At 41.0% G+C, this 72,089-nt stretch overlaps 1 protein-coding gene across 1 annotated transcript; it reads left to right on the top strand.

Annotated features, from left to right (window-relative positions):
• Positions 1–19,820: 19,820 nt before the first annotated feature.
• Positions 19,821–70,104, top strand: MUC6 (mucin 6, oligomeric mucus/gel-forming). Its single transcript, XM_043548499.1, has 31 exons — positions 19,821–19,836; positions 22,349–22,402; positions 24,961–25,195; positions 27,346–27,472; positions 29,546–29,633; positions 31,333–31,442; positions 33,861–34,068; positions 40,681–40,803; positions 41,604–41,724; positions 43,363–43,501; positions 45,438–45,542; positions 46,381–46,453; positions 47,445–47,582; positions 48,621–48,782; positions 49,214–49,308; positions 49,823–49,955; positions 50,700–50,949; positions 51,550–51,602; positions 51,708–51,817; positions 52,863–53,014; positions 53,961–54,102; positions 54,829–54,939; positions 56,599–56,784; positions 57,366–57,605; positions 58,252–58,408; positions 59,272–59,418; positions 60,719–60,781; positions 61,734–61,781; positions 62,783–63,030; positions 66,837–67,018; positions 70,005–70,104. Exons 1-31 carry the CDS (start codon positions 19,821–19,823, stop codon positions 70,102–70,104), a joined length of 4,116 nt encoding a protein of 1,371 aa, XP_043404434.1.
• The last annotated feature ends 1,985 nt before the right edge of the window (positions 70,105–72,089 follow it).

Genomic DNA, 72,089 nt, shown 5'->3' with positions numbered 1-72,089 from the left:
AGTAGAACAGTGTTATTTAGTTATTAACCAATCAGGATGTTTTACTATGTTATTAACTAATTATATTATCAACTTGCACTAAGTTATTAATTTATTTGCTGCGAGAATCAGATAGATAGATAGATAGATAGATAGATAGATAGATAGATAGATTGAAAATGAAACAATGAATTCACACTATTGTGGCTCTTTTGGATAATGTTGATCTCTAATTTGGCTCCTGAACCACTGCAGTCTGAGTATCACTGGCCTGGAGGGTCTTCAAAACTAGAATTAGTCCAAAGCTATAAAATGTGGATCTTAATGTGAATTTTTCCAAAGATCAAGGAGCGGAAGGAATGAACAAATGCTGGGTTTTGGTTTGGCCCACTATGGAGGCAGGCCCTCAGCCACAAAATTTGTATCCATATCCAAACTTCCCCAGGCCCACTAGCCAGAACATGATAGGAGAAATACATGTAACACTGGAAGTGGAACAGCTTCTTAGAGAATGCTTAGAAAGCAAGTGTTCCCTAAAACTAGACATACCTTAATGAAAATCCTACTTAAAACATACTGTGCAATAATAGACTGTCACTAAATTAAACTGTTTTAACTGTCTCCATATAGACAGCTTCAGAGGTTTCCCTACGTTTCTCTGTCATTGCAAAACACTCAAGCAATGTGTTTTCTGGAAACTGTTTTCTGGAAACCAAAATACAACTAAATATTGAGAGCTTTTGACTGGAAAATGTATTAGCATTGAATTATCTTGGCTCATATGACCCGTTCTGATTCCTAAAAGCTATGGTGACAGCCAAAAAATCATAATGATGCCATGAAAAAACAGAATAATACCAAATATTAATCAATGGAATAACAGATTCGGACAAAAGCTGGACAGATTATTACAGTGACAATGGCAATTTCCACATATACAACCAGATATGTTAACTTTTCACAGAGCTCTGTAACCAAAACCAGCTATTCATTCAGTGAAGCCCTGTGAATTTCCTCTGACTTCCAATAAATGTTTCATTGTTGATGCTCAATCTTGATCTGTCCCCATAAATAAAATATGCTCCTGGGTACTCCTTTTAGTTAATTTTATCTAGAGCATTGTGATATTTGGATGTCTTTATATTTTATGAAGCAGATTTTTGAGTCATAAGTTCTAAACTGATTTAATGGCAATCTTTTCTTAGCTAGCTGAACTTACTGCATTTTCTCTAATAGAATGAATGGCAGCTAAGAACATTGCAATAAATCTGAGAAGCTGAAAATAGCAATCCTTTGTTGGAAATATTTTAATTAGCATTTACCAGCATATGTACTTTAAAATCATTTTCTTACAGTGCGTGTATGAATGCAATATTAAAAAATTGTAAAAACTTAACAACAAAGGAAGGCTGCAGGTTCAAGGGAATGGTAATGGGATATGAAACTTTTTACCTCTAGATCACTGGTTTGAATCCAGCCAGGTCCACAGAGACAGAGCTGTTAATGTCTGATGGCTATTTTGTGCCCTGTATGAAATGAAATAGTAATCTTATTCCAGTTTCAAGTGAACGGGTTTGATGCCTTCACTTACATCTTCAGGGTCTGAAATAATCTTGCTTAAGGTGGCGCTGGCAAGTCAGAGTTAAGACACATTGGTTGACCATTATATGGCCAGTAACAACGTAGATCACCATGTTATTATACCTTTCCTGTGGATAAATGAAGGACTTCATTTCCTAAAGTTGTCAGTCTGATACTTCTACATCAGCACTACATTTACTGTTGAATGTCCGGTCCTGCAAATGCTCCACTTGTGGAGCTCTCATTGAAATCAACCCGGCTTCATCATCCTTTCTTGATAAAGAAGGTTTTATGATAAACGGTAAGAAGAAACGGTTACTAACCTGTTCCTTAACTGTTGTTCTGAGATGTGTTGCAAATGTTTATTCCACTTCAGGTGTGTGCACCCCAGTGTGCAACTGTCAAAGATTTTTCCTTCAGCGGTACCTGTCAGGGTGGCTCATGCACCCTCTGCTGCTTTGAGCTACTGCAGATGGTGTAAAGGGCGGAGCCACCCAGACCTCTCTCCCTCAGTTCCTTCTTACCAGATAGACTCCAACAGACAGGGGGAAAGAGGGTGGGTTGTGGAATGGACACGTGTAACACATCTTGAAGAGCAACAGTTACTGAACAGGTTAATAACCATTCTTCTTCTTTGAGTGATTGCACATGTCCATTCCACTAACGGTGACTCACATGCAGTTCAGTCTGGAGGTGGGATCGCAGTCTACCTAAATAGATGCTGAAGGACCACATGTCCAAACCTGGCACCATGTCTAGACTGTTGAGAAATGGCACAATGCGAGGCAAAATTATGTACTGATGACCAACTTGCCACTTTGCAAATGTCCAGAATGTGCAATTGGGCCCAAGAGGCTGCCAATGCTGCATATGATCTAGTTGAATGCACCAACACTTTTCTTGGGGTTGTCACATTAGCCGGCTTGTAACACAAATGAATATGAGAGGAGATCTAAAAGGAAATCCTTTGAGAGGAGACTGGAAGGCCCTTCAGTCTGTTTGCAATTGCCACAAATAGCTGTGACAATGCCTAAACCACTTAGTGTGGTCCAGGTAAAATGCTAAAGCTCTTCTAATGTCCAAGGTGTGACCTTTTTCTTCATCTTTATGATTATGAAGCTTCGGGTAGAAAATTGGTAAACAAATTGCCCAATTAAAGTGGAAGTTGGACAACACTTTAGTGAGGAACTTTGGATGAGGGCAGAGGTAAATCTTGGTATTATAAAAGATAACATAAGGAGTTTCTGAAATCAGAGCTCATAACTCACCCACTCTCCTGGATGAGGTGATTGCAGTCGAAAAGGCTACCTTCTTGGAAAGATGAAGGAAGGAACAGGTAGCTATTGGTTCAAAGGTGGAACCTATTAACTTTGCTAACACTAGGATTAAGTCCCAAGGGGGAATAGGATCTCTACTTGGGGAAATAACCTCTCCAAACTCTTTTGAAATCTGATTGCCATAGGCTTGGAAAAAAGGGAGCAGTTATCAATTGGTGGGTGGAAAGCCGAGATAGCTGCCAGATGGATTTTGATGGAACTAATAGCAAGACCTGTTGTTTCAGGTATACGAGCTAGTCCAGTACCTGATGGATGGAAGCTGGGAGTGGGGAAACACCTTTCTGCTGGGACCAGATGGAGAATTTCTTCCATTTTGCCAGGTAAGTATACCTAATAGAAGGCTTTCTACCATTTAAAAGCACATCTTGAACCTCCTTTGAGCAAATTTCCTCCAGATGAGCCAGCCACGGAGCATCCAGGGTGTCATGTGTAGGGTCTGTATGGTGGGGTGAAGGAGAGACCCATTGTCCAGAGAGATCAGGTCTGAATCCGGTGGAAGTATCAGAGGATCTTTGTCCAAAAGGATCAGCAAAGTCAAAAACTAATGTTGTCGAGGTCACACTGTGGAGCTACAAGTATAATTTGAGCCTGGTGCTGTTTGATTTTGAACAACATTCGGGTAGAAGTGGAACTGGAGGAAACGTGTAAAGGAGTTTGTCTGTCCAGGGCAATAGGAAATTGTCCATGAAAAACCTTGAGCTGTGACCTGCTCAAGAACAAAACCAATGACATTTCCTGTTTACTTTTGTTGCAAACATATCTATGTGGGGCTGCCATGGCAGTGGTGATGGTCTTCATGAGAAAGATAGGAGTTCATATAAAGAAAAGGAGTACTTGAGGCACCTTAGAGACTAACACAAGTTTTGTTTTGTTTTTTGCGAATACAGACTAACACGGCTGCTACTCTCAAAGGAGTTCATATGTTTCCTTACCTGATGACTGGTTGATAAAGTGCCAGTTCAAGGCTCAGGTACTGTCCAGTGTGATGGTCATCCAATCCACCTTAGATGCACTAGGGTTGCTCATCAATGGAGAGAACTCAATCCTGTCACCTGTACAAAGGATAAAGTTTAGGTGGTCTTGGACTCTGTGGACGCTATGTCTCTGCTTCTACAGCTAAGATTCCAGACAATGCTAACACTGCTTTGGACCTGAAGGCCCATCCTACCATGACAGTTCAAAATTGACACTGCTTCTTGGACATATAGCCTCATGCACGTACCTAGTTCAGCATGCCAGGCTCCATCTCAGGAAACTACAATGGTGGTTAGCATTGGGGTACTCACTGATCCATAATCCCCTAAACATGTTAGTTTGGATGTACCCACAAGTCTTGACCTCTCTAGACTGGTAGAAAGACTCTTCAAATGTTTGTGTGGGAGTTCCATTTACTCCTCCTCAACCAGCTTTCCCCTTAGTTACAGATGTGTCTACCCTCATTGTGGGGCTTACCTTGGGTCCCTGCAGACTCAATTTTTGTGGTCTGCCCATGATTTGAATGCCAGAAAAGTGAGGGACATCCTTCTAGCTTGTCTGGCCTTCCTTCCCCTTATCAAGGGGTAAGATCTGCTAGTACTAACAGACAATACAACAGCCATGTCCTATGTGAACAGGCAAGGAGGGGCCTGGTTGAGTCTGCTATGCCAGGAGGTGATGTGGATGTGGGATTTCTGCATCACTATTTCTATCCACCTCAAAGCCTCTCATCTTTCCGGAGTTCGAAGTACTTTGGCAGACTGGTGAGGCAGGTCATTCATGAGATGCTATGAGTGCTCTCTTTGCCCAGACATAGCCAGATCTGTAATATACAAGGGGCTGCAGACAGTCCAAATGGTAATAATATAAACAGTAGTGGGATTTGTCAACCACAAACCTGAAGAATTTCCTGTGGGTCTGATGTATTGCCACATGGAAATGCACATCTTCTAAGTTGAGGGGAGCATACCAATCCCCAAGGTCCGTGGAGGGGATAATAGAAGCCAGAGTGACCATCTGGAAGTTTATTTCCTTCAGGAATTTGTTGACCTTTCTTAGGTCTCAAATAGGCCTGAGACCCCCTGTTGCTTTCAAGAGCAGGAAGTAGTGAGAGTAAAATCCCTTTCCTCTGAGAAACAGGAACTTCCTCTATGGCTCCCGCTTGGAGGACAGATTTACCTTCTCCAGGAGAACGTTCCTGGGTAGTGATGTACAACCAAGCACTCGCATAAAGAGACAGTCAGTTGGTAACAAGAGGGTAGGAGTGGCTGCTACTATGGAAACTGGATAAACTGGTAACTGCAGCAGAAGGAAGGAAGGGGTGGTCTTCTCCTATAACTTCTGCCTTTTTTCTGTTTAGATTCTGGATGCAAAGCATGAAAGTAGGATACTGGTGAGGCTGCTGAGGATAAAACAGCTTCCTCTTCAGAAAAAGATGCCCCAAATTTGAGCATCACCCTAAAGTGCTTAAGATTATGCTATTTCTCATCGGTGTGCACAGAAAAAAGGGATGGACCCTCAAAGTGCAGGTCCTGTATGGTCTGTTGGACTTCTTGAGGGAGACCGGATGACTGAAGCCAGGAACATCTACATATCATAATGACCAATGCCTTGGCCCAAGCTGCCGAGCCTGCAGTGTCCAAACTGGCCACACGGCTGGATCGATAGGTGCTGAGCGAGGGATATTGCTGTATGTGATGTGGCCATGAGATGTAAGAGCAAATCTCTGAGTCCAACAAGGAATCCACTTCATCTCACTGGGGTGGGAGGTGGGGGACTATTCCCATCATTGCTGGGGATAGATGCTGGTGCCTGGAGAGGGTGGTACCAGCGAGATCACGGCCTACTTTCCTCTAGATGGCACCACTTGGAGAGATACTTGAGAGGCTGGAGGTGCCCCAAGAACCAGTTGATGGGTTGGCACAAGCAAAATAGGTGCTGGTACAGAGTGTGAAGACTCCTGGACCACCAAGGAAACTGGCACCAAGAGATTTAGCAGTTTCCATGCCACTGTGTAAGGCTTTGTAGACAGTACCAGAAAAATCCTTGCTGTTGAGACATCAAGGGCTGTACTGTTGAAGTAGATGCCACTTCAGGGGCCAGTCTCAATTGGACCGTGGCTAGTGCTGGAGTCAATGGACCCCCTTGAACCGATGACTGTCTCAAAGAGGTCGTCTGCTTCAAGTGCACTCCACTGCCCTTGTCCTTACTGGGCTTCAGTGCTGAGGATCTGAATCTCTCGGATGCTGAGCCCTTAGATACTTTCTGGTGCCTCTTCCTCAGTACCAGCAAGGTTGATTGGCCTGAAGGCTCACTCAAAGCAGGAGGAGCACTTGTAATGGACACAGATTCACTCAGTGCCCACTCCAAGCAGAAAGGCTCCAAAGTTGGGTGCAGTGCTGCCACCATCTGCAGAAACTTAAGCCTCACTCATAGTGACTCATGAATGATCTGCTTCACCAGTCTGCCAGAGTAAATTCCAGGAAGGTGAGAGACTTGGAGGTGGATAGAAATAACAATGCAGAAATTCCACAGCCTTATCACCTCCTAGCATAGCAGAGTCAACCAGACCCCTCCTTGCCTGTCTTTCTTGGTTCTAGACTTAAAGTTTCTGCAAATTTGACACTGATCCCTGACATGAGTCTCCCCAAGACACTTCAGACAGTGTGGGTCACTCACTGGCATTGGCTTCTTGCACGAGTGGTACGGTTTAAACTCTGGTGTCTGAGGCATTCCCCAACACCACTGTCAGTACCCAGGAATGGGTACTAAAATGTCTGAAAACTTTTAAAAACAAAATGTATAACTAACCAACACTAAAAACTACTAAAATGGGTGCAAACTATATACAAATAGAAGGCAAATCTTGCACTAGCAAGAACACATGCTCCAACAACAGTCATGGGTGGTAAGAAGGAACTTACCATCTTGGGCGACTCCATCCTTCATACCATGGTGCAGCAGCATGAGGCGACAGAGGGCACGTGCACCGTCCCAATAAGTAACACTGAGGGAAAAGTCTCTGACAATTATGCACTGGGTGCAAACACACCTGAAGTGGAATGGACATGTACAATCACTCAAAGAAGAAATACCTACTTGACAACAATGATGCTAGGTTGTTGTCATTAACTCAGTCAAGGAGAAGAAAGACTCATATTTGGAAAATATCAATGATTCAGTAGATAAGTTAATAGAGAATGCTATAATTCCTGATTACGATTGAGTGATTAAATTCTAAAAGAAGAGAAAATGAAGTTTGTTGATTTTGTTGCATTAATAAGAACTTAGGAGCTAATTCTTTATAAAATTTAGTGTATTATATGCTAGCATGAAGCATTGTGATAGATATGATAATTGATTTAATGTAGCATTGGCCTAATTAACCTTTTTTTTTTTTGTGGTTCAAGTTGTTCTGATGACTTAATATTTTACCATTATGGTCAATATTTTCAAGAGTGACTTGTGATTCTGGGTGTTCAACTTGACACCCCTTAAAAAGACCCAACTTTTTCAGAAAGTACTGAGCACTCGCTTTTTGAAATCAGGTCCCTTTAATGTATCTCAAGTCTAGGACCCAAAAATAGAAACACTCAACATTATGAATCACTTTTTGAAAATCATGGCCTAAATTTATATTCTCTCACTTCTATCTTCAAAAAAAGAGCGGGGGGGGGGGGGGCGCTAATTAAATTACAAGCTTTTAGGACTACAGGAAGGATTAAAAGATAAACATATTCGGATAAAAGTTCAAAAAAATCTGGAATATTTAAAGGAAGATTTATGAAACAGCTAAATAGCTCAGAAAAGAGAGCTCTTATGTGCAGTTTAATATTTATTATGTTGGCATACAATGTCTAACATTAAGAACAGTCAATGGTAACCAGAATTTAAAGACACATACAAAGGAAAAACATCATTCAAAACGTGTCACTAAAGAATCATGGGTCAGATTTTTAAATGTGCTGAGTACTCACAACTCTAACTGAAGCCATGTGAGTTGCTAGTCATCAGTATTAGCGGCTGATCAACAATTTTCTATCAAAACATTTTTCTATGGAAAATTAGATTTTTGACTTAAAGAAAATTTCTGCAGAAAGTTTTTGATTTTTTTTTTGTTGGAAACCCACCCCCAAAAATTTTCAGCTGAAGATTTTAGATTTTTGGCCAGAAATGTTTTGGTTTTCAGTCGCTGAAAAAACAAGTCAGTTTTTCAATGAAAGGGTAAAATGTTTTGCTAAAACAATTTCCAACCAGTTCTAGTCAGTATCTCTGAAAGATCAAGCTTCAGGACTTTCACTTCCTCACTTAAATATTTATTTTCTTACTGAGGTATTTTTAAATTTGTCTTCCTATTGACTTTTATTTTAGTTTATATCTTTCTTATTTATGAAAAAATAAACATAAAAAAACAAATCACCAGAAAACACTTGGTTTTGCATCCATACTATAAATATGCTCAGATTTGCTTGGGCATACACTGAAAATGAGTAACCATAGGTACCTGCTAGTGAAGCCTAGGGAACAGTGTCTCCAACGTTTAGGAATTCACGACTTTGTCACAGAGTTTAAGGCCAGAAGGTCCTATCAGATCAGCTAGTCTGACCTCCTATATATCCAGCCACCTCAACACCAAGCCCAAGAACCAGAATTAGATCAAGGTATTATGACCCTCAGGAGACTAAACTATTGTATGCCACAGGCAGAGAACAGGAGGGACTGTGGTGCACCAATGCCCAAGGACTCTGTAATGGCAGATCCTTAATTTAGAGAGATATACCCTGATTATCCTGGCACCTATGTCCCATGCTTCAGAGGAAAGCAAAAGAGAACTTCTGAAATTATCCTTAAAGCACAAAATGCAGGTTATCTGTGCTTCTAAACTACCCATAGTAAGCATGTGAGTGTGGATGCACCTCAAGTGGACCTACACATACCCCACACTTTATCAGGGAGTCTAATCCTGTGCTCAGCCAAAAGACAAGAGCCTTCATTGAAGATCCCAACAGGTGTGTGCATTTGTGAATGAACGGCAACATGAAAGACAGCTTAAACAGATTTCAAGGCCAGGGTACCTACTCTCTCTTTTTTAAATGTTGACAAAATATCACTGAACGTGAGTGGTGCACAAATGTAAGGAATGGAGGGGAGATGTGGAGACAATTTGAGCAACAATAGTCCACTAAAAATAACGCCTGCCCTGCTTGTGCCCACCAGTCGGCTTGGCAACAGAGATGGGGTTAGGAACAATATGAGGAGCCACTGAAGGTGAACTCATTTAGCTAGGAGGAAAAACTAGGAAGGGCAGAGTGACAGAAACCCAGGCATGTGATGGGCTGTACAAAGATGCAAAGAGGGTGGTCCATATGTAAAAAATAGAAGCCAAGGAGAATGTACATGGAGAAGTAACCCATAAACATGGTATTTTCACAGGGAAAGGCATCTTTTTTATATATCACATTGTTATAATAATGGAAGAACATCTGTAGCTTAATTCCACTCCTTTTTGTCTCAGATAAAGATGCCACATCAATCACCATGAATAATGACGTCCTCTCTGCACAGAATTCGTACAAAGGTAGCAGCAATGCTACAAGCTACCACCTTGACCCACTTAACATGCCTCGACTCTGGCTGAAGGGCTCTCTTCTAGAGGGGTACTAAACAATGTTATAATGGGATAGCCCAGTATGGAAACTAACATGTCAGCGCAAATGAAAGTAGGATATCCGGAGCTGAGATGAAATTTCCCCCATCCCTCAACAAGAGGAAACAAATACTATCACTTCTGTGGAAGAAAGGTTTCTCGCCACTTTGCTTGAAAAGTCAATCAAGGAAAGGATGAATAAGACAGTTATGAGAGAAAAAGAAGAGTTAATCAGAAGGTTTGAGATCTGTAATGTTCACTCATACTTAAGCATCTCTCTCCCTACTCCCCCCTCCCCATTCCAGTTCACCCCACCTCTTCTTATTCCCACTTGGGGTACTGGTCCCAAAGTTACTCTTCTCCTTATCAGATCCTATCACAATTTACGCATTACCGATCTGCATTTCTTTTGGACATGGTACCAAATTTGTACAGTCAATAGAGTTAAATGTGTTTGAACTGTTGCAACGCATCCATTAAACTGCCCTTGGAAAAATGATAATGAACTGGAGGAGTTTTGTGTTTTCCTTTTTTTTTTTTTCTCCTTCTTTTATAAGTGGCATTTAGGTGTGTTGAGCCTGATAAGGTGGAAGATCCTGTTTGGCGGTTACTCCACTTTGCCAGCTGTTGCAATTTCTGAAGTCCAGGGGAATGAGGGAGGGCTTTGCCATTCTATATATAAAGCATCCAAGCTTGAAAAGGCAAGCTTTGAAGGTGGCAGCAGCAGCACTGCCCCTTTTGAGCGGGTAGGGGCGGAGAGCCCTGAAAAAAGAAACTTCACTCAAGGCTAACACCATGCTTTTGGCACTACTACTACTAATTTCCTGCAGTTTTCTACACTGCACAGGTAAGTCTAAGATCTCTAGCTAGAAATGAGATGTCTTTTGTTGGATGTTTGTGTTATTCAAAGGGAAATAGGTAGATAGTGAAACGAGGAGAGATTGCAGAGTGTGATGTTAGAAGATTCCATTATTATACCAACAGTACATGTGATGCAGACCTTTTCCCCCATCGTCAGTGGAATTACAATAATTTCCATTGATATTTTTTCCCCATCCGAAGTTTAAAATATGCAACTACATATTTCACAAACACATGACTGAAAATACAACCCAGTAGAACAATTTTAAATTATTTTCCCTCCCCTCCTCCACTCTCTCTATTTGGAATTTCTGGTTACTGAAACTCCTGGTGGATCACTGACTGCATGGTACATAGTAAGTGAATTATGTCACATCCCTCAAAAACATTTACCGGCCAATGGTAAATTGTATATTGTGTTTGCAAACACAAAGGGTCTCCACCCTGCAGTAGCTCCACATGCAGCGCTCACATTGACGCTAGTGGGAGACCTGCATATGTACCCTCTGTAGAATAGTGCCTGTTAAGATCAGTGCACAAGGTCTTAAATATGTGTCAGAGAAAGGGCATAATTTTTCTTTATTAAACCCATTCTTTAAAAAAGGACTTCCATGCTTGAAATGTGGGAAATTGTTCAAATCTATAAAATGTTCAAATGAAATCTCTACTGTGTTTTTCTAGCGCTTTATACAAAATGAATCGATTTATGTTTCATTAAGGGATCTGCCCTCCCACCTCTCTCTGGCCCAACGTTTTTGGATGTCATAGATTATTTATTTATTTATTTATTTATTTTTAGGCTTGAAAAGCAAACATGTTGAATCTGTAACGTGCCTCTTTTTCCCGCAAGTGCTTGCGCTGGATTATTTGAGGGCCTTCTTTACTTTGAGATTAATCTGTGTGTTGTTTTAGACTGTGGTTTCCTTTTCTTCTATTTGTTCTATGTCTGCTCCGCAATTATCAGCTATTACAATTGCTCTGAAGGCTGCCAAAAATGCTTCAAGCACATAGTCTAAGCTGTTAAAACACATAATTTATTTAGCTTAGTTTGAACAAAGCTAAATTTATTTCTTCTGTATTGTGTTTACCATACTTAATGGCCCATATAATACTAATCCAGTAACAGTACATATTATTCTTGAATCAGAGATTTGTACTGTAACTGGAGAAAGAAAAATATGAACAATTAAAGCTTATGTAAACTCCACAGGCCAACTTTTGATCTCAGTTATATAGGTATAAATCCCACAATAGCTCTACTGACTTCATTAACACCACTGTAACCAAGATCAGAACATGGCCCCTGAATCCTAAATGTAATTCAGGTGCCATATTCCAAGTTACTTATCAATATGGTATCAAGTATTAGATTTGAGTTCTGTAATAAGTCATCATCAAAGACGCTTAAAGTGCAGTTTTAATAAAAGTAAAGGTGTCTATAAAATTACATAGTGGGGTTCCATTTTTGCTCAGTGCCACTGATGTCCAGATCAACTGCATCCAATTTTGAAGTCAAAAGATTATTTATCTAATTGACATCCCTGCATAATCAACCTAGAATGTGAAAAATGAAACTGTGGTGGGGTTTTTTCCCCCTCACCTAACCACCAGTAATAAAGATTCTGTAATCAGAACCTCAGTGATAGCTTAGGGATGGTACAGAGCCCTTATCACTGTCATTGTTTCAAGACCAGTCCAGATAGATAGTAGCCAAAAGCTACTACCATTGCTATTTGGTTAGCTTAAGTGATAGTTTCAATGTAGTTCCTAGTGGTCAAGTCCTACAGTTGATATCCTTGTTAATAGTCACTGCAGAAGAACCAAGGAATTAATAAATATGGAGGCTGAACTTTGTTACCTCTAAAGACAAACCCTCCTGGTCAAAGTTTGAGGCACACCTATGGGACAGTGCAGTTGTACGTCTAATACAAAAAACTATAGGACTTAAGTCACTTGCTAGGATCATCTGGGTATATCTCATTTAATCAATTCCCGGCCACTGTAGAGGCCTCAGGCTTTCATGCCTCAGTCCCTCCTGTTCTCTGTCCATGGCACACAATTGTTTAGTTTCCTGTGGGTTGTAATACTTCGGTCTAATTCTGGTTGTTGGGGTTGGCTTTGGGGAGCTGGATGCTGTTTGTTGGTCTGTGATATACAGGAGTTCTGACTAGATAATCTGGTGGCCCGTTCTGGCCTGAAACTCTATGATTCTATGTCTATGGCTCCAGGCCTACCCAATGTAGCACCTTTCATGAATACTAAATGCACATTTTTTAAAAGAGACATTAAGTGGTAAATCAACTAAGGAAGCATGAAGCAAAATAGAGCCCAGGTTTTTCTTCCATAGCTCCAATGGCTCTGCAGTGCTAAGAGGAGTAAAACTTATTTTTGCCTGTGAAGTACACAGCTAGACTCAGACACACAGGGAACAGAAATGTTGAGTAAGATGTTGTGTCATTTTTGCATATTTTGCCTGTAATCACGTTATATTTAAATGTTAACCCAAACATTCACAGTAAATTGAGAATTTACTGTTGAATCCTGCTCCTCCACAGACTTCCTGTGTAACCTTGGGCAAGTCACTTAGCCTCCCTGGGTATGTCTACCCAGCAATTGGGAGGTGCCATTGTAGCATGTATAGGCATACCAGAGCTAGCTCTGATCAAGCTAGCTTGCTAAAAATAGCAGCAATGCCATGGTAGCACAGACAATGGCATGGGCTAGCCACCCAGGTACAAGCCCACCCCAGAGCACGGGTATGTACTTAGGCAGCTTGCCCATGCCACTGTCCATGCTGCCATGGCTTCACTGCCATTTTGAGTGAGCTAGTTTGGGTGCTGCAATCACACACCCCGATTGTAGTATAGACATATCTTTGGGCCTCAGGGCTTGTCTACACAAACATTTAGTTCGCAGCAAGCTGGGTGTGAGTGAACATACCCCACACTAGCCCGCCACGCCCAGGGACAGTTGGTCTGTGGCAGGCTAGTGTGGGGTAGATTCACACCCCAGCATGCCACAAACTAAATATTTGTGTAGACATATCCTCAGCTCTCCATCTGTAAAATGGGGATAGTAGCACTGTCCTACCTCAGAGGTGTGTAGTGAGGATTAATACATTAAAGTTTGTGAGGCACTCAGCTACTACTGTGATGTGAGCCATAAAAGTACCTGATAAATATAGATAGAATGTGTGCTGCACGACCAAGAGAATGATTAGCTATTCCCAGACTCATTCCCTGACAAGCAGCCATGTTTTGGATGAAGGATTTAACATTACAATTGCACATTTTAGACATAATATTCACATTGTTCAGTTGGGATTATAAAAGTAAATGCTGAATTAGTTATTTCAAACAAGTCTTTAAAACATCATAATTTTAAATGGACATGAATCTGCACCTAAACCTGTGATCTGAATGCCCCGATCTTTGGTTTGGGAGTTTTCAGAGTTTTGTAATCTGGATCCAAACTGCATGACTAGCCCTTATCTGTACAACGGAGTAAACCAAACCTCCTAGATCCCATCTCCCTCCCCTGAACTCTGGGAGTTTCAGATCTGTACCCAAATTTTACAGATTAGGCCCATCTCTAATTTTAAATTTAAATACTCATTGTTGCAGTGTGTATACGGTAAAAAAGCTCTCGGAAATCTTGACACTTGCTTACTTGTTCTGTAGCCAACTCAAATAAGTGTACATTAGCTTAATACAGCAAAAATGACTGATAATGCAAACTGGATTAAGATGCTTAGTTTTAACCATAACCTGATATAAGGGCTCCTACTTTACTGATATTTAATTGTGGCTTACTTAGTTTGACTGTCACAGTAGACTTAGCCAGCCTTGGATCCTAAAGAGATATTGTATGCTTATACAGTACTTACTATAACGATGTGCATTGCTAGGTACTCACATAGAGGTAATCATGCTATGCTGGCACCTAGCTGAGAAAGAGATAAAAGTAATTTAATAACTTCAGACTGACTAGAAATAACAGTGAACATATTGTAGTTAGATTAGATTATTACTATTGCAGCTACAAGATGAGTGTTGGCATTATCTTTAATTATCATCATTCAAATTCATCTTATATTTTTTGGTTATTTATTTTAACCCTCTTATCTGCTTCTCCAGAGTTACAAAGTATCAGTACAGAGTGTACCCCAACCAACCACACAGCTAGCTACAGCATACAAATTCCTGCAACTTCTGCTTGTCTACCTACCCATAAGTAATTTCACAACATACGTACACACTTGGAGATGTATATGTTATTTAATATAGACTTCTTCAAAACATGCTTCTTTCAGTTTTATCAATGCTGTACCAAAATAAATACGGTATCATTTATAACATCTATGTGTATATCTACCATCTTAAAAAAGTGCCAGTAAAAACAAATAAAAAAAAATAAGTTCTAAGCTTGATTATAAGTTTAGGAGTATTTTTACTCTTAATGTGAGGATAAGCTCCTATTAATGCAAATGTTACAGGAGGTGTGTAGATAATATATTACCTGGTGTATTATCCCCTTCTCTGCTAGGTTTTGCTGAAGTTCCATGCTGCAGTAGAACATGGCAACATTCCTCTGAAGCAATGATATTTTGTAGGAATGTAGGTGGTTTTAAAATGACACAACTAATGCTGAGCAAAAATTGAAATTTCCATCTTATGGGAAATGCCAGCATTTCAACATTGGTTTTCACCCCAAATTGTGACAAAAAGTTGCAATTGCAAAAATTTTTACAGACCAGAAATTTGATTTGGAAATGTCAAACAATTTCATCTCAACATTTTTGTTCAAATGAAACATTCTGACATTCCCAAAATAGAAATGTTATTTTTCAGTTTATTGAACTGCCCCAAAATGTTTTGTTTCAAGTTAGTTCAATATTAAACTGCATTTTCACATAGTGGTGCGTTGCCTCATGGGAACTGTAGTTTGGGAATCCAAACTCCTATGATCCCCAATGAGCCAGGCTCCCTGGCTGGACTACATCTCCCACAGAACACCCAGAGTAATGTGACTCCCATGGTACACCAAGCAGCTTAGTCAGAGGAAAATTCACATTGCATTATGGGAAGATTTAGTCCTCCAGGAAGCCCAGCCCACAGGAGAAAACAAGGGCCCAAAGTACAACTCCCATAAAACAATGCATTGATAGGGAAATGCAGTTTAATATCATTTTGAATAAGTTAAACACAGAAAGTTCTGAGTCAGTTCAAAACCCCAAATTTTTCATTTCAGTTTTCCCAACAGAAAATAGCAAATTTCTGGCAACATCAAATTTTTCCCATGGAAAATTTCCATTTTTCAGAAAGTGCATTTTCTGTCAGAAAACCATTTTGATGGAAAATTCCCACCCAGCTCTTACATAGGACTGCACACGATGTGCAGTTTGAGTAATAAAATTACCAGGATGCTCTCACTAAATCTTTTTAGAGCTAGACAAAGAAGGGTAAATATGCCTGGTGAGCAAAATTACTGTATTATAATCATTTGCATAGTTCAAGTCTGACAGGATCAAGGCTGAGCTACAGGCTGTCAACATATGAATCCATATTTTGTAGAGCAGAAATTTTTGGAGCAAAAAAGCTAGTGCAAATTTAATGTACTTAATTATCTCTGTTACATTTGCATGTCCCTTTACTCAATACTATTTATCCCATTTAGTTATTCCGCTCCCTGAAACAAAGTAAGAGTAGCATAGACTTAGCATTTTGAAGCTGTTTGGCATGCATGAACTGTGATAGCATTAGAAATCAGCACACTGTCTATTCTGAGCTAAAAGATTAGCATTTTTGGGGACCAGAAGCATAGACCTCATGTTTTGCATCAGCCTCACTAAATGAGTCTGCCTTTCAAGTGATGCTTTAAGGCTCTCTCTCAAATCCTGCTTAGCAAATATCTACAAAAGGCATCGACTTCTGTGAATAGGGGTAGGAGTGACTCAGGTTTCACAGCCTGGGATTTAGGTGTAGCAACTGAGGAATTTTTCACCCACCTTCAGTGGATTCATGAACAAACTGATGACTCCATACAAAAGACTTGGAATATTCAACCACCTGAACAATGAAAACTCACTTGCCATACAGCCATCTTACCTAATTATGTGTGCCTCTCTTTTTGCTCCTCATTGTAACGGACGCCCTGGGAACATACCAGGGGCAGAAGTGGGCATAACCGGAGCACATTGTCCTCTGTAAATGCCTGACATGCATTACAACTCATAGGGATTATTTAAAACTGGCAAAATTAAGAGCAACCAGTGGCCTCCTCTGTTCTAAATTATGCCAGAAGCTGAGAGCAGCCTTGGCCAAGCCCAGGATCTGAGGTTATACAGGTATAGTCTCTCATGTTCTGATATGAGCTATCTCAGACTATTGTGGAACTAAAAGTGCTGATTGCCTGGTGAGGTGACTGGCAGCTGGTGGTCGAGTGACTAGTGAAGTAGTTCCATGAAGTTTTTCTCTCGTCACTTGAAGACAACAAAAAATGGTTACATTATTACCATTACTGGCTCTAAGGATTTGGCTATATGAATACTTAGTTAGCAGCAAGCTAGTGTAAATCTACCCCACACTAACCTGTCACGCACTAAGCATCCATGTGAATCTTGCTGCCATGTACTAAAAGTTCCCCACTTTGAACAAGGAATAGATTAAAGTGCACTAAGGAACTTTTAGTGTAAGGCAGCAAGGGTCTCACAAACACTTATTGCACAGCAAGCTACAGTAGGGTAGATTTACGCTGCAGGTTGCTGCAAACTATGTGTTCATACACACAAGCCCTAAGGTTATGAAATTTCATTTACTTTGTACTCTGTAGTTACTTGTTTCCTTTGTGAGACAGCACACCTCTGATGTTGTCACAGGTTGTGAAGAAAGCATTTTTGGTACGTGGATTTTGACAACTTCAGTAATTTCCCATCTATTTAGGGCACTTCCCATAGATAGCTCTCATCACTGCAGTATCTTAGCTCTCACAGACATAACTGAATTTATCCTCACAACAGCATGTGTGATAAGTACTATCCCGGTGGGAAACTGAGACAGGGAGATTAGGTAATTTGCCACAACCACAGGAATTGAACTATCATCTCCTTAGTTGCAGCTCATTGCCTTAACCAGAAGATTATCTTGCCTCAAATCTCTCCAAATGAGGAGTTTGTGTATTTAAAATACCTTTACTTGTAATCCAGTTTGGCTGCCATGATTCTTTCCAGATTTTCTATGGCTTTACAAAATGTAAGAAGAGAATCATCTTGTTAGCTCTCTTTCTTTCCTCTGCTGTCTCAACATCACATATCAACACCTGGGGAACTACCAAACATGGCTGCTGCAGACGCCACAGTAACTCCTCTATGTGCAACAAGGCTCTTCAAAAATAAGATTCAACTGGACTTAATTTGACTGAAGTATTGGGATCTCTTCCACACATCTAGCTTCTGTAAAAATGCCAGAAAACACTATATCATATGTGGCCGTGAGACCTTGCAGAAAGTTGAGTCATTCAATATTTAACTTGTTCCTGCCATAAAAGGTGCCATAGCAGAGAATTTTTCACAGTCATCTGTCCCTACTATCATCTTTGCTCTACCAAGAAACACTTGAGTATTCAAGACCTTCTCTCCAATAAGCACTAGTGGGAATACCTCTTTTCATTAGCTGGCTATCTATTTAAATCAAATTCTGCTTAAGGGAGACAAAGGCTGAAGCCTGAGAGTCAAAGCTATTTTAAACACAGATAGGTCTCAACATCAGCCCACATACAAACAGGAGAGAGCACCTCAGCCATCCTCTCTACTCACTACTCACAGTGCCAATTGTTTCATCACGCTCAGTCAACCACTGAGTGTATAGGAATTGGGGTAATTTCTGTTTAAACAGTTAATGAGCCCTCTAGTGGCCATCAGTGTCTTTTGTGTTTCAGAAGCCACCAGAACTCCGCAGAACAGCAATGTATACATATAGCTAGGCCTTGTATGTTATATATGATTAGCAAACTTTTGGGTTGTTTCTTCGTATTATGTATGTTGTGTAACATGCAAAAGACACAAGAGAGTGATATATGGCTTCTGCAGGATGCGCTTTGCTCTTGCCTCTTAAAGTACCTTCCTACCAGTTGAAGAGACGCCGTTCATTACAAGCTGTGCATGCGTTGACACAAGCACAGTAACTGTTATCTGTACAACAGTGATGTCCACAATAAATCAAGGGAAAGGAAGGAGCTTTTAAAAACTGATGCTACATTTCTGTTTTGTCTTGTAATGTTGACTTATCTATACCTTTTGCTTTCACAGGGCTTGAAGGGAGTTATATATCCCATCAATTTCTCTACAGGCAGAAGGAGCTTCTGAAAAGAGGTAAATACTTTGCCTGTTATTACACATTTAAGATGAGGTTGTGTCCAACGAGCTCCAATCAGGATCAGGGCCCTATTGTACAAGGCACTGAACAAAACACATAGTCAGAAAGTCCCTGCATCAAGGGGCTCATGTAAAACACTACCTTTATGAATTCTTACTGAAGGGTTTGCCTACAAAGAAATAGTAACTCGCAGGGTCCCAGACCTCGGCTTCCTACCTGAGCCCAAATGTCTACAGAGCAATTTTTCGGCCCCAGAGCCTGGACCCCATGAGCCCAAGTCAAATGGCCAGCCGTGGGTTTTTTGTTCTTATGTATACATACCCATAGAGTGAGGCAGCAGTGCACATGCTAAGTGCTTAAGGAGCTTTTACAGTAAAAATGTAGAAACAGAGTGAGTTTAGGTTCCTGCAGTATTAGGTGGCAGCTGAATGGGGTTCTTGTGGTTAGCAGTGATACCTCAAACTGGGCTTGGCTGCAGTGGCAGCCAGTGATTTTTGTGGCAGGTGAAGCACATACCACAAAGTCTCACAAATACCAATATTTGTCCTCCTCCTTGCAGTCCTGGCCAGAGGTCTCAGGTCTGCCCCACCAGGACCAACCTGTGCCTGGAGGGATCCAGTGTCATGGCCCCACTCCCTCACTCACCAGCCAGTACGGTTGCCAATTTTGGTTGGAGTATTCCTGGAAGTTTCATCATGACAATCTTTAATTAAAGATGAATCTTTAATTCCTGGAGACTCCAGGACAATCCTGGAGAAGTGTGGGAACCATCCCCAGAAAGGAACCGTTCAGTAGCATGGTGGCCTTCCCCACAGCCAGGTGCTCATTCTCCTCTTTACAGTCCAGGATGGGGTCTCCGCTTTGTCATGCCAGGACAACTCCAGCCTCCCCCACATCTTCCGCCATGGCGTCTTGGGCCCTTCGGCCATGCAGGGAGCTCCCTCCTGACGTGCTATGTCAATGTGGGGAGGGAGACGCCTGCAGCCCTGCTGTCAGAACCAGCCTTAACTGCTGCAGTCCTGCTGCCACTTCGCTAAGCCATGGTTACCACAGCAACACACTCATAAAATGACTGCTGGGCTTGGTAAATTGCCGTGGCAATAAGGCAGCTGCCTGAGGCATTATTAGGGATACCACAATTTGGGTCTCACCCATAACGCTATGTTTTCTGGCATTGTGTTTTACTAGAGAGTCGGAAAGAGTGAATAATGTGATGGCTTTAAATCAAATCACAAGCACTTCTTGTGGACGTATGGTTCTTATTTAATATGTAAATGTTTAACTCACCTTAAAACTCTGTATATATACAAAAAGTGTAGATTTTCTGAATTCTTTGGCTTGGCTGTTCGTCTCTTGATTAGGCTGATGAGTTGCCTAAATCCCTTTGGGATCTAGGCCTTAGCTCTTTATATGTTCTAAGTGCTTTACTAATATTGGCTAATTGATACATTTGTAGTAATATTAATATAGCGGATATCATTACAAATTCAGCATTTGTTCCCTGGCAGTGATTGTGGTCTCTTCTATTCCAAGTGAAGAAACCACATTTCTGAAGGTATCCAGGACAGTGAATATTTAGTTTTTAACAGCCTTCCCTCGTCACTTTGATTTTGTACATCAAAGTCACACTGTACATTGAAGCAATGACAACAGAGTACTAGGAGGCACTATACTGCTGGAAGTGCTGTCAGCTTCCTGAGACTGAATATAGAAGGGTCTGGACTCCGGAGCAGAGCTGCACAAATAATGGATTTTTCAGTTTGCGGACAATTAAAAAAAATTGTTTCAGGTCCAATTAAACATGAAATTCTAAAAAATATTTGGTGAATCAAAAAGTTTTAAAAACTAATTTGGGGTTGAAACGTTTTGATTTGATTTTTAAATGTTTTGATTGGGTTTTTTTAAATAAAATTATAGGAAATTTTGTACAAAGTCATTTTGAACTGAAAAATCAAAAAGGTTTTTTTCAAAAATGTCAAAACGTTTAGACTTTTTTGAAATTTTTTTAGATTTTTTTTTACTCAAATAGTTAACTAAAACTGACATGAATTCACAAAACATTTTGATGTTGCTGGCTGCATTTTTCTGAAAAAAAAGTTGTGTATAAATATTTCATCCATCTGTACTCCTAAGCACTTATAGCTAAAAAAAGAGCCTTTGATACCTTTACAAAAATTAAATGAATACGGCTTAGCATTTCAATTCTAGTATTCTGAATAAATTATCTCACATATTCTGTCTATTTAAAATTCTTCCTGGAAAAAATGCACTATTTTATTTTCTTCGCTTTCCATCTTAAACTATGTGCAGCTAAAAAGTTGCTGCATTCACCCCATAATTGCCTGCATTTCACTGATGGATGATGAGATTCCTGAATCTAGTTTGTAAAGAGTTTTAGGGTGAGAGGCACTATATAAATGTTAGCTTTGTTATACTAAGATGATTCTTAACTGTAACTATTTATTTCCCTTCAGGCAGCAGGGGCAACGATTGGCTCGAGTTAAGTAAGTATTTCATCAGTCATAAGTGGGTAAAAGCTATAGGAAGAGAACCCTGAAGGGAGCAAAATTCCCTGTGAAACAGAGTTCAAGGAGAAAAATTCTCCTCTGCATCCCCATCTCTGCTCATGATTTGCTTACAATAATTATCAAAGCCTTGCTCTTCCCTATACACAAAATGAAACAAAGTCAGCTAAACTCATTCAGCGAAAATTGCACTCAGTACACTGATGATATGCTTTGGCGTTCCTGTTTATTATTTATCTACATTGCAATTTCAACTGATATATGCCATCATCTGCCAACAATGCCCCTCTGCCATGTACATTGGCTAAACCGGACAATCTCTATGCAAAAGAATAAATGGCCACAAATCAGACATCAAGAATTATAACATTCAAAAACCAGTCAGAGAACACTTCAACCTCCCTGGTCACTCAATTACAGACCTAAAAGTCGCAATTCTCCAACAAAAAAACTTCAAAAACAGACTCCAATGAGAAACTGCAGAATTGGAATTAATTTGCAAACTGGACACCATTAAATTAGGCTTGAATAAAGACTGGGAGTGGATGGGTCGTTATACACAAAGTAAAAACTATTTCCCCATGCTAATTTTTTCCCCTACTGTTACTCACACCTTCTTGTCAACTGTTCGAAATGGGCCATCCTGATTATCACTACAAAAGGTTTTTTTTTCTCCTGCTGATAATAGCCCACCTTAATTGATTTGTCTCATTACAGTTGGTATGGCAACACCCATTTTTTCATGTTCTTTGTGTATATTCTTCCTACTATATTTTCCACTGCATGCATCCGATGAAGCGGGTTTTAGCCCACAAAAGCTTATGCTCAAATAAATTTGTTAGTCTCTAAGGTGCCACAAGTACGCCTTACTTTACTCCTAGTTATCACAGCATTCCTGTGTTTGTAGAAAATACCATTTATGGCACTGTCTCCATATGTCCCACGAATACCTATTTGATGAATGGAAAATAGGCAAGATCCGAACAAGCTAGCTTCGCTAGCAAGTCAAAAAATATGCACGGTTTGGCTGGAAGGATCAGTGGTAATATTTAACCAACTGCTGTTTTCCAGATGATGACAGTGAAGAGTCCAGAAGTGCAGAAGATAATGCTATGCTACGTTCAGGTAACAGTTTCTTTTATACTTGCTGGATAAAAGTGGTGAAGTATTTTGTAAGGACCTTCCTTGAGAAGGGTGACCATTGTATCCCTTAGAGCAGATTGAAAAATCAAGTGAAAAATGTCATGGAAAATGCCAATGTTTTGAAGTTGTTTCCATTTTGCAAGTTTGAAATAGGGTGGGGTGATTCAAGCCAAGGCGATTAAAATAATAATATTTTCAAAAATAATCAATTTTAAATGAGATTTAGGCTTTGTAAAACTAATTTTAAAATTTGTGTTATTGCAACTTTAGATTAAAATGTATAATAAATGCTTTACTGCTACTGGTAAGGTCTCTTACTTGAATTTTACAAAACAGCTATAAGCAAAAAAACCCAAACTACTGAAAATTAAAGTCCTGATCCTGTTAACACTTTAGCAAGTTAACTCACATGAATCATTGACTTCAGTGGGACTACTCATGTGCTTAAGTATGTACCCCTAAATGTTTTCAGCATCAGGAGCTAAAAGTATATTTTTTATTTAAAAATTCTCTTAGTGGCATTAAATCTTTGCCACTTCAAAATGAAATTTTATCACAGTAACCATGAAAAATTATTTAGACTTTCAATACTTTGATAAAGTTATTGTAAACTTTTTTATTCACACAAGCCAACATTTTCAAAAATAGAGAACTCAAGTTGGGCTCATAAACCTGTATTTAGGCAACTAAGAGTGGGATTTAGGAAGGCATCTAAGTGATTTAGGAGCACAAGTCCTATTTACTTCAAACCACACACCCTGATAGCCTGCTCTCAGTCAGGATATTTATGAGGCCTTACAGCATAAAGTTGTTCTTACAGCATAAAGGAAGATTTAAAATGTGAACTTTCTTGGTAAAATATGAAATTTTAACAATTAGGAAACAAAAGAACCAAGTACTAAACACCCTCTTTAACAATTTAAAACACTAAAATGGGACAAAATTAAAACACTAGCAACATGTAAATCCTTTAAAAACCCATTTAAATAAAACTTTTGTGTATATTTTTTAAATTATAATTTTTATACACCCTGTCTCAAAATGGACCCATTACTCTGTGCAATTTTACTCCATTTTTTTTAACTGAAATGGTTACTCAAAAGTTTATCAAGACCATTATCAAAATGGTTATTGGAATATTGTATGTAATGAATCAATAACTATTTTGATTAAAACGTAGGGGTTTCAGGAAAACCACAGCACAGTTCAGTTCATTATATTATTTACCCCCCCACACCCCCCTCCCCAACTCGGCATGTCTGGCTGAAGCCTAATGGCATCTCTGCCAGCTCATTATTCTGTGATATACCAATTGCATCTACACCTCCAATATTTACCAAAAAATATCTCATGCCTTTAAGATTTGGGCTGGTTCCATCAAGGACAAGTGATTACATTACATACAACTAAAGCTGTGTGAACAACAGATTTTTCAGTTCACTGGCAATTCCAAAAATATCAAAAAAAAGTTTTGGTTTTTTTAAAATTAAAATTAAAATTAAAAATTTTCAGCAAATCAAAAGTTGAGAAAAAAGTCATTTGACACCAAACAAGATCTTAATGTTTCATTTAACATGTTTCATGAAACATTTCGGTTTTGACCATTTTTCAATGTTCAGTTTTTAAAATAAAATTAAAGGAACTTTTGAAACAAAAATCAATTTAAAAGATTGAAATGTTTTGTTTTGAAAATGTAATGAAATGGTTTGATGTTTTTCCAGCCAAAATAATTTTTCCAAAACAACATGAATTTGTGAAACGGTCCTGTGTTGCCAAATCTGCACTTTTCACCAAAAAAAAGTTTTGTACAAAAAAATATCACCTAGCTCTACCCCTCGCTGTCACTAATTGGGTCTCCTGATAGCCGTCTCAGCAAATTCCGGAGACCGAATGGGCATGTGGACGTGAACCCTGAGCTACCCTCTCCAGTTCTTCGATATAGTCTCTCAAAATTAGAGTTGAGCAGTAATTAAAGTAGCGGATGCCAGCCAAGGAGGAGAGGGGAGGAGGAGAGGATTGTGGGGAAGCAATGCTTTCCCAAGCTATGGAGAGATGGAAAGCTCCCTTCTACTTATATCAAAGGAAAGAGAGAGAGAACTGCACTCCCTCCCAACCTTCCTTCCTTTAACCCCCGGGATTAGGGCACATTTTCTGGGCAGTGAGAAGGAAGATTGCAGTGGTGTTGTCCACGCTGTATTTGCCCTGTGTATAAACAGACAGCCCAAATGTGTTTCAGAGCATCTTTCACCTGCACTGTATTGACTTAAAATTTGAGGAGAGAAAAAAAAATCAGATAATCTGATGCAAATGTCATTCATGGACAGAAAATAAAGGAGAAGAATTAAAGGCATATAGATACTCTGGAAAAAGAATAGATCCTAAACTGAATATAAATTCAGTTTTTCTGAGAGTTTATTTAAATTCCAAGCTCATCAGCTTTTACTGCTATTGGAACATGACTGGTAGTGTTTAGAATGACTGTCAGTCTCATCAAACATGGCACAAGATAACCTAAATACATTTTCTTTTTCATTTCTTAGACAAGGGTTCATGTTCTACCTGGGGTGCAGGGCATTTCTCCACCTTTGATAATTATTTGTATGACTTCTCTGGGACCTGCAACTACATCTTCACCACCGTATGCGATGATGTTAGCCCAGACTTCAACATCCAGTTCCGCCGTGGAGTGAACAAGAAAATTACAAGAATCATCATTGAGTTGGGAGCTGTGGTCATCATGGTTAAAAAGAACACCATTGTGCTCAAGGATGTTGGGTAAGCTTCAGGGATATATCGAATAGCAGTGGGTAAAGAAAGGCAAGGAGCTATGTGAGATACACTAGACAGGTCTGTGATCGTACTGCAGGGAAAGCTCAGTCTGTCCATTTCACTTATCCATTTTGTGCCCAAAATGGATTAATAAATTATAGAAATTAGACACAAATGACCTACCTAGAGACTGACTTTATTCCCTTCTACCAAAGCAGATTATAACTGCCAAATAAATGTAAATCAAGCATAGACTACACCTGTACAAAATGCTCAGTTTGAAGCCAAAAAGCAGGTGAAACTTTTCATCTCACAATAATTCCCAAATTAAAACTACATTGACATAAAGCTTAGCAATCCTCTTAAGTGAGCCTAGTTCTAGTTTCAAATTCACCTGGGCCAGCTGATGAAACTAGGTGAAATTTAGAGGTTCAGGTATGTTTTGCTTTGAGCTCATTTGAACTTGAATTTCAATTACCGTGAACCCAAACTTTTGAGTGTTGCACTTCTGGAGGGGAACAGAAAACAAGGGAACATCTGGAGACTTTCTGGGAACTCCCTACTTGCCATGACTGCTTTCTGTTCTCATTATTCCTAGAACTACCCTCTCTAGAAGGCAGCAAATTCAGGGAAACCGTTTGCTGGGGAGATTGGGAAATGTGCTGATTGCCTTCAGAAGCTGAAATTCCCAAAATGAAGTTTCAGCAATGTTCATGAGTTGGGCAACTTTGAGTTTTTGCCTATAGATAAATGCAGAGAAAGGATATGGATGGCTATAGAAAGTTTGTATGTTATTATATTCACCCATATTTTTACAACTATCATCAGCAGAAAAATAAGACTTGTACCTACAGCTGTACACATTTTTTTCAACAAACAGTAAATTCACTTTGTATAAATCAATAGCCATTGGTTCAGGGACTTGAGTCTCCCACCTCTCAGGCAGGCGTCCTAACCACCTCGCTATCAAGTCTCTCTGGCCCAATGACAAATTATTTATCCACATTGGATAAGCTTCAACCAGAGAGACCCATATGAGAATATCCCATAGCCCAGTGGCTAGAGCACTCTCATGCAACAGGGGAGACCAAAGTTCAGATCCCTTCTCACCATCAGGTAAAAGGGAGAACTGAAAGTTTATCTCCCACATGAGTGCCTCTAACCACTGGGCTAAAGCTTATAAGAGAAGTGGTACCAGGACCTTCAGATGTTATATGAATCTAGCCCCTTTAAAAACACCCAGGAACAGGGTTTCAGGTCAGACAAAATGTTGCATGAGACCTGAAATGGACTTCTTTGCTTTGCCAAATTCTTTTTGAAATTTTCAAATTCAGTTAGACTCAAACCATTTTCCCCCCCAATTCTTTGGAACTGCCAGAGAACCCAGCTGCTCTTGTAATTGTACCTCAATTTGGCAAACTGCACTGAAAAACACTTTGTTTATGGATTGATTTGCAAGGACAACTGTGTAAATGAATGGAACTAGCCGCAGGGCCTGCATTTTAAACTTGGTGTCCCTAGACTAGCAATGATGAAATATATTCAATACATATTTATATTGGTTCTTTATTTTCACTGGTCTCTAGCTTTAGAATTCAGCCACTAGTCCCAAGTCCCGTTCCTGCTACACAGCTCCCATTATGCGATTCCTCCTCACAGTGCCAAGCCTCAGCACTGGTAGAATTCGTATATTAACATAGACTGTGACTCTCATGACCTCTTCAGGGTAACGACTGACAGCTACTAGTACTCAGACAATAGGTGTGTGGAGGTACCTATGAAGAGATTAGCAATTGCCTTATAAACACCAAACCTAGCTGAGCTCTACTGTTAAAATATAGCATTATTCCCCCCATCCCAATGTTCATATCCCATACTGATTTTTAATATTATAATCAGGCTTTAGCTGTATATCGTTGATCCTTTTTTTAAACAGCAGATTGTCTTGCATTCAGTAACCGTTTTCAAATATCCTGAAAGGTCCCAGCTAGGAGGGAACACACAAATTCTTTCTTAATTTGCCACCAAATACCAAGTGGTTCACAGATAGCTATGCAGTATCACCATTACACACGATGACTGCCCAGTTGTACCTGATACCAGCGCACACACTTTTACATAATAGGATCAATTTTTTTTTCTCTTCCTCATAACAGTATCATCAAGTTGCCATATACCAGCAATGGAATACAAATTGCACCTTTTGGACGCACCGTCCGCCTGGTGACCAAACTGATGGAGATGGAGCTGGAAGTTGTCTGGAACAATGCTGACTATCTCATGGTGAGTAAAATCTTGTCACAAAGCAAAAGGAGAAACTTTTGCTGGAATACTGAAAATTCGCTATCCCTAAGTGGGTGTTTTTACATGCATTCATTGTTTTTATTTGTACTGAGGTTGTGAATGTGCCCTTTAAAGTCCTTAAATGTATGGCATAATGGCTCATAGGCCTCCCAGGTGAGGGCAGTATAAGCATTTACTCACCTTATTAATGGATGTATAAAATAGGGGGACAGTTAGTGCACATAAAAATACATGAAACCCAGTTTTCTTCTCAATGGCTACAATGCAGGTTAGTAACAGATGTTGTCATTACTTTTATGTACTTCACTGATATTCCAGAGAGGTAGACGGAGTCATGTTGCGTATCTAGATATAGAAATAAATTACTTGGGACTATGTTGAAGACCACGTTACTTCTGAGAATATGATCCAGATACTTGTCTTTAAAGAAATATAGTACAGTATATGGTGAGCATGGGTCTAGCCTAGAGCACCATCTCATACACTTCTTTGCAGGAAATTCAAGCCCAATTCTCTTCTCATGTACACTGTTGTAAATCAGCAGCAACTTCATTGAAGTCAGGAGAGTAAACAGAGTGACACAGGAGTAAAACTGAAACAAATAAAAGGAGAATTAAATGCTCCATTTTTAAGAACAACTCCTGTTTCTCCAGTGTCCAGGGCTGTGAATATCATGGAGGTGGAGTTTAGAGAAAGCAGGAAAAAGTGTATAACAAATGTAATGGACAAGCACAAAAACTTACAAAGTCTTCAGAGCCCTGTATGAGCAGATCTGTTGAGCTGGTGCCCATTTCCTCTTACTGTCTCTCCACTGGCTATGGAAGAAAGAAGAGCAACTGATGCTCTGAAGCCCTAAGGCATTGTTGCAGCAGAAATATTATCCACCTAGCCCATGTCCACCTCCACACAGTTTGCAATGCTTGTTCAGGAGAAACTCAACAGTGAAACGGCAATAAGTGCTTGCAGGTCAGGATTAAGATGCATTGGTAGTGCTATATAGTGGAAACTAGCACATGGCCTTCATACATCATGCCTTCTTACAGCTACCATAATAGGCCCTCACTTGAAATAGTACCAAATCTACCACCTCATTAAAAGATACAAAACAGATATATAAAATGTACTGATAAACCCAAGAAATCTGGTCAACATGTTCTTTAAAAAATATATTCAATACCTGTGTTTGCTCTGGCATAGATGAGAATTCCAGATCCACATTTCTTATCTCCACTTACTGAGAAGAGGAAAAGAATACCTGACTGGGAAAAGGAGCATATCACTTTCAGTTCTCTTCCCTCAAGTCACATCTACCAATGTGATATATGCCATCATGCGCCAGCAATGCCCCTCTGCCATGTACATTGGCCAAACTGGACAGACTCTATGTAAAAGAATAAATGGACACAAATCAGATGTCAAGAATAATAACATTCAAAAACCAGTCGGAGAAAACTTCAATCTCCCCGGTCACTCAATTACAGACCTAAAAGTCGCAATATTACAACAAAAAAACCTTCAAAAACAGACTCCGAGAGACTGCTGACTTGGAATTAATTTGCAAACTGGACACCATTAAATTAGGCTTGAATAAAGACTGGGAGTGGATGGGTCATTACACAAAGTAAAACTATTTCCCCATGCTTATTTCCCCTCCCCTACTGTTACTCACACCTTCTTGTCAACTGTTTAAAATGAGCCATCCTGATTATCACTACAAAAGGTTTTTTTCTCCTGCTGATAATAGCTCACCTTAATTGATCACTCTCATTATAGTGTGTATGGCAACACCCATTTTTTCATGTTCTCTGTGTATATATATATCTTCTTACTGTATTTTCCACTGCATGCATCTGATGAAGTGGGTTTTAGCCCACAAAAGCTTATGCTCAAATAAATTTCGTAGTCTCTAAGGTGCCACAAGCACTCCTTGTTCTTTTAACTGAAAGGGGTGACTTTACTTGGGAATCCCAACTAAGGTTAGTTGAGAAGATATCTTGGCCCACAGACATGTTTTAATTATGATATTTCCTTTGTTTTTTTATTTTATTTTAGGTGACGGTTGAGAGAAAATATATGAGAAAAACTTGCGGAATGTGTGGGAATTTTGATGGACAGGAATTAAATGAGTTTCTGAGTGAAGGTAAGAGCAAAGTCCAGACCAAACACAAGGGGCTAACCACACCAAATCAATGAGCATATTTAACTGCTAGATTCCTGTGCTCAGATTATCCATACTGTTTCTGAAGTCAATAAGACCCCCATATAATTCATCCACAGGCCTATCAACCATTACACTCTGGTTCTCCAGAATGGGGCCAATTTCTATTTGTTTTACAGTAACATCTAAGGGACCCTCAAATCAGTTATCAAACCACATTGTGCTAGGCACTGTACAAACGTGGTAAAGAGCAATCACCCTGCCTCAGGGAATTTACACAATCTAGGTTTATGATAAGACATGACAAGTGGATGAAACAGCCAAAGTGGGGAGAATGAGATAACAGTAAAGCAAACATGTTTTTTGCACAACATTCTGTAGTCTTAGCTTAATACTTGGCTAGCCTTTGTCAGATGCAGTTTACTGTACACATCGCAGAGGTGAGTTTTAAGGAGGGAACTGAAGGGCAATACAATAGCTTTAAAGCATTTGATTAATGTTACCCCACCTGTAGAGGACAGCATAGGAGAAAGTTTACTTTTCCCACAAATACCTTCACCCTAACAGGCAGTAAAAAGAGGCATTGTTGGCAGAGCAAAGGCAGCAGTCGGCATTAAGTAAGATAATAGATCTGATAGGTAAGATAGGGCTAACCTGGGAAGGGCCTTGAAAGGTTTTTAAAAAATTTGTGTTTAACATGGTGGAAAAATTGGAGCCTGTGGAGGGAGTCAAAGAGGGATGACATTCTCAGAGCAATGAGCCACATAGAGGATTCTAGCAGCAGCATTTTGAATGGACTTCCAGGGGGGAAGAGAGGCATAGTTGTAGTCAGCAATGCCAGGGGAGAAGTAGGTTGCAAGTAGTCCAGATGAGAGTTTTGGTGATGTGGAGAAAGAGGAAAGGCCAGATCTTAGATATATAAGATAGGAAGAATCTTCAAGATTTAGGCACATCTTGGGTCTAGAGAGTGGGCTTAGTCAAAGATGATGCCCATATTTCAGGCAGGAGTGATGGGAGAATGGTATTATTGTCCACGTTGACAGAGAAAGGGAGGACAGAGGAGCACTTAGAGGGACATTGAGTGTTCAGTTTTGGCCCAGTTGAATTTAAACTTGATAGCTGGACATCCCTAAGGAGTCATCCAAAAGATGCACTGAGATTTGGATTTGAACAGAGGAAGACAGGTAGAGAAGTAGATTTGTGAGTCATATAGCTACTTATTAGCAGGTAGGATAGGAACTTGACAAAAGCCATTTGATAAGTGACAGTTTATATCCTCCAATGCCTTTCAGGCAGCATCAGTGCAGGAGCTGACACATACATTGCTATTCTTATCTGGATGCTCCAGGCTGATGTCTGCTTTTAGGGAGTGCAGGCAGCAGCCTCACACACAACAAATCACGGAAACCAATTTTTTTCCCAAAGCCAGTACATACCAGCAATCATGTCTTCCATGAAGTGTCCACACATTTCCTTTCAATATGCTGGTATGGTCTTATTATAAATTATGTTCCATTATTTTTAGCAACACATTTAACTATGCAGTTACTCACTAGCACATTGTAGGGTGAGAGAATAGAGCATGATTTTTTTCTGCGTGGCAGTGCAGGACACTACCATCAGCTCATCAAACTAGTCTAGATAGACCTTTTTCAGATCTACTCTGTACCTTAACTTACAGGTAAATTGCTGGATGCATACCAGTTTGCCACTTTACAGAAAATTGATGACCCATCAGAGATCTGCCCATCTGAGGAGATGGCAATTCCCAATATTCCTCGCAAAAAATATGTAAGTATCACTTTTCTGGCCTTGCCTACAGCATAAACTTGAACAGAGAAGTAGATGAATTAGGAATCATTAACTCAGAGATGGTAATTGATATGATAGTGCTTAACATCACCAAAAGATTTAGTGTATGGAGATGAAGAAAAGAGGCTCTTTGCACTAGAATGCATGTGTGACCCACCCACCTCCTGAGTGTAGTGTTCTGTCCCATCCAGTAGCACTGAGACTACTCAGAGAGAGAGTAATGAGTTTGCTCTACAGCCTTAGTTAATGGCCAAATGACTTTTAGCTCATGCTGTAGAGGCTCATGCACTAAGCTCCAAAGGTCCCAGGTTTGATCCTGCCCGCCAATGACCAGGGTCTCTCAGTGTTATAAGTGGAGACTCATCTGGGATTTCAACTGGGAAGTCTCTGAAGCTCAGGTTGTGCTTCCTCAGCTAGGGGAAGTATGTAACCCACACACTCCTGCGTGTGGTGTTCTGTCCCATCTAATGGCACCGAGACCATTTAGAGAGAGAGATTAATGAGTTTGCTCTACAGCCTTACTTAATGGCCATATGGCTTGAGGCTCACGCATTTAGCTCCAGAGGTCCCAGGTTTGATCCTGACAACTGGGGTCTGTCAGTGTTACACATGTTTTATACAGTCCAGAAATACAACTCGGTGTGGATTTATATGGCTCACAAATGGAAACACAAAAGCTTAGCACACAGCTTTCTTAGCACACAGGTCCTTATACAAACCCCGCTGACGTCAGTGTGGTTTCACTGATCTTTGTATTAGGCCAGTATGACTCCCCACTAAGTACTGTGTAAACTCAAAGACATTCAGTGTGCAAGGATCATTTTACCAGGCAGCAGCATCTCACATGGAGTCTGCCACCATCAAGTGAAATTACACCAGAGGGGTGATGGATGAGCACCTGCAAGCATGGAAGCGCAGAGTCCATTGTACTGTGGATGATGGGGGCAGAGGTGGGGGAGGCAGGAGACAGTTGAGAGGTATAAAACTGGCATGGATGTCAAGGGATCTGCAGAACCCCCAGCAGTTTCATATGGAATAAACCCATTCTTCTCACAAATGGAGTTTCCGCTATCTCATTTCATCAGGGGAACTCAAGAAGTTTCCTGTCTCTTACACAGAACTTTCCTGTCTAGAAGATTTTCTGGAGTCTAGTTAATACCACGTACCTAAAAAGCAAATACTTATTTCTGTCTTCTAAATGGTGGTGTAGATTACAGAGATGGTTGTTCATTTTGGACTAATTGTAACTGTGTGTCAGAATATGCATTTATATTGCAGCTGTTATAAAGTGGTTACTATTTTACTGTATGTAGGCACTATGTATATAGAGTGTGCTGAAAGGACATCGATTTTTCTCTTGAAATGGGCAGCATTACATTTTTCCCCCATCCCTACTATTTTAAGGATATTTTTCTACCATTCATTTGACAATCCAAGAATTCCATTAGATTTGCCTATAAAAAACAGCCCTTCTCCTGGAAGGCTAGTTCTAGTGCTCCAAAGAACAAGCAGGCAATTAGAATACCGATCTAGGGTGAGTCAACAAATGGCAGGATATAAGGAAGGGAACTGACTAGTGATCTGAACAAGAGCCACTGTATATCACTGAGTGGAAAATAATCATCTGGATGTGAGGAGCTACACCGGTGCAGGGTTCTAGCCCAGCTTGTTAAAAGAATCTTGCTTTGAACTGGTGGAGTACTTCTTTTGGCTCAGTCAGTCATGGGTCTGCTACTTTAACATTGTTTTCCTTTGAGATGTTGTACTTCAGCAGATAACATTATGTGCAATACCAGCAAATGAAAACAATCTTTTTTAAAAATTCAGCATTGCCAGCTATCACTACATTCCTAAAAGCATCATTGTCTGTACAATAAGGAGGAATGTCACCCAGAAACACTACAGAAAACATTGTGTTACCTCTTGTAATCAGGCACAGGTTCACTAAATGTCCAATGTGCTCTTGGGCTGCCAGGCACATCTGCACTTCGAGGATTTTTTAGGAGGTGTCCATAGCATCGCTGTTCCAAAATACATTCTTCCTTCTGCTAATTCTTCATGAGAGAACATTATCCCTGCATGTAACACTGTAATCCATAGTCATGGAAGTGTGATGGCAGTAAAAGAATGATTAGCTTTTAATATGATGAGAGGGAAAAATGATTAAATATTTACAGAGCCTTTCCCCTTTAAAATGTATCGTTTGTATTCTCTTCCATTTCCAGAATTTCCTATGCAAAATTTATTTGATCCAAATAAATACAGTAGTATAACTGAGAGCTGCAAACAATTCCTCCAGTAATTAAAAGCTCAAGATCTGCTTGTTTCATAGACATTTCAACAGAGCAAGGACATTACTAGCACCCATTTTCCATTTATTTCTTATTATTTATTTAGGCCAGGATCTGCTCCCAGCTACTCAACCTTGTGTCTCCAGCTTGCAACGTGTCCAAGAAAGCGTTTGTCATCCGTTGTCAGCTTGATATGCAGGACTGTAGCAATCCAGGGCAAAGAAACTGTACTTGTGCTACACTGTCAGAGTACTCTAGGCAATGTACCATGTCCCACCAAGCAGTCTCTGATTGGAGGAGTGAAGACTTCTGCTGTAAGTTACAATGTTTTACTACACACCTTGACTTATATGTCCTATAGATAAAGAATGATTAATGAAATTTTTAAAAGCCACTAGGAAAGCTTCCACCCATACAAATCAAGGAGGGGTTGGGTTGGGGTATAGACCCTGGGATGATCTTTGAGCAAATGGTAACCTGCAAGAGTCAGAGTTTGGTATCCTGCAAAAAAAAATAAAGTTGAATTTATAACGCAAATTGTGTCCCCATAGCGCAAAAGCTAAGTCAGCTGACCAGGTCACCCACTCCTAAAGCTGTTTCTTTATCCAACACTTTAAAATAATCTTTTCTTTTCTTTTTAAGAAACAGACCGTACTCTGAAATGCTTCCTTTTGATTCTTCTGTCAGCTAAACTGCAGTGTTGACAAGCCATTACAGGCAAAGTAATATTTCATCTATTAAGAAATATAGAATCATAGAATATCAGGGTTGGAAGGGACCTCAGGAGGTCATCTAGTCCAACCCCCTGCTCAAAGCCGGACCAATCCCCAACTAAATCATCCCAGCCAGGGACTAACCATTCAGATTAATATCAGTGCTTGTCCTATTGTTTTGAAATTACTGGTAATCTTAGCAAAGGTGCTCTGCTCCTTTCAGCTACTCCTGTGCTAATTGTTTGCAATTAAACTCAAAACAATTCAATTCTCCAGGTTAGAGGTTTCATTACAAATACAGATCAGATCAGGCTCAGCAAAAGCCACAAATGGCTAGTTTATATTTGCATTATATTTTAGTTTGCACTGAAATCATAGAATCATAGAATCATAGAATCATAGAATATCAGGGTTGGAAGGGACCCCAGAAGGTCATCTAGTCCAACCCCCTGCTCGAAGCAGGACCAAGTCCCAGTTAAATCATCCCAGCCAGGGCTTTGTCAAGCCTGACCTTAAAAACCTCTAAGGAAGGAGATTCTACCACCTCCCTAGGTAACGCATTCCAGTGTTTCACCACCCTCTTAGTGAAAAAGTTTTTCCTAATATCCAATCTAAACCTCCCCCATTGCAACTTGAGACCATTACTCCTCGTTCTGTCATCTGCTACCATTGAGAACAGTCTAGAGCCATCCTCTTTGGAACCCCCTTTCAGGTAGTTGAAAGCAGCTATCAAATCCCCCCTCATTCTTCTCTTCTGCAGACTAAACAATCCCAGCTCCCTCAGCCTCTCCTCATAAGTCATGTGCTCTAGACCCCTAATCATTTTTGTTGCCCTTCGCTGGACTCTCTCCAATTTATCCACATCCTTCTTGTAGTGTGGGGCCCAAAACTGGACACAGTACTCCAGATGAGGCCTCACCAGTGTCGAATAGAGGGGAACGATCACGTCCCTCGATCTGCTCGCTATGCCCCTACTTATACATCCCAAAATGCCATTGGCCTTCTTGGCAACAAGGGCACACTGCTGACTCATATCCAGCTTCTCGTCCACTGTCACCCCTAGGTCCTTTTCCGCAGAACTGCTGCCTAGCCATTCGGTCCCTAGTCTGTAGCGGTGCATTGGATTCTTCCATCCTAAGTGCAGGACCCTGCACTTATCCTTATTGAACCTCATCAGATTTCTTTTGGCCCAATCCTCCAATTTCTCTAGGTCCTTCTGTATCCTATCCCTCCCCTCCAGCGTATCTACCACTCCTCCCAGTTTAGTATCATCCGCAAATTTGCTGAGAGTGCAATCCACACCATCCTCCAGATCATTTATGAAGATATTGAACAAAACCGGCCCCAGGACCGACCCCTGGGGCACTCCACTTGACACCGGCTGCCAACTAGACATGGAGCCATTGATCACTACCCGTTGAGCCCGACAATCTAGCCAGCTTTCTGCCCACCTTATAGTGCATTCATCCAGCCCATACTTCCTTAACTTGCTGACAAGAATACTGTGGGAGACCGTGTCAAAGGCTTTGCTAAAGTCAAGAAACAATACATCCACTGCTTTCCCTTCATCCACAGAACCAGTAATCTCATCATAAAAGGCGATTAGATTAGTCAGGCATGACCTTCCCTTGGTGAATCCATGCTGACTGTTCCTGATCACTTTCCTCTCATGTAAGTGCTTCAGGATTGATTCTTTGAGGACCTGCTCCATGATTTTTCCAGGGACTGAGGTGAGGCTGACTGGCCTGTAATTCCCAGGATCCTCCTTCTTCCCTTTTTTAAAGATTGGCACTACATTAGCCTTTTTCCAGTCATCCGGGACTTCCCCCGTTCGCCACGAGTTTTCAAAGATAATGGCCAAGGGCTCTGCAATCACAGCCGCCAATTCCTTCAGCACTCTCGGATGCAACTCGTCCGGCCCCATGGACTTGTGCACGTCCAGCTTTTCTAAATAGTCCCTAACCACCTCTATCTCCACAGAGGGCTGGCCATCTCTTCCCCATTTTGTGATCCCCAGCGCAGCAGTCTGGGAGCTGACCTTGTTAGTGAAAACAGAGGCAAAAAAAGCATTGAGTACATTAGCTTTTTCCACATCCTCTGTCACTAGGTTGCCTCCCTCATTCAGTAAGGGGCCCACACTTTCCTTGGCTTTCTTCTTGTTGCCAACATACCTGAAGAAACCCTTCTTGTTACTCTTGACATCTCTTGCTAGCTGCAGCTCCAGGTGCGATTTGGCCCTCCTGATATCTTTCCTACATGCCCGAGCAATATTTTTATACTCTTCCCTGGTCATACGTCCAACCTTCCACTTCTTGTAAGCTTCTTTTTTATGTTTAAGATCCGCTAGGATTTCACCATTAAGCCAAGCTGGTCGCCTGCCATATTTACTATTCTTTCGACTCATCGGGATGGTTTGTCCCTGTAACCTCAACAGGGATTCCTTGAAATACAGCCAGCTCTCCTGGACTCCCTTCCCCTTCATGTTAGTCCCCCAGGGGATCCTGGCCATCTGTTCCCTGAGGGAGTCGAAATCATATGAAATTACTAGTTACAAAGTGAAATCAGGTGAAGCTAGGCAGCATCAAGTGAATTTTGTTCTGATGTGATGTGTATATTTTGTTCTGATGCGTATATTTCCTTGCAACTTTAAAAGGAGCTCAAGAGACTGAAAGTACAACCCTTTATGGATCAAAATTGTTTGGTTTCATCATGCCTGTTTTGAAGTTTAACAAAGCGGGAGGCATGATGTGGCAAACCTTTGGCAAAGGACTCTCAAAAAGCATATTCATTAATTTTAATTACAACACAATGCCGCCAAGTTGAAAGCTTAACTGACAAGACAGAATTCTAGGCAGCATTTTGGGAAGAGATCTAGATGCCAAGTGACATTCAGAGTCTAAGGCAGTGAAGCATATCCCTCTGAAACTCCAAGCACCTGGTTAATGGGAAAGCTGAGCTGCCTCGTGCTCTATAACTGGTGTTTAGTACCCAAACATAACTTCTGAGGCTGCATTTGGTGTAGTTTTGTCAATATTCAGCCCAAATGCCATAGAATGAAGAGACAGCAGAAAGACAAAAGGAGATGTTTGAAAGAAAAGACACATTAAGACAACTACTTAATTGTGTAGTTGGCTTACCTTCCCTCTCATAAGCAAACCCTCCCAATCCCACCTGAAGTAAAGCAAGTAGCATGATCTGTGGATGGATCAACTGTGGAACATCTGGCACAGATGCGTTTGATTTTGGATCAGCAAGTTATTCAGGAGGAGCCAGACTTACGTGCAGATCATCCACAGCTGTTGCAGTGATACTATACAGCCAGTCCAAAAACAAAGGGAAAACAAGCCCTCCCAATGCAGCAAGACAAAAGGCAGAAGAATGCTCCTGGATTTGGATCCCACGCCATAAAACTTAAAGGGGAAAATACCCACAAGTGAAGCCTCGGAAAACTGGCAGACTTCTCAGGCCCACTCTATCAGGCTGCTTTCTCTGCCCACTAGACCTTATTCACTATGTGCTAGTCCTTCCTCAAATCAACCCCGGGAAAAGAGCCAACTTTTAAAGAGCCCTAAGTCCTCCTATCATCTGCTCCACCAGTTACTAAGCTTTTGCTCTGAAGTGCCACCCAAACAAATCCTCTCTCACATGTTGGAGGTTGCCAAAGGATTGTCCCTACGTGCCTGCCTCTAAATTCAGGCATACAAAATCCCTACCAGTCAGCAACAGAGTTAGAGGGATCAAATCTCTGTTTTGAGAACATTCCCTGGGTATTCATTCAGGGAGCATGCATCCTCATATCAGCAGGGACATGTCCACAAACAGTCCTCAAAATTTTTTGCAAATGTTTAAGGTACTAAGGCTGTAGCATCTGGCAATTCAAAACTTCCCACTGCTCTGAACAACCAGGCCTAGGCACCCCCACAGTGGGAAGGAGACAGTGTCCCCTTCCATATCTCAGATAGGTCCCTGAGGTGGGAGCAAAAGACAAGGGGGAAAATAAAGATATGAATGCGAGACCAAAAAGCCTCTGGGTTCTCATTGACAGGAGTTAAATTGCTCCTAAGCATCCCACTTCAAGCTCCAAGTGAGTGCAGTCTCAGGGTGCAAGGCGTGGACAGTTTGTTTCTTGGATCAGGATTGGACTTTAGCTGCAAATATAAAATCTGGCAGAATGGAATCCTATGCAGGATTCAAGGAAGTTGGTTTGCTTTATTAAACCCTTCAGAATCTGGCTGAAACTCTGATGTTTAGTTAGTGCATTTTAATGGAGTTTCATTGTTTTATAAGCAGTCATGCTGACCAATGAAAGTCACAGGTAACAAAGTGATTATTATTTCTCAACCAACACTCGTTAAATTACCAGAGAGATAATGTATGCCAAGAAAGAGGTTCTTTCAAAATGACCTTTCATAATGTCAGGCTGTCCTTTTAAAACATCATTTAACCATAATTCTGTTTACCTTTTATGTATTTATATGATCATTTTCTTCCTCCAGTGGTTAATTTTTTAAATAAATTGCTTTAACAGGAACATCCTTCTCTTTCCTCCTTATTCTGTTACCTGTGACTTCAGCATCTGCTACTATTTATTTGGAGTTTAGCATGAGAAGGGTAATGAATATAATCCAGACAAGATTATATTCCTGAATCCAATAATTGATTTCCAATGTTTTATCACAAAGTCCTTATCCTCACCTTCAAGGCCTTTTATCCTCTTGCGCTAACTACATCTCTGATCTCATATCCGTCTCTTCGCTTAGTCCCTATACTCCTCCCAGTCTTCACGTATGACTGCTCTCCAGCTCTTTGTTACACTTTTGGCTTTCTGCCTTCTGTCATGCTTCTCCCTGTGCTCAGGGAAATCTCCTGCTTCCCGCATGCCAAGTGCCACCTCCCCCTCCCACTCCTCCAAATCCCACTGCTTCCTGGAATTGTTCTCTTTTTCATCCCTCCAATATTCTCTCCCCAATCTCCTTTCCCTAAATGGGTGTCCCAGTTTTGTTTAGCATTTGATTTGTCTTGCCTCTCTTAGGTTGTAAAGTCCTCAGGGCAGCAAGCCTGTCCCAATCAGTATTTGTAAGGCACTGTACATGTTCACAATGCTATATAATAATGCTCATTAATCATACTAAAAATAATATCCCCTGTCTAGTCTTTGTTACGACAATGTTAATGTTGCAAGCAGGCCATTCACTTAAAAAAATGTTACTAGAACTTGTAGTCACAAAAAAATCAAAAGTGAGGCTATTCAGAGTGAAGGTTAAAAAACAAATATTTGCAAGTTAGGAAATAAAAATATTATACTCCAAAAAATAAGTGTCTGAAACTCTGAAAACATCAAGGGTTTGATTATCCCCTGCTCGGCACCATTCATAGTCATTGACACTTGTCCAAAATGGATGCCAAACATTACTTAATGAGCCTTGTAGTGATTTTGGCAGTAAAAATGACTACATAAGGTGCAGGGCAGTGGAGAATCTGGTGCTTGAAATTCCAATGTTAATCTTAACTCTCCCTTCTCCCACTTATCTTTCCCTTCCTGATGGGAGAATCCTACTAGTTGTCACCTGAAAAACTTATGTGTCCCCTGTTCTGTATATTAATAATGCTATAGGGAAGGATTTTCAACAGTGCCTAATTGACTTAGGAGCACAAATCCCACTGAAAGTCAACAAGATTGTTCCTGAAGTCACATAGGCACTTTTAAAAACCACACCTATGGCTTTTATTGTAACTGATATAATCTGCTATCACTCTCCCAGCCTGCCACAGATGCAGAGGGACTTCAGGCTCATTTTCATAGAATATCAGGGTTGGAAGGGACCTCAGGAGGTCATCTAGCCCAACCCCCTGCTCAAAGCAGGACCAATCCCCAACTAAATCATTTTTCAGAAGTGTGCATGGTTTCAGAGGTCTGACGCCCATAAGTGTAGGGTGCATGTAGAAAAGGTGATCTGATCTCTTACCTTTGTCTGGAATATGTAGTCTCCAGTAAGTCTGGGTTAAAGAATGAAAAATGAATAGATTGGGTATCTGGGCCATGGTGAGATGATAGACCGGGGATGGGGAGTGAAGGTTTGTGTGCTACAGGAAGCGCCAGATACCAGGAGAGTGGGGAGGGCCTCATCTCCAGTCTCTAGGGCCAGTGAGAAGTTTTCCTTTGTTCATATTTAGAAAGATGCCTTAGTTCTTTTCATTGTTGTTGTATTTCAGCTGTAGGAAAATGTTCAGCAGACCAAATCTATAAGGAGTGTGGTTCTCCGTGTGTTAAAACCTGTTCCAACCCAGAGTACAGCTGTTCCAGTTACTGTACATATGGTTGCTTCTGCCCAGAAGGTAAAGTATTACCATAAAACTAGTATTGATTTCATCATAAATCATTCATGCAATTAGTTTTGGCACATATCCAGCTGACAAAAATTGTCCATTTAATTAATACACCACATCGTGGTATCAGACACTGTGCTGCTGGAAGTGCCATTTCTCAGATGAGATATAAAACTGAGGTCCTGACCCCTTGGGGTCATTAAAGATCCCTTGGCACTTTTTGCAAGAATAAAGAAGTAACACCCCCATTCTGGCCAATATGGGATAATTATACCCTGCCTACTTTATGTTCCCCCCTATTATTTAAATTGGATTGGATAGAATTAACTTGTTGTGCTAATCTCTTATGTAGTGTTGCCATGCGCTGTTAGACAGTTGCCATCCAGAAGTGGCTGCATTTCATTGGTGAATAGAGAGATTGAGCTTTGTTATGCAGAGTTTGTAAAAGCCTGAGGCATACTTCAGACAGAATTTCAACAGAAATTTAGTTTATTCCATTTTGGGGCATTTCCTGAAATTTCAGTAATAAAATGTAAAGCTAATTCATTCCCATTAAGTGCTCAAAATCTGTTATTCTTTATATAGACTTAATCTCATTCTAAATAAGGGAGCTAAAATTTAGCAGATATGGAAAACCACACGATACACAACTGCTCTGAGTCTGGACAAAAGGCTGTGCTGAAATGCCACTCTCTGAAATGTTGCCTCTGCGAGACACAGGGCACATAATACAACAGTTCTGAGTAGCTAAGTGGTAGCTAAGCATCTGAAAATGTCTATCTACCTAATTTATTTGCTTCTCTCCATAGGCACTGTTCTTGATGACATCTCAAAAAATCGAACATGTGTTCCCATTGACCAGTGCCCATGTACACTGAATGGGGAGAAATATGATCCTGGCGTTACCATGAAAGCAACATGCAGGAGCTGGTGCGTGGTGGCAGGTTTCTTTGAAAAGTGTGGAAAGCATCCTGGCCAAGTGGCTGGAAAATTTGACATAATTGTGGCCCAGACTTTCAGAGGACAGACACAAATGTGTTTACATCATCTGTACATAAATCTGTTTTGAACACTCAGGACCCTTCATCTATAATTGCTGATAGAGTAATGTATGCCTAAATTCCTGATCTGTGTGTACAAAAGCAAATGTGGCCTTATTCTGTGCAAATTTACAATAACTATCACTAGAGTTATCACTAATTGTCAACTTTGCTGGCAATCTGATCAGAGAGGCTTTGAAGCACTGAATGGGCCATGGAGACTAACCTCCCCTTTCACCACTAGAAATGGTTCCCCTAGGTTAGTGTTTTAATAATTTCGTGTTGTAATGTGGAGAATATTGCTCCACTGTTTTCCATGCTGCATCTATTCTGTGGGTAAAGAAAGGAATTTGGTCTCCAGTGCAACACTTTTCATCATTGATTTATTTATGATTTACATGGCTGATTGAGACCCAAGCCGTACAAGGTGTCACGGGATTCACTGACCACAGTGGGGCCTCCTGCTGGCCGTACTGGAGATTAACTCTGCCAGCTCACGCTTTCCCTCTGCTGCTGTCTTCTCTCATTGTCTCATTCTGGAGCCCCACTCTCAACCTCAGGAACTGCAGCTTCCTCTTGGTGTCTTGGCACTCCAGCTAGGTCACTAAGGTCCTCCCCTTCTGGGGAACAGTCCATCAGCAGTCCTAGGCAGTCTTCCCCTACGGCTACCCAGTTCTATGCCACACCCTTGGTGGCTGGTAGCAGAACCTGGGCCCTCCCTCTTCTCCGGGTTCCAGTCCAGGGACCCTCAGCTCAGCAGTTCTCGGCTTCCTCCCTCTGCCCTCACTGTTCCTTTCCTAGCCTTCTTCTTACCCTCTGGCTCCCCCTCTCCCTGGGTATACCAGCTCCACCAACCCTCCTCCCACTTCCTAGGGAGTGACTGCTGACTGCTTTTCCCAGCCTCTCTCAGCTGCCCTATCTGTAGCCCGTTACCTGACTTTATAGGGCCTGCCTGTTTCTTTCACTCAACTACCTGCTCCCTGGTTCCCCCTCTAGGTGCAACCTGTGGAGCTAACTGGCCTACTCGGCCACCTTAACCCCTTCCAGTCTTGTGTGAGGTAGACTCCCCATCACACAAGGGTCTCATCAGCTACAGATTGAGATAAATTTTGTCTACTAATATATTTAGCAAATGATAATGCAAAACACAAAAAATTCACAGAGGGAAAGAAATATATACATATTAATATATTTCCTTACTAAGAAGTTATTGAACATTTAGAGCCAAAAAAAAAAAGAATTCAGGAGATAATGGAAATGAAAGTTTAGAACATGTAAGGTACTATATCATGTTGGCTACTCATTGTGGCATACATCAACCACTATCCAAGATGATCAGTTCAGTCATCTTCAAATTTCCACAGTGGAAGAGCCTGAGGCTGTCAACTTCAAGGTATTGCTACACAGAGATATGACCACAGACATGCTGTTGTAAGGCAACCAAAAAAACAACAAAAACCCCAGATCGTGGGACCAAATCCTGCTAGACTGGTAATAGTCATTTAACGCGCATTCTTGTTTTCCCCAGTAAATGTACAATGGGTCAGTGGAACTGCAATGAACTACCCTGCCCAGGAAGATGTTCCCTGGAGGGAGGCTCCTTTGTCACCACATTTGATTCCAGGTCATACCGGTTCCATGGAGTCTGCACATATATCCTCATGAAGGTAAGCTGCAGAGATCATGAACTACACAAGATTAACAGAAGGGAAGTGTCGTAATTACTATCTATCTTTATTCCCGCCCCCGAACCCCCATATAAACTAAAATCTTCCAATGACCTCCATTTATCCCACATATCATACGTGATGCCAAGTAGCAATTTGGTGTTGAAAAAGCTGGCAAGTGTTTTGCATTGGTGCATAATGTAATGTCAGAAAACTCCTAGAATCAGGAAATGATACTATGCAATTGGCTTTGGGATAATTAGTTAACTTTATAACACACTGTAATCATTATAAGGATGGTATTTTTGGTTTCTGTTTGTTCCAAGGTGATAAATAAGCTGATGGCATCCTCTACCGGTCTGACGCTAGGGCAGTCCTGTAAGTAAATACCTTGTACCTGTGGCAATTGCTAGTAAATCTTATGATGGATTCTGAATGACAAAGTTTCTATTTTGTAATTATGTTTACTTGCAAGTTGGAGCCATTGACTATAAACTGTTGAGACATGTTATCAATTAACTACAATAAAGATTTCATTTTACATCTATATAATCTGACCCTTTGGACCTGGAAGTGACGTTGGAAGTAAATTTAACAAAGAACCTCTGTGTGATCTATCTGGCACAACAATCCCTGACAGCTTCAACCATCTTGGTTGTCCCAGATAGATCACACAGAGGTTCTTTGTTAAATTTACTTCCAACGTCACTTCCAGGTCCAGAGGGTCAGATTATATAGATGTAAAATGAAATCTTTATTGTAGTTATTTGATAACATGTCTCAACAGTTTATACTCAATGGCTCCAACTTGCAAGTAAATATAATTACAAAATGGAAACTTTGTCATTCAGAATCCATCGTAAAGTTTACCAGCAAATGCCACAGGTAAAAAGTATTTACTTACAGGACTGCCCTAGCCTCAGACAGGTAGAGGATGCCATCAGCTTATTCATCACCTTGGAACAAACAGAAACCTGAAATGAAATTTCCCCTGGAACAGACATTGAGTATCTGCCCTAGAAAGGGCTGCCACTTGTTAGAGTTAAAAATACTATTCATAGTTTAGCTGAAGTCTTGCTGAGAAGGGGAGATTTTGTTAAAGGAGCAGAAATACGCAGCAATTGGCCACCAAGGATTCAAACAGCTTAAATTGTCTCTGGCATTTGTATCACCAGTAAATTCGCTTAGTAACTAGTAAAGGGCACAAACGGCAAAATTCAAAAACCCAAAATCCAAGGATCACCAAAATAGGTTTCCTTGATGCAAATGCTGATAAGAAGGTATTGGCTGTGAACAGGTACACAGGAAACCCATTTTTTTTGCATTTCACCCCCTACATTACTATGGCCATCATTCAAAAATCAACATTTGCTAACAGGGACATCCTAGTATCTGAGACACCATAATATTTCCCCTATACATAGAATAGGATAAAACTGCAGTATCTAAGATATTACTTGCTGGTAACAGTTGAAAAATGTTGACTCTTTAATGCAGTTATTTTAAATATTCATGCCTAAGTGTCAGTTTTTTAGCATTTAAGTAGCATGTTGACATCCTTCATTAAAGGAACTTACACTTGAAAACGGAGCCTGCCATATTCTCTTTTAAAGAGAGGTTGGAGAGACCAGGCTGTCCACAGTGTTAGTTTACTTTGAGAAATGTGCTGTGCTACAAGAAGGGTTACTCGGTAGCAATAAAATGTTAAAGATATATTGGAAATGCACAACAGAATACCTTCTTCCTCCATGGCTTCAAGTTCACTTACACTTTGTGAGAATGAGAAGGGTTACAAGGAACCTTATATGGACGCCACCAAAAAGTGCAATGTCGGGGTAAAACAGCAAGAACAATACAAGATTCTGTGGTGATAAATGGATTTGGGGTATAGCTTATTTTTTCCTGAACATAACCATGCTTTTTTGTTTTCCTTCAGAGTCCCAGCCTTCCATACAATGGAACCCTGATGGCTGTGTATGATAAGTCTGGTTACTCTCATTCTGAAACATCATTGACTGCTATAATTTACCTTTCTGCAAAGGTAAGAGTGCAGTACACAAGTCCTGTGCAACATTCCAGTAGCCAGTCTATCAGAGTTAATATTCAGAGGCATTGCAGGTGTCATCATATGAAAATCTGGGGAAAGGGGGAAAATAGTTGCTTCAGATGGAAGTGTATTCCATAATGGAAAGGTAACAACTTCAGAGAGATGTGTGATGTCACATCAGTTCAGCAAGTTAGGGGTGCTGAACATAGAGTGACCAGTTTTACAAAGTGAAAAATCAAAACAGGGTGGCAGGATGTCTGCTAGGAAAAGAATTAATGAATCTTTTCTCACTGAATATCATGATGACAGTAATAGTTGATTAAAATAAAGATAATAGAAATACCAACTCTCTCCCACTCTGTGGGTACACTGGATTGCCTGCAGGTCTCAGGTAGTAAGAGGCACTTCAGCCCAGCTATGCAGTAATGACTCAATTAATGTCCAGATTGAGACATTTTTTAATCATGAAGATTAATTGAGAAAAGAAGCCTGATAACAGTCGTAAAATAGGTTAAGGGCTGTTACAAAGAGGATTCTGATCTATTGTTCTCCATGTCCATAGAGGGTAGGACAAGCGGTCATCATCTTAATCTGCAGTAAGGGAGATTAAGGTTAGGTATTAGGAGAAACTTTAACTACAAGGATAGTTAAGTACTGGCAGAGTTTACCAAGGGAGGTTATGAAATCCCTGTTGCTGGAGATTTTTAAGAGTGGGTTGGACAAAACCTGTCAGGGATACCTAGGTATCCTTAATCCTACCTCCATGTGAAGGGATGGACTAAATGACCCTACATTTCTATGATTCTATGTCTCTGTGCCCTCTTCTTCACAGGACAAAATTGTGATTTCTCAAAATGAACTTCTCACTGATGATGATGAACTCAAGTGGCTACCTTATAGATCAGGTAAAGAACAAGGGAGAACATGGAAAGTACTAGATTGGATTAGACCGGGGTGGGCAAACTTTTTGGCCCGAGGGCCATATCGGGGTTGCAAAACTGTATGGAGGGCCAGGTATGGAAGGCTGTGCCTCCACAAACAGCCTGGCCCCTGCCCCCTATCTGCCCCCTCCCACTTCCTGCCCCCTGACTGCCCCCCTCAGAACTCCCAACCCGTCCAACCCGCCCCACTCCTTGTCCCCTAACCACCTCCCTGCAGACCCCACCCCCTATCCAACCCCTGCCGCTCCCTGTCCCCTGACTGCCCCGACTGCTATCCACACCCCCACCCCTAACCGCCCCCCGGGACCCCACTCCCTATCCAACCCCCCTGCTCCCTGTCCTCTGACTGCCCCGACCGCTATCCACATCCCACCCCCTGACAGGCCCCCCGGGACTCCCACACCTATCCAACCCCCCCTGTTCCCAGTCCCCTGACTGCCCCCCCCCCGCAGAACCTCTGCCCCCTGCTCCCTGTCCCCTGACTGCCCCCCCCAGGATCCCCTGGCCCTTATGCAACCCCCCTGCTCCCTTACCATGCCACTCAGAGTGGCAGGAGCTCACAGCCACGCTGCCGCGCTAACCAGCAGGAGTGGCGGGACAGAGCTTGGTGGTGCAGCAATCTGAGGCTGCGAGGGAGAGGAGACAGCAGGGGTGGGGCTGCGGGCTAGCCTCCCCGACCAGGAGCTCAGGGGCTGGGCAGGACAGTTCCACGGGCCAGATGTGGCTCGCAGGCCATAGTTTGCCCACCTCTGGATTAGACATTTCATTAATCTGATCCAGCATCCTTTCTCCCAAAATTGCTAATAGCAGCTGTTTCAGGAGAAGGTGAAAAATCCATAACGCAGTTACCCAAATGTGCAGTGGCACATGTGAAGGCAGCATATATGCATAAGCAGAATTTTAAAATAAATAGATAAATCCAAGTAATTATTTTAAATGATCTAATTTATTTTAGGTGACATCACCATTTTCAAACAGTCCTCCACCCACATTCAAATGTATACCACCTTTGGACTGGAGCTAATAGTTCAAACTCAGCCAGTGTTTCAGGCCTATATAAAAGTTGGACTTCTCTTCAAAGGCAGAACCCTAGGTAAGAAATCCAGTCTCCTCCACATTTCATTATGAAGGAGGGAGGTGGTGAAATTATGTCTTTTAATAGCCATTGTATAATGGATAAACTCTTCCTATGATTCTAAAAAGCTACAATGCAAAGCTATTGTGTGCTGATAAGAGCTTTTTTTCAGCAACCTTAACAAAAGCAATTGATAGAATTTGAAGTGGCACAGACTAGACGTGATATCCACCCTCTTTTGGAATAACATTGATTTCCCAACCTATCTTCTACAACTTGTGCTTTGTAAAAGGCAAGAGTGCCTGTGAAACTCTAACTTGTTCAACATGTACTTTACTACACATCAAATGAGTCAGGGCACTTATATAGCCCAACCTAATTCACTGTGCATTTTAGAAGATTGCGTGGATTATTCAAGAACCCAGTGGCTCTCTTGATCAATGGGCACCATAGGGGATACATGGATTTACTGTGCAGCAGATATAGCCAAGAATACGTATTCTGCACAACTTTTTGTTTAGAATGCTGTAAGCAGTGCCAAATAATTGCATGTGCAGAAAGACCAATTTCTCCAAGCTCTCAGGACTCAGCCAGATCAAAGTCAACTTTTACAGGAACACTCAATTCCAGTTCTTAGTGAGGGCTATTTTCCATGCCACGTTCTAACTTTCTATGCCTAATTGCTTTGATGTTAGAGCCATTCAAAAAAAGTCACAATAACTTTTTTCAGTTGGAATTGGGAGAGTATTTTCTCCCTTTCTTTTTATTTTTAAAAAGAACTGAATTATTTTTCTCCAAAAAACTTTCCATACAAATTCACCTGAAGGAAATGAACAGACTTGGTGAATTTTAACTTACTAAGTGAAACAGACAAAGTTATGAGTGATTGAAAAACAGTTTTATAACAGAAATGCTTAACCCATTTAATCTATAGTAGTCATTACCACTTCAGTTATAATTACCGATACATTTTATTATTACTATACAGCAAAGACATCATTAGTGTATAAATGTTCCTTGTTTTTCATTCGGCCCTTGTGTTCCCCATGTGATCAGGGTTGTGTGGCAATTATAATGGAGACACTACAGACGACTTCATGACCAGCATGGATATTATTGAAGGAACAGCAGGCCTGTTCGTGGACTCCTGGAGATCAGGGAACTGCCACCCTGCTGCAGAGAGGGACACAGATCCTTGCTCTATGAGTCAATTGAACAGTAAGTCGAATGCCCTGACCTATCAGATCACCCCAATTGGCTTCCTCTTTCAGAATGATTACCATAAGCTCATCCACAAGGGAACAAAGGGTCTAAGAGAGAAGAAGAGGACTGTACATCACTGATTCCTTCATCTATAGGAAGATGTAGATTTCTAGAATATTCTTGTATAAGCCAATCTATGATGAGATCTCTCTCTAAAGATCTGACTATGGGTGTGAAGTAGCCTTGATAAGTTGGAGGAGTTCCTATTGATACTCCAACTGATATCCTGAAGTCCTTTGAGATCTTAGTCTCTGACTTTCCAATTCTGTGACTGAAAACCAGTATTACCTTCTCAATGAATTAAATAAGACAGACACAGCCACCTCCTTATCTCTTATTCTTGACATCTCTATTGCTTAATGTCCATGACTGTTTCTCTCATTTAGAAATGTCTGCCGAGACCCATTGCTCCATTCTTACGAAGAAGGGCACGGTGTTTGAGAAATGCCATTCTGTGGTGAATCCTGCTCCTTTTTACAAGGTAGGAGCTTCTGCTAAGGTCTTCAGATGAGGCAGTGAGAAGCACTACATTGTGTCAGAGCACAAGAGGGGCTTAGGACCAAGAATCATTCAAAAACACCTCTCTCCTAGCCAGACAAGGTCTGGTATGATCACAGACTGCTATCCCCCCAGTCACTAGGAAGGAGAAGATAGGTTTTTTTCTCACACAGCTAATTGACTGAGTATTTTCCAAGAAACTTCCCCAAATGAACATCATCAAGGTTACTTAACCTTTTTGAGCATAGTTTTCCTATCTATAAAATAAAGATAATGATACCTACACTCAGCTTTGTGGAGCATTTTGAAATCTAAGGATGAAAAGCACTGTATAAGTGCTAAGTATATTTTACTTACATCAGCCACTCAGACAGATATTTTCATTTTCAATTGTTACGTGTAATCTATAAAATGCATTATTTTCCATGATTTATTTCTGAGCGTAATGATGACTTCCAAACATCTGACCTAACAGAATACTCTGTGTTTGTTTTCAGAGATGCATCTACCAAGCCTGTAACTATGAGGAGACCTTTCCTTATATTTGTTCTGCCATGGGATCTTATGCAAGAGTGTGTGCTTCAATGGGGCTGATCCTTGAAAACTGGAGGGACACTGTAGACAACTGCAGTAAGTGACCCAAACTAGCTCTTAAAAGTTTGTAATCAGATCCATATATGTATATCATCGCTGCTACCTAGAAAACTCAGAAAAACATACTTCCATTTGGAAAATTCCAGTGTTTGATATGGAACAAAACTGGGCTTTGCTGTCCTCTCCTGGGTTAAGACCAGTTCCACTTCTAAAATTCTCTCTAAGCTGCTGAAATATCATTAAATATCATGGAGTAGTTTGGGGCACAAAAAAATCACTTTTGTGGGTAATTCTACAGAATTCGCATTTTAGGAATGGTATGATTTCATAAGGAATGTAAATGCGAAATACCCAAAAAAGCAGGATGTTCTCTGAGCTTTATCACCGACTCCCATCAAAGAAGCACAAGGATGGCTAAAGCTCCTCATGAAACTATGAGTGCTTCGACACACCCAGCCCCATAGTCATCATCCTTTGGTATCGCCCGGAGGATCAGTCGATTTTCCATCTGGGGGAAACCCTGCAGATCCTGAGGTTTTTACAAGGATGGCCTGCAGAGCCTACTCTACTCCCAGAGACCCTCCTGCTCCTCGCAGCAAAGCTCAATAACAAGCCATGCTTTGATTGGCTGTACATTCCGAGAGAGGGAAGCAAGAGAAAGCAGTTAACACTGAAACTGTTGGCATGATATAATTCAGCACCGTCCCCTGGCTCCAGCACCCCTTTGAGGGGAGATCAGGGAAATGAAGTGTAACTCCCACTCTTGTCTTTATTTTACAGCCATTTCCTGTACTGGCAATCAGACATTCAGCTACCACACTGAAGCCTGTGATAGAACATGCCTGTCACTTTCCGACCAAACCCTGGAATGTTATCCTACTGACATCCCTATTGATGGCTGCAACTGTCCTAAAGGTACTTACTTGAACCACAGAAGTGAATGTGTGCGTAAATCCATGTGTCACTGCTACCTGGAAGATAAGAGGTTCATCCTGCCTGACCAGTCAACTATAATTGGTGGCATTACCTGGTAAGTTTGTGAGTTAAAAGAAATGAACATTCTGCAAAGGGAGGGCATTTGTTCATGTGTTTGGTTTTGTTGAACTGCAGAGATTTTTTTTTACAATAGGCCTGTTGCTCCCCCCCCCCTTTTTTTTTTTTTTGCTTCTTTATAAAAGAAGGGGGGGTCCAAAAGTTTTTTTTTTAATTATTTCGTTCTCTTTTACCCTGGAAATATTAGGCACATAAAATCTAGCCTTCCCTGGAAATGTTGGAGAAGCACTAAAAGGTATAACAATTATGCTGCTAGGTGCTCTGCCAACACATAAATATGATCCCTGCCTCAAATTGCATACAGCACTGACATTGCTGGTTATATTGTTGCAGTCCAAAGAGTAAGCAGAGGCATGTTGACTTGTATTCCATTTTGAAGGAACTGGGAGGTGCAAGAGGCATAGCTGGAATGTTTGCCTCTTGGAAAAGGATGAAGTCATTTGACAAAAAGCCTGAACATTGTTTTCTTAGGAGGGTATCACATTCAAAGAGGAAAAATTAAAACCATAAAACAGCTTGAGCTTTAATTGTCCCATTTAGTAAGGGATGTACACTGAAATACTCTTTTCTTTTCTAGCTATTGTATTAATGGAAACCTGAGTTGCACTGGCAAACCTCAGGACCCTGCAGGTATGCGTTTGGCTACAGTTTACTTTCACCTTCAGAGGCATTATTTTCCCCATGTTGCAGAATTATCCTTTCATAACTTTCTGTTTCTCTCTTTTTTCCCACTAGAAAACTGCAAGCCTCCTAAAAAATATGTGTCATGTTCACAGAATTCAGAGAACAAATATGGAGCCTCCTGTTCCCCTACCTGTCAGATGCTGGCGACTGGAATTGAATGTGTGAGTTCCACATCTTTATGATCATATCTCGGTGATGGAAACACACTGTGAGAGGAAGGGTGGAGCAGTGGTTGCCTGGAACTTGGGAAGACCCACATTCAATTCCTTGCTCTGTCAAAAGGCTTCCTATGCAGCCTTGGGCAAGCCCCTTGTGCCAGATTTTTAAAGATATTTAGATGCCTAGTGGAATTTTCAAAAGCATCTAGGAGCCTAACACCCATTAAGATCAATTAGTTTTGAAAAATCACCCAAGGCACCTAAATACCTTAAAAAACTGGCCCTTAATCTCTGTTTCTTAGTTCCTCATCTGTAAAATGGGACAATAGTACTTGCCTAAGTCACAGAAGTGTTGTTAGGATAAATATGTTTCAGATATGTATTCTGATACCACTGTGATTGAGGCCATATAAGAATTAATAAATAACAGTGAGACAGTGAATCTTCATGAAAATTGCAGTACTTACTTAATAAACTGCCCTGTATATTTCCATGCCAAACAATAAAACATTATATATCAAGAAATACATCATTTTTTTAAAAATGTCAAGTTCACCAAATGTTGACTGATTACAGGAAAAGAGTTACAAATCACAGTATATATCGACATATATACATAACGATATATATATTTCATAATGTAATAAAAGTTTCTTAGTAAATAAAGAAACAGAGCAATTAGCAGAATTATAATGTAAGAGACTTCTGAGCTGGAAAGAAACATACATTATTCTTCATTTATCGGAGCAGCTGGTACCCATGAAATACAACTTTTTTCAAGAAGTCCCCAGAAAGCTTATGCATCAGACACTAGCTATATTTTACAACTGCAGTAAAATTAGTATAACAGGGCATTAACTTGCACAAGTAAAAGTGATTTAAGTAATAGCGTAGGCTGACACTTGGCACCAAATAAATAATGCAAAGCAAAACTGAAAGGAGGCTATAGGTCAATAAAAACAAACTGTTTCAATCCATTCTCCTTACATTCCTTTCCTTCATGCATCATTTTTTATGACTGATGTTGCAATTTCTTGATCTTTCCCAGGTACCCACTAGGTGTGAATCAGGCTGTGTCTGCACTGATGGGCTATATGAGAATCTAGATGGAATGTGTGTACCACCTGATGAGTGTCCCTGTGAATATGGTGGCATCTCTTATAAAAAAGGGGAAGAAATCCACACCGAATGTAAAACCTGGTAAGAATCTACAAGTTTTCTCTTTGCTAGTTATTTATTTATCTAGACTGTACAAGCATACAGTGCAACAGCATGGTTGCAAGGAGAAGAAGAATAGGTAGCAGTTGAGGGTCAGCGCTAAAGGAATTCTGCCATAGTGATAAAGCGTAGAAGTGATAAAACCGTGGATAATTGGGACAATGTCTATATCTAAGAGAAAAGGTCATGGTCTGCTGGTCAGCCACAAAAAGGATGAGGCTATAATGACAAGTGCTGCTATCTGCACATCCAGAAGCAGCGGGGGTCCAATAGCACCCTCGAACTATAAGCCATACTAGAAATGTATATCAATTCCACCACAATTGAAGGTGCAAGCACAATCCTCCTCCCTTTTTCTAGATAGATCAACTGACCCATCAATATTACTTTTCTAGCTACATTCTCAATCAGCAGTTGCTACCATTTCCAGTTCCACACCCATAGGTGCTGGAACTAGGGGTGTAGGGAGGTGCTGCAGCACCCCCTGACTTGAAGTGGTTTCCATTATATATAGGGTTTACAATTTGGTTCACTGGCTCTCAGCACCCCCATTATAAAAATTGTTCCAGTACCCCTGTCCACACCTTCTCATTAAAATAACCGAAAGGACATCAACATCTGCTTTAGTGACAAGAAGAGCTGTTTACTCAAAGCAATGTAACCTGTAATACCTCATGTTTTCTTTTTTAAAGTAAATTAAATGGAAAAATATACTTAAAATTTCATCTTTAGCATGCATTAATTTTCACAAAAGTCAGGAAATTTGAAGTTATAGTTCCCCTATTAATCATAATTTGACAGCATTACATATATAAACTAAGTCAATGAAGTTAATACAGAATATACAAAATGGGTGTATGTAGAGGAGATGAGTTAAAGCTGCATGCCCTTGAAATCTTCCTAACAAGAATTTTCTTCTTACCACTAGCACCTGTACAAGAGGCAAATGGAAATGTGTTCAGAAATCTAGATGCTCCTCAACATGTACCCTCTACGGAGAAGGACATGTCACCACTTTTGATGGACAGCGCTTTGTGTTTGATGGCAACTGCGAATACATACTAGCTACGGTAACATCAGTGCTAGTGCTTCTTAAGGCAGTGTTCTCATTGCCAAGAAATGGCTTGATTTATGAACTCTGACATATTTAGGGCTCATTTCAAGACCTCAACTCAAAACCCTTTATACACACACACACACACACACACAAGCCCCTCCCAAAAAAAAACAACCCACCACCAACCAAACCAACCAAATATAATCCCAACATTTTATATGAAATTACAAAAGACACTAAGAAGATTTCCTAACATACTTGAGTGCCGGTGGATGATCTACCCACATAGCCATATTGCACCAGCTAGACAGTGTTTTCTAGTGAAGTGATGTAATTCTTACAACCAAATCAGCAGTCTGATCACTGGAACTTCTAAGAGTAACACGATGGAAGGGTGCAGTACCCTACTGACTCCCTCCTTTCCCCCCTGCAAAAATGTGGTTTCTGAGATGGGTAACATGCCCAAGCTGCCACAAGCCATTGAATACCCCAGAAGCTGAGGGATGCAAGTATACAAATTCCACTGAAATGATTTCACTGATATCTGATAACTGGATTTGAAACTAGTCAGAGATGGAATTATAGCATGCTACAAAGTGAATGGGGACATTGTGTGAGGTTGGCCTGTTTTGCTGAGAGGCAAACTCCCTGAAGTGATAGTTCAGCACATTGATTCTTCCTGTTCACCCTGCTACTTTGAACTCTCAAATGGTTACGTAATTCTGTTTCTCTCCTTTAGGATGGTTGCGGTATGAACAGCTCTCACTCCACCTTTAAAATTGTGACCGAGAATGTCATCTGTGGGAAATCAGGGGTCACCTGCTCCAGGTCCATCAAGATCCACCTTGGGGTAAGATCACGCTGCTGTTATCCATCCAGGTCGGCCCTCATATCAGTGTAGGAGTCTACAGTCAAGTCTTATAGGGCAGTCTACTTGGCGACCTAGAGCTTTGGAGCAGGGTGTAACACATCGTCTCAGTTTGAAATCCCTATCTCAGTCTTTCGCTCCCTGAAGTTGTGGCCTGTCTAAAAGCCATGAGAGTAAAGCCTTGGATATTACCCTCATACTGGAGAATCCTGCCATGGAAGAGTATCAACCATGTTGCCTGAGCCACACGCTGAAGCCAAGAAGGCAGTTGTGTGAAATTAAAGAAGACTCATCATGGTCAGGATATGAATCCTAAAAAATCCCTCTAATCCAGCTAGTGGGCTTTGGCTCCAAATGCCTCTAGTTCCTCTACTAGCTCACTGTTGGTGCAGACATTAACTAGAAAAAGTGATTATTCTTATTTTCTCTGTAACCTAAGAACTTCCATCCTCCCTTGTAAGTTTGTGGTTCTTAGTCCTGAGGGAACCAAAAGTGCATCAATATCAGATTATCTCAGAGTCATGCTTCAATAGCAAACCAAATGTGGACCACAGACTGTTGAAGTTTTGACCAGGGAACTATCATTAATACAGTACACACTTGCCACCTGGTTAATTAGCAATAGCAAAGGCAAAAAGCCAATGCTTTACTGAAGAAGCTAGTAGCTTCTTTTGCACATAACTCCTAAATACTTCTCCAGAGGAACACTATTATTGGTCCAAAAGCAACTGTTATTGTGCACCAGGAAAGATGTAAAAGTACAAGCGTGCATGAAAGGTAAAACTGATCAACTGAATATTAGTTACCATCTCTCTATGTAACTTTGTATCTACTCATTTTAAATCATGGAAATAAAACTCTGTGCTTCAGCCTGCTGCACACAGATAAAATAAGTGTGATGGCTGTGTTATATACAACAAAACAATCCATTACGAAGTGCTGTTGCACCCTACACTCACCATGAAACATGGTGGGTTTGTTTCATGTTCATCAAAACTTGCATATTCATAGAACAAATCCAGGAAGCCAGGGGCAGGCTAGGTTTTACCTTTGCGTGGGATTGTTGCAGATGGAAGAAGAGAATAATGTTTTGGCATCATGCACTGCTTTGCTTTCTTACATAAGCATAACATAGGCTACATCTACACCTCAAGAAATTATGTTGAGAGACACTCTGGGCACGTCTACACTTAAAACATTGCATTGGCACAGCTGCACTAATGCAGCTGCACTGCTATGGTGCTTTAATTAAGATGCTCTACACCCAGGAGAGAGCTTTCCCATCAGCGCAGATAATCCACCTCCCTGAGAGGCGGTAGCTCTGTCTAGGGGAGAAGCTCTCTCACTGACTTAGCGCTGTCTACATGGGGGGTTAGGTCAGTACAACTACATCGCTCAGGGTTATACTGCTATAGGTCTGTAGTGTAGACCAGACTTCAGGCAGAGATGCTCATCATCTGAGGACTGTGACTCAGCTGACAATAAATATTTCTCCAAGATCTAACCACAATCAATCAGTTCAGAAAAACAGAGAAATGACAATCTGTAGCAGCACCCTTTAGTGATTCCTGGTAATGTTATGAAGACAGAAAGGGACATACTGAGAGATATATTATAACTTACAGGCCAATTTGCTTTCAGAATATGACACTTATGCTGGCAGAGGGAACCTACTTTGTATATGGGGACAATCCTCTGACACAATTCCATGTGAAAAAGAATGCCCTTCACCTGATGTTCGATATCATTATCCCAGGAAAATACAACATGACTCTTATCTGGAACAAGCACATGAATATTTTCATCAAGATCTTCAGAGAAGCACAGGTAATTCAGAATAACTTCCTAATAAACTTTCCTTAACTTTCTTAGTTAAATACATTTACCCCCACATTCAAATCAAACTGCACATGAGATGGCAATTGTAACAACTTTCTACAGCAGCAGGGGTCTCCTAGGAAGGCCTCTCATAAATCCCATCCCTCCTGGAGCAGCAGAGATCTTCACTGGATGCTGCTTATTAGCTGCTTAACCAACTTCACAACAACATGAATCTTTGGGCTGATAGCTCATGTGTTGTCCAAATGACAACACATCCTTTCATCCTCCAGAAGGGCAGGGAAATTTGTACAGGGCATTTGAATTTATTTTGACCTCATAAAGGTGCAAATTATATCTCTGCGTGTGAACACTATTGAGGAAGAACTCCACTATTTCCTTACATTGTTCATTTAATGAGAAAGGCTGTACAAACAAAAAACTAACAGTATGTGGCACAGTATTTACAGATTGCAATCATGGATCAGAAACAGGAAGTAGTGCAGATAACAGAAAGAGAGTTCAGACAATTGGTTTTAATTAGCAAATAGGGGGCAACCTAATATTAATGCTTTCGTTTCTTCATCTAGGATCACCTCTGCGGTTTGTGTGGGAATTACAATGGGAACATGAGAGATGACTTTGAAACCCGAAGCAAATACGTGGCAGCAAATGAACTGGAGTTTGTAAATTCTTGGAAGGAAAATCCTATGTGTGGGGATGTGTTCTTTATAGTTGATCCCTGTAGCAAGAACCCTTATCGTAAAGCTTGGGCAGAGAGGAAGTGTTCCATCATCAACAGCCAGGTCTTTGCTCCATGTCACAGTAAGGTAAGCAAGTTTTTGACCTTCTTTACACATAGTCTACAGTATTCCAAAGGATGATCCCCTCACACTTCAATATGTACCTTCCTCCTCCCCAGGATGCATTAATGCCACATGCATGAAATGTATTCTTGCACCTGCTTCACTTTAATATTTTGTACCTCCTGTTTGTAAATGGTCTTCAAGAAGTGAGCTCAAGTGAGAAATGTGAACAGTGTTCATGTGTGTCCGTGCAGGGTATGAAACTGCTGAACATAGGTGCCTCTATTTGAGCTGATGTGTTTTGCTGCCTAATCACATGGAAACTATGTAGCTGTTGAAGTACACATATGGATCTAGAGATATCCTTCAAAATGTCATAATTTTCTATTGATATTTTGCAGTGCCTAAGTGCCTAAAGATAACAGTTTGAATTGGAATTGTGTTATTGCTGTGCTTATTTTACTTTTATTTACTTATTTTACACAACAACGACAGGAATAATTCATACTCTCACTTAGCAGAGCAGATTGTGTTCTGAAAGTTCTCCCTTTACCCTGAGCTAACATCTGTAGTTTAGCCCAGCTAGAAACAGGAAAGAAACTTTATTGACCAATGCACAGGTACAAGAGAGTCCTGGTTAACTAATGTATTCCTTCTCTCTCAACCCAAGGTATACCGCATGCCTTACTATGATGCCTGTGTCCGAGACTCCTGTGGGTGTGACACTGGAGGAGACTGTGAATGCATGTGTGATGCCATTGCAGTGTATGCCAAGGCATGCTTAGATGTAGGTGTCTGCATTGACTGGAGAGCCCCAGAGTTCTGTCGTAAGTTTCTTGAACACCTTTAAAAACCAACACATGATTTTTATTACAATATTTATTGTTTTCAGTTCATTCTACACTTTGACCCACGGTAAAGGAACACGTTATTATTATAGGGTTAAGGTGTATTGATGGGGCAGCATGGGGGGATTGCTTGTGCAGCCATTTCCCATGTTGTATCTGCGCTCTCGATAAATGGATGACTTCATCCTCTAGTGCTCGTAACTTTGCACATTTCGTCAGCATTAACCTCACCAGAAACGCATTACCGTGTCATGGAGAAATGAGGGAGAAAAATCTAGCAGTCACAAATAATAATCTTGCAATATAGTTTCCCTGTTGCTCCTGCAGAACTGACAGCCAACTAGCCAGTAGAGGGAACACGATATTGTAAAACAAATAAACAAACAAACAAAACCTGTTCTCATAGTTGTGATGAAATCATCTTTGTGCGGATTGCAAGGAAATAATAGAGAAAGCTATGTTGGCTGGGGCTCCATAAAGCAGGGAAAAATGATCAATGGTTGCTATATAGAAGAAATGTTATGCACAGGCTTCACAGAGTATTATAAACAAACCTTTAAAGCTACAGTTCTTGCTAGCTTCCATTTAACACATCAATATATTATACATGACAAATATCTAAATGCCTGTGTCTGCCCCTTTTCTTATGAAAGGAGGAAATTAACTCACACCTCACTGGAACACAGATTCAAATCAGTTCACCCACAGCGGAGGATGGAGGGCTCACATCGAGTCACCAAGTACTGCTGAGTCGCTTTCTTCTTCCTATTCTGAATCCTTTGAGGAATTACATTCCATAAATTGAAAAATTCAACCTTTTATTCTGTTTTTGCTTTTTTCAGCTGTCTATTGTGACTACTTCAACACACACCAAAAGTCAGGCAGTGAGGGCACCTACAGCTACAATTACTGGGATGAACGAAATTGCACCTGGCATTACCGACCTTGTAATTGCCCGCAACAAAACTACAAATATGTCAACATTGAAGGTAATGATTTCACAGTTTCTGGGTTAGCTGCACTTTTGACCACCCTCCCACCCTAGGTCTTCCTCGAGGACACCCACTTATGGTTTCAAGCTCCTAGCCATCACGCTTCTCAGGCAGAGATCCATGCCTCTCTCCCTCCAGACTGGGGGTTTAGGCTTGCAGTCCCTCTCCACTTCACTGTGATTTCCCCAGCAGGTTGGACCCGGGTCCAGTACCTGTGATTAACCTTTCTCCAGGGGCTACAGCAGTGTATACCAGTTACCACTAAGCTTCACAAAAACAAACACATACAAACAATAAAAGTTCCTGTATGCATGCTAAAAACTTCTCAGAGGTCACCCATCAGCCTTATAGGGTCCTAGTAAGCCAAAGTTCTTCCAACTCTTCCACAAGGGTCCTGTCCATTTGCTGAATCAGAAGAAGGCCCTGTGTTAGTTTAAACTCAGACATTTTGTACCAGAAGTCCATTCGTTGTCTGGTGGTCTCTGGAGAACCCAGTTTGAACAAGTATATGCAAGCTCACTTGGGTGTGACACCTCTCCAGAGGTGTTTACAACCTGAGTGACTCACCTTAATCACACCTCACTGGTTTTGGTTCCTGGAGGAGCTGTGGTAACCTCCCCACCTGGAGCTGCATACAATGCATGACCAATAGTGTTATATAAAAAGAAAAGGAGTACTTGTGGCACCTTAGAGACTAACCAATTTAGTCTCTAAGGTGCCACAAGTACTCCTTTTCTTTTTGCGAATACAGACTAACACGGCTGTTACTCTGAAACCAGTGTTATATAAACCATTCATTAATTTAATACAATATGGTGCCCAAAGATATTGCATGTGGTTGCAATATCCGTCACAATAACTTTATAAAGCTGAAAATAATAACACAATAGTTATTTTTACTGTATTAACCAGTGGTTAAGGCAATGATGTTTTCATTAGCATAATTTTTGGAGCAGTGGTTACAGAGTCTTACTTTGTAGTATGTTCATCTTCACCTTCTCTTACTAATATCACAATGATAAGTAATTGACATAGAATCCATAGTACACTGAGTGCTTGAATGAGCTCAGCCTGTCTTGAATGTGAAGCTTCTAATTCCTACCATATCAAGAGAAATTGCCTTAAGGAATTTGGAGATGCCACTGGTTAAATGACAGACACAGCTTGTGGTCAATACATGTTCATTTTCTGTTAACTTCATATTATTATATTAGTACCTACATGTTTAGGAAGAAAGGTTATAGAAAACTGCTATTATCTGAGGACTGAATAATGTACTTCTCTCCCCAATCTCCAGGCTGTTACAACTGCTCGCACAATGAATACTTTGATCACGAGGAGGGACAGTGCAAGCCTTGCAGTAAGTAGAGATTTATACAGTCACTCTCTTTCTCTGCAAAAGCTAGAAGGATTACAAATTGAATAAGCTGAATCCTTTGAAGGAGGAGTTTGTTCTTAAGAGCTATCGATTAATGATGACTGCTCATCCAAGCACTGGTAATAATTGTGTTGCTCTACTGCAAACTCGTCATCAGATGGTTAAATGAAAACAGGCAACTAAAAAACGCCAGGCTCTGAGGCATTGTAAATTCAATCGTAGTTGGAATGCTTGCGTTGCTTTTAATAGTTGTGATGAAAGGTTACCCTCATTCTAAGCTTGAGCATTTTATAAACGTCTCAGTGCTCCTAAAAATGACTGGCTTCCTGACACGTTTCCCACAGTGAGTGGAGTTCTGGCACTGGACAGAATCCAGTTCCTAGACTTTATCTAACAAGTTCCTTTTTCGAACATGCCTGCTTTTTATTACTTTTGAAATCTTTATTACTAAGTGGTGCCCCTGTATCACAGTGATGGGGAATCTTATAAAAACATAGATAGTAGATAATATTACAGATAGGCTCAAAGCTGCAAAATTTGGATCTGCATCCAGATGTTGGATCCAGGGTAATTTCCATGTTATACAATAACAACCTTCATTCCAGTCTCCTAGTTATTGGGGCTATACCATCTGCAGAAAATCCATATGTACATTTTCCTGAGAAATAAAGCTATCCTTAAACATGAACATAGTGACAAAGATAGCAAAAGCATGGTCATTCAAACAAAGTACTGATTTCCTCAATATTGTTTATTTCTACTGAAATAACGATTTGCAATGAAATGTATAAGAATTGAGCATTTTCAGGGATGTCTTGCTGACTGTTGCAATTCTTTCATTTTTCACTCATTCTGTAAACTCTCCCCTTTGGAATAGCTTCTTAATTTGTTTTCATTCACCTATTAAAACTTTTCTTCTATCTTTACACAACAGGACATGAGCCCATCAGGACGACCCCTGAAACCTCTACATCTTCAACAGGTTAGTTCTGTAGTCAGTGGAAATAATATGTGATATAATAGTCAGATATTATCTTCCAGATATATATATTTATTGACTTCTCATTTTCAATAGTTAGCACTTTTTTGTCCTTGTAAGATTATTTCGCTTTCCTCTGAAATGCTTAAGATGCAATAATGATATGTATCCTGGCATTACACAAAACTCTCTTGAATGTTTTGTCTTAAATTCAGAAGGAAGTTATAGCGGGATTGTGATTACTGAATGCTTCAAGATATTAGCAATGAGATATCTCTACTGGTTAAAATTCAGGACAAGCTGAGATTGACAAAAGACAATTATCACCTGACTTGGCCTACTTCTATATGAAATTAATCAGTGGTCTCAGCCCAGTTCTTAGTGGAGAGGTGTATGCATCACAATTGTGACTAATTGGTAGTCTTCAGAGACTAATGACTGATTAGGCCTGGAGATCAAACAGTCTCTCAATCTTAGAAGTGCTCATTCTACATAACAGTCAAGACATACTTGTCCAATATGTTAAAGAGATCTAAAGTTGCTGACCCTTACACTTGCGCGGAATTCCTATGATGTCACTGGAACTCAAAACAAGTGTATGTCTATGTAAAATCAAGGCCAATGGAAGGGCAGTGTGGAAAAGATTACAGTGCCAACTGTCCACACTGTAAAATTCAGAGGATAATAGACTAATTTCCATAGCTCTTAGTCAGCATTATTTAAGACTGCTGAAATAACTTAAAAGTATATTGAAGAAAGAAAAAATGAATAAAGTTTTTGTGACATCTTCCTACTCTGGGCCATTTGTCAGTACATTATTAAGTGACAGAGAAGGGGAGAGTAGCTAAGTTATGTCAAATTGTATATGTATAATAAAAGATATTTGTAATACTGCTTCTTCCTAAAATCATTTTTCTATTCATATGACATGTATTTATAGAAATTCATTACTAAAAATTATTTCTTGTACTCAGTATCCACATTTGTATTATTTTCTTTTATAGTAACGACAATAGTACAAACTAAAACACCAAGAAGCACTACTAGAGTTGAAACACCAAGTACTGCCGTATCACCAACAGCCACTACATCCACAGGGTCCACCATGCACACTATTTTAAGCACTACACCAGCCACCCTATCTACTAAAAAAGTAACCATAAAAACAACACCTATCACAATCAAATCCACTACTCACTCCATACCAGTAACCACTATTACAAAAAAGACAACACTGTCAACTACCCCAATCGTAACATTAACTGAGATTACTACACCAACAACCACCACCAAAACAACCATATCACCAACCTCAGAAACACCAATCACCCCTACAGTCATCTCAACAACTGGTACGTTGTTTCATTTTTTTTCTCATTACTGCCGTTGTTTCTAATAAATTACATTTATCGAATTGTCTGCATGTTTAAAAAAAAAGTACATTGTTAAGAAAAACTTGTGTAGGCTGCATAATGGAAGCATTTAAAAGTGTGAAGAATATGGGGTTTTGTGTCACTATGAAATTCAATCCATATTCAAGAAAGACTGAGCTTATGAAAGACAGAGGAAGCGCCACCAATTTTACCTAGACTTAATTCCCATCCTATTGTACAAATTGTACACTCAATACTGTGCTTTTTTAAAAATAAAAAAGTTATTCCCTATCCTTAGATTTTTGCTATATAAATCATTTATGCCTAGAGAACTGAAAATCTTACCTATTCAAATAGCACTGAAGATATTAACAATTAATGTTGTGTTTGTTATACAAATGCCATGAGAGTGAAACTTTATTGTGAACAGCAGAGAACTTTAATATCAGTTTGTCATGCCCTAAAATAAATACTAAAAGTAGGAGCATCCTCAACTTGCAAGAGCTGCGACTGCAGAAAAAGTCGTGATCTGTACCAGACTTGGACATGAGCAATGCAGATAGCATCTTAATGGAATTTAGCTTCTAAAAAATGGTTATTTACCTGTATTGTAACTATTGTTCTTCGAGAGGTGATGCAGATGTGTATTCCATGTGGGTGTGCATGCACCCAGAACACAGAAGCCAGAGATATTTGCCTAGCAGTACCTATATTGGCAGCACTTGCACCTTGTGGCCCTAGTCGGTCCCCTGGCTATATAAGGGCAGCACCTTCCTCACTCTCCTAACTTCCTTTGCACCGAATATCAGGAGTACAGACCCCAGTGCAGTGGGGAACACAGAGAGGGTTGTGGAATACACATCTGCATCGCATCTCAAAGAACTGTTATAATACGGTTAAATAACCTTTTTTTCTCCTTTGAGTGGATGCAGCCATGTATTCCTTGTAGGTGACTCACAAGTAGTACTCACAGGAAGTGGGGCTTGGAGTCTATTTAAACAAGCACTGCAGGATTGCCTTCCCAAAGTTTTCATCTGAGCTAGATGCAGTAGCAACAGCATAGTGGTTTGGAAACATACGTACAAAGGACCAAGTGGCAGCCCTGAAAATGTCAAATATAGGAATGTCACTTAGAAATGCCGTTGACATTGTCAAGGCCCTCCTGGAATAAGCCCACTCCCTTTGAGGAGGCACAGTCTGAGCTACTCCATACGCTCTCATGATACAGGAAATTATCCACCTGGAGTTCATCTGTGAAGAGACTGCTTACCCCTTCATTTGGTCCATAACAAACAGACAAAATGAAAACCAGAAAGGTTTAGTTCTATCCAAGTAAAAAGCCAAGCATCACCTGACCTCCAACATGTAAAGACACTGCTCATCCGGGGTTGAATGTGGCTCAGGGAAGAATATAGGTTGATATATGACTTGGTCCAAGTGAAACGAGAAACCACTTTAGATAAAAACTTAGGTTGTGGCCACAGGTTTTCTTTGTCTTTGGAAAACTGCATGTAAGGAGACTCTACTATCAAAGTCAGCAACTCACATACTTTCCTTGCAGATGTTATCATCACAAGGAAAGCAGTTTTTTGACTCAAGGGAGAACGGAAAAGTTGCCAGAGGCTCGAACAGAGGTCTCATAAGAGCAACTAAGACAACGTTAAGGTCTCACAAAGGAACCGGTGCTTTCACTAGAGGTTGGAGATGAGTGACTCCTTTCAAGAACCTAACTACCATTGAGTTTGAAAATACCGACTTCCCATGGATGGGTGGATGAAACATTGAAATAACCACCAGGTGCACTCTCAGTGAACTAAATGCAAGACCAGAAGACTGGAGATGTACCAGTTACTCCAAGATGTCCTGAATACAAGGCATCTTTGGGTGAATTCCTTGGGATAATGACCACATTGAGAACTGCTTCCATTTGGCCAAATAGGGCATTCTGGTTGAGGCTTTCTACTATTAAGCAAGATTTGCCAGACCAACTCTGAACACCATTTCTTCTCCTAATCTAACCACACAGCATCCACACCATGAGACGCACGGAGCTGAGCACGGGATGCAAAATCTAAGAATGATGCTGAGTGAGGAGGTCAGGGTGAAGAAGAAGAAATATGTGAGGCCTAACAATAATGCAAGGAAGTTGGAGAAGCAATACTGTCTCTGCCATGCTGGAGCCATGAGAATGAGCCTGGCACAATCCAATTTCAGCTTGAGAATGACCTGTGGGATGATCAGAATTGGAGGAAAAGCATACAGGAGTGTCAATTCCCAGCTCAAATGAAAAGCATTGGTCAGGGACCCTGGACTGAGACCCCCCCTACTCCCTGAGAGAAAAACAGACAGCGTTTCTTGTTGCCTCTCATGGTAAACAGGCCTATTGTCACACTGTCCGAAACCCCAAAAACAGACTGCAGGACACTAGGCTTCAGAGACCACTCGTGACTTAGGGAGAAATTTCTGCTGAGGTGATCTGCCAGCTGATTCTGGATCCTAGGTAAATGATTGACCATGGGGGGTAATGTTTTTCCTGATGCAAAACTTCCAGAGTCTGATTGCCTCCTGATACAGCACACTGGAATGTGTTCTCACCTATCTGTTCACATAATACATCACAGTGGTATTGTTAGTAAGGATGTGCACCATTAAGTCACTGATATGGTCTCGAAGGGCCTGTGACACTCAGACACTGTAGATGGCATAGAGCTACAGGTTGCTGATATGCAAAGAAGCTTCCTGTTTCAACCACAGGGCTTGAAATTTCGGCTACCCCAGATGCACTCCCCAACATACTAAGGAGGCATCAGTCACAATAGTTGTGGTCAGTTGGCACTAACCAAAGGGAATGCCCTGGCAAACATTGTCCTGAACGGTCCACCACTGTAAGGAGTCCAGGATCAGCAGAGGAAGTCATACCAGTCTGTCCAAGGGATGGCAAGTCAGAATTCAGCCATGTTTGAAGAAGACAAAGGTGCAATCTATCAAATTGGACTACCATATGGCCTAGCATATTCACGCATACTTGAGCTGTTGAGAGTTGAGAGTGCAGTTCCAAACATAGGTGGTGAATCATGTGGAATCATTCAGTCAGCAGAAACACTTTCAACTATCAGAGTCCCAATATACCTGAATTTTTAAGTTGGGACCAGTGTTTATTTTCTGCTGTTTAGGATGAGACCTAAACAGTCAAGTAAGCATAGCATGAACTGAACATGAGAGAGAACAGCCTCTCTGAACTTGCCCCTCAGTAGCCAATCATCCAGATACTGGAAGATATGAATTCTCCTCTTCCTGAGATACAGTGTCACTACAATCATGCATTTGGTAAAAACCCAGGGAGCCAAAGACAGACTAAAAAGGATCATGGTGGACTGATAGTGCTGGTCTGCCATGAAAAACCTCCTGTGGCTTAGGAGAATTGCTATGTGGAAATAAGCATCCCAAATCCAGCTGTCTGTGGTAATTGATTTGCAAACGTTGTAAAAACAAGCCAGCCTGTTCCTGAACAGGGGGAATGGAGATGGAGAGAGACCACCATTGGATTGCTGTTTTGGACACACAAGTCAAAATGGCCACTTCCTGGATGCTGAGGAAGGAAGAGTGAGCTAGCCAAATCCTGAACCAGATGTCCTTCATTTCTGAGATCTATGCCGGTTCCTGGGATTGTCCCACTGTCTTACAGGAAAGGAGGACCACCCGAAGAAATATTGTGAGCAGCATTGCTGCTGTCGCTGCTGACTGCTATAGTGGGATCTCTGTACAGGTGGAGTATAAACTCCCAAGGGACTCAAATAGCTTGGGAATTCTTAAAAGACTGCAGGGTTTCATTGGTCTTTTCCGAAAACAAAACCCAATCATCAAAAGGTAATTCCTCAGTGGTCTGCTGTACATCAGGTGCAATGTCTGAATTCTGCAGCTATGAGGCCCTCCTCACGATCACATCTGATGCCATAATTTTGCCCGAGGCATCTGCCACGTCCATGGATGACTGTAACAAAGTCTTGGCTATAGTAAAGACCACTGAAATGAATGCCTTAAACTCGACCCTGGAGGATTCTGGCAACTTGTCCTCAAACTTAGACATGGCCACCCAATTAACAAAGTTGTATTTAGAGAGCAATGCCTGCTGGCTCATGATACACATCTGCAGGAAATAGTAGACCCATCAAGTCCATCATTTTGGACTTCTTGCCCTTAGGCATAGGTTTATACCTTCCCCGTTGTGTCCTGTCATTTTCAGCATTTGCCACAAGAGTTAGGGGCCAGGTGGGAGTAGAAACCCTCAAAACCCTGCATGAGGATGGGGTACCACTTCCCTGCATGTTTTGCTGTGGGAGGCAATGACGTGGGAGTATTCCAGAGGGCCTGCAGAAATTCAGCCTGGATGCCTAAGATAGTGGTCATATGCCTCAGGAAGTCCTGATATGCCTTTAAGACCTCAGGCATAAAGGAAGAGGAGAAGCCTGGCACAGTAGAGTCATCTGGGGAGGACGAAGAAGTGATTTGCTGTGCCAACAATGGATCGTGTTCTTGAACAACAGAAACCAGTCGCATAACCCTGAAGGCCCAGAGGGGACAGGTTCAGTGGTTACTTCTAGCTGCAATGGTTCAGGAACAGAAGACACCAATGGGACTGGTGATCTTGCTGCTGAGTAGGTCAACAAATGGGACCTCAAAGACCAATGAGCATCCCAAGGAGGCCACTGGGCAAACAAATATGGCATAGGTGATCAATGGGCACTGGGACAAGAGCCCTGTCTTGACTGCGGGAAGAACGCCAATCTCGGTACCGATGGTGATCCAGAGATGGTCTCTGGTGCCTAAGGGGTGAGAAAGAAGGGGAGGACAACCCCTGGATTTCAAGGAGTCCTGGAGAGTCCCTGTTGACAACAGGAGAGCCATTCCTGATGAAGCAAACAAACAATTGGACTCATCCAAAGTCCAAAAGGGGGGCAGCATCAGTGCCAAAGAGGAACAGGGACTTGGCACCAGTGGTACTGAGCAAGACAAACTTCCACCCAGTACTGGAGGAGGTGCTGGCACTGAGGTCAACAATGGTACCAAGCTCGATGACAGGATCTGCTGTCAGGGCAGTGACTGTGTCAAAGGATGCACTAGCGTTGAGGGGAACTTTGGTGCCGAGCTTAGTGTCAGCCTCAATTCCATTGTGAGTGGTATGAGCTGCAGTGCCAATGAACCCGGCAGCTCTGTGATATAGCTTGAAGGTGCCAAGGGCACAATGGAGAGCAAAGTGGTAGAAACTACGGCACTGGAAAACTGCTGAACTAGTAGAGAGTCAGAGAGCGAGAGGAAAAGCAGGTCTGAAGCCACCTGATATGCCACCAGTGTGGAGACAGTCAGTGCTGGTGCTGACATGATCAGTACTGGACTCAATGGACACCCCCTGGCCAGAACAGGAGTCAATGGTACAGGCTTTCACTGATCTCAGAGCAGTACTGGGGAGCAGTTAAATGGACCTTTTCTATCCCATGTGCCAGAAGGAGTACAGTGCTGGTCAGCACTCCTCTTGTAAAATGAGAAAGACTCTCCCTGAGCCCTGGAGTGTTCCCAATTAGTTTTATGGAACCTCTTCTCCCTGCACCAGAGGAGGGAGAATGAATCATCTTCCCTTTAGAGGAAACAGCAGGGTTTGAATGTGGAGCAGCAATACCTGCCAGTTCCGAAGGCAGCCACCAATTACACCAGGGCATCAATGCCAAACCAGGCCTCATAAGCTGGTCCAGAAGGTGCTGCTTCAGTTATAAGTCTCTTGCCACCTGAGTCCTCTTTTAAGCGACTTACAGATGGAACACCATTCCTTTTGTGTCCTCTGCTGAGATATAACAAGCATCTCATGTGGGGATCACTGTTGGGGACGCCCCCGACACATGATGGACAATGCTTGAACTCTGGTGAGGGTGTCACACACAGCAGCCAACTACTCTAACTACCACTACACTAACACTAAACTACACCTGAGATACTACTAACTATTATCTAGAGCAGGGGTCGGCAACCTTTCAGAAGTGGTGTGCCGAGTCTTCATTTATTCACTCTAATTTAAGGTTTCACTTGACAGTAATACATTTTAACGTTTTTAGAAGGTCTCTTTCTATAAGTCTATAATATATAACTAAACTATTGTTGTATGTAAAGTAAATAAGGTTTTTAAAATGTTTAAGAAGCTTCATTTAAAATTAAATTAAAATGCAGAGCCCCCCGGACTGGTGGCCAGGACCCAGGCAATGTGAGCGCCACAGCAAATCAGCTCACATGCCGCCTGATCTAGAGGAAAAAAGAAAAATCTCACAGAAAGCTGCGACAGAAAATGTGAAGTCTAGCTGAGGGCGGTGAGAATGAACTGAGTGGGGGTTGGAGTGGTGCGGTCATTATATAACTAAGGGAGGGGCTAGGGCCACAGGGCATCAGCATTGCCCCTTTGGGTACTAGTAGGCAGAGTTCTCTGGCTTCGGTGCACTGGGCATGCTTACCTATATGTAATACATGGCTCCATCTACTTGACGAAGAATCAAAGAAGTCTTCACTGAGCATGTGTGAACTGCAATTTTTCAAAACCTAATAACATGAACAAGTTTGGGCAGATTTTCAAGAAAAATTGAGGTTGATGAAGGCACAGGGAATAGAAAATTTCAGTCCAGTAATTAAAGTTGGCAAAGTTGTAACCAGCTGGAAAGAGGGCTTTACAATAGGAAGTATCGGGCAACCTTAAAAATAAGTGGCATTAACAGCTGCACCTATCATCAGTTCATAGTTTGCAAAATTTTCAATATATTCTTCTGTGTATCATATTATTATTACTATATTAATATAATTTATTTTCTTTAAAAAGCAGCAAAACTTACAACTCCACGTATGACAACTACCATCACAACACCAGTTATTACAAAGACATCACCAACTACTTCATCAACGACTACTCCTTCCACTAGGTCAACGGAGTCCAGAAAAACTGCCACGCCAACTACACACACGACCGTCACTCTAATGACGACATCTCTACACACAAGCTCAGCGGAGAGCACCGCATCAGAGTCCACCACCCCAAGCACAATAAAAACCACAACACTGATGACAGTTTCTTCAATTGCTGTGTCAACTAAGTCCACGACGAGGGCAACACCAACACAAACTGGTACATTTTAGTCATTGCTAGCATTCTGTATGTGGACAATTATGAGTACAATACCTGTCTTTCAATAGCTTATACGTTAAGTAGTCTTCTTTATCCAAAAATTTCTGAATCTTTATGCTTTGGCACCTACTAATCAAAAAGCCATATTGACATCTCTGTTCACTGGCTTTTCTCTCTCATCGCGCAGCTACTTCTGTCATTTCTCTGTTTAGGCGAAAGGGCAAAGATCCCCTTCCACAGTGCCCGACAGCTACTCTCATCTGGCAGAGCGAGGGAGCCAAATCTTCCAAATAGGAAGCAAAGCCAACTCTCCTTGCTGTGTTGCTCACTGCCAAGGAAGGCGACGAAACAGGTTACAGAACAGGGAAATAGGGAAAACTGGAACCTTACAAGGAAGAGAGATTTGGAGAAAAGAGTAGTCCCTGTCACAAAGCTCCACCATTGGATATTGAAGGGCATTCTTGTGGGAAGTGTATGGTGTAAACATGGCATTTTTCCTAGTCTATCTTACTTCTTTTTTTCTCACAACACAAAGCATGCTCTTCCAATATATCCAACCTCCTTTTCAGATTCTTACTCATTAAGACTTAAATAGACATTTGTGGATTTTATTCTCAAACTAATCCCTGGGTATGGACACAAAAGCCAATACACAGGCTTCATTTCAAAAAATCCAGTCTCTATACCTTCCTGAGAAAACCACAAACTGAAAACCATTTGCTCTCAAAGTGGCTAAAGGAAAACAGACACAGAGACTTCAAAATGGGTTGGAAATAAAGTGTAGGTGCTACTTTTCTCCCTCATGGACTCAGATCCATGTTTTACATTTCAACCAACACAATAAACTCTGTACATGCTTGGAAATACCTGCATCATTTAGATACATGTTACACTCTTGCTTTGCATGAAAAATCTCACCTAAACATACTACTCCTGTCTAAAGAGAAGAGTTGCACAATCGGTAGGTAAAATCAGAGTTGTAGCTCAGCCTTCCTCATCTGCCCTGACTTTAGCCCCTCAAAATGATTCAAACTATCCAGCCCCACTACTTTCCCAACCAATAAACACCCTTCAAATGTGTGGATTTTCAACACGGTTGGCAATTAAGTCATTTATTTCAACTGCTGGCCCATTTTCCAAGACTAAAGGATGAGAGAGGGCCACTTCTCAATTCTTTGCAAAAAAAAATTCCTATTTGTCTAGCACAAAGGTGCCCTCACTCTCAAATCCCTCTTTATTGTATGAAAATTATTTAGTCATGGAAAACACTTCCTCTGCAATCTACCGTTTTCTTGTCAACGTCACAATCTCGATTCACATTTCTCCCTCACAGTAACTAAGACCGTAGAAACCCCAACACCAAGAAGTACCAGGAAAACAACACCAACCACATCTGTCTCTACAACGTCCAAAACCACCGGGTCAACAGAGTCCAGCCCAACCTCCTCACCAAAAACCGCTCCAATAAAAACTATGACTACGACTACGCCTTCCACCCACTCTACCAAAACCAGTACAACCGCCACACCAACTACACCCACAACCCACACTCTCACCACGACTACCTTGTCCACTAGCTCACCGGAGAGCACAACATCAAAGTCAACCCCTACCATTTCCACTACCTTTACCACGCCCACCACAACCACCACACCAACTACACTCACAACCGTCACTCTGACGACGACGGCCCCGACCAGTACTTCCCCGGAGAGCACCGCATCTGAGTCCCCCACTCCAAGCACCGTAAAAACAACTACGCTGACGACAATTTCTCCAACA

The sequence above is a fragment of the Chelonia mydas genome, chromosome 6, assembly GCF_015237465.2.
Source record: "Chelonia mydas isolate rCheMyd1 chromosome 6, rCheMyd1.pri.v2, whole genome shotgun sequence".
NCBI lineage: Eukaryota > Metazoa > Chordata > Testudines > Cheloniidae > Chelonia > Chelonia mydas.
This window is presented reverse-complemented; position numbering and strand designations above follow the sequence as displayed.

Bases quoted from the DNA above. Each gene is read 5' to 3' on its own strand.
- MUC6 (XM_043548499.1), top strand. The intron at 25,196-27,345 runs GTAAGCTTCAGG...TCCTCATAACAG, and splicing joins ATTGTGCTCAAGGATGTTGG to TATCATCAAGTTGCCATATA. The intron at 56,785-57,365 runs GTAATTCAGAAT...TTCTTCATCTAG, and splicing joins AGATCTTCAGAGAAGCACAG to GATCACCTCTGCGGTTTGTG.